The 72,089-nt window shown below is 38.2% G+C and overlaps 2 protein-coding genes across 5 annotated transcripts; both read right to left on the reverse strand.

The window, feature by feature from the left end:
* Positions 1-1,928: 1,928 nt before the first annotated feature.
* On the reverse strand, positions 1,929-27,718 carry LOC145770286 (mitochondrial inner membrane protein Mpv17-like). Its single transcript, XM_082581883.1, has 6 exons — positions 27,625-27,718; positions 23,003-23,112; positions 22,638-22,718; positions 8,296-8,424; positions 5,848-5,900; positions 1,929-5,037 (listed from the first exon to the last, which is right to left on the reverse strand). The coding sequence occupies exons 1-6, from the start codon at positions 27,698-27,700 to the stop codon at positions 4,956-4,958; spliced, it is 531 nt and encodes a 176-aa protein (XP_082438009.1). The 5' UTR covers positions 27,701-27,718; the 3' UTR covers positions 1,929-4,955.
* A 5,048-nt stretch (positions 27,719-32,766) lies between these two features.
* On the reverse strand, positions 32,767-60,331 carry LOC145770412 (transmembrane protein 230-like). Of its 4 annotated transcripts, none has more exons than XM_082582053.1 (3): positions 60,025-60,331; positions 47,087-47,269; positions 32,767-34,898 (listed from the first exon to the last, which is right to left on the reverse strand). In XM_082582053.1, exons 1-2 carry the CDS (start codon positions 60,231-60,233, stop codon positions 47,134-47,136), a joined length of 345 nt encoding a protein of 114 aa, XP_082438179.1. In that variant the 5' UTR covers positions 60,234-60,331; the 3' UTR covers positions 32,767-34,898; positions 47,087-47,133. The 4 variants fall into 4 exon arrangements, with proteins under 4 accessions (XP_082438179.1, XP_082438181.1, XP_082438180.1 ...); XM_082582054.1 differs by lacking the exon at positions 32,767-34,898 and adding an exon at positions 59,107-59,290 and having other exon boundaries at positions 47,137-47,269; XM_082582055.1 differs by lacking the exons at positions 32,767-34,898; positions 47,087-47,269 and adding an exon at positions 43,280-43,349.
* Between the last annotated feature and the right edge of the window lie 11,758 nt (positions 60,332-72,089).

Consider the following 72,089-nt stretch of genomic DNA (forward strand, 5'->3'; position numbering starts at 1 on the left):
AAATTTAGAGAAGTTGCTCAATTGGCACTAACAATGTAGCCTATACCAATCAGCAATGCATTACGGTAGTTGAGCGAGCCTTTTCGAGAGTTTCTGCAATCAAAACCAAACTGCGAAATCGTATCGGTCTTCAACTTTTGTCAGCGATTGTGAGAATCAGAACTTTGCTGCAACAATTGGAAAAATGCTGTTTGATCCCCGGTCATCAATGCGGAAGCATGACAGCTCTATATATGAAAATGAAGCTTCAGCAGTTGATGATAGAATTTTGTTGGGTGTTGGTTCTTGGTAGTTCATCTGAGTTGACGGGCTTATGCTATGCATTAGCATCTACTATGGAACCATTTGTATCTTGAATTTGAAAATAGGAATTTGTATGAAGTCTGTATAGCATTGGCTCGTCTAAATTTTTTTCTATTGAACAATGCTTGATTCAATATTGAACATTGTACTTATTGTATGTTGTATTAATGTATGTATTTTGTATCTACACAATCAGCATGATGGACAAAGATGTTGCTTTGTCCATGACTCTTGGGGGCATGCCCAAAAACCCCCCTAGAAAACCTGCGTCTTCGTTGCTCAACCGTCGACGTCGCGACGGCAAATTGGGCTACTTTTAAGTTGCTTTGGCGCATTTTTGGGCTCTTTTTTTTTTTTTAAATCTGGCAACACTGGTCATTCGTAAAATTGTTTGTTGGAAGTCAGTCGCAAGTTTAACTGTTTGCTTGGTGCTTGCTAGCTGGACAAATTTTCCGTCTTTTATCCAAGTAATCTGTTCTGTAGTGATATTTTTAGAGGCGTACGGTGTTGCGTCCCATTTTCGATAGCCGCGGGCTAATTTTACAGGAATACACTTTTTGAATAGACGTTTCGAGGAGTGTTTCTTTTTCGGTCATCACATGCAGACGAACGGATCCGGGAACTTTATGTTACAATTTTCCCACTGTCAGAGTAGACTCACTGACAAATTTCAAAAAATGTGGAAAGGTTGCCTGAAATAAACAAAAAGCATTACCACTACTAGCGCTAAGACTAAGTGCTGCTTCTTAATTCCCCCACACCACAAAATCATTCCAAAAGTTGATTTTCACTAGTGATCTATCAGTAAGGCATTGGATGAAAGTGTTTTCAGTTGAAATAAAGCCTTCCACTATCAAAAATGAGTGATTTTGGCAAAATGGAAATGTTTAGGCTTCTTAAAGCAGCATTTTCGAATTTCTCATGGTCAAAATCATGGGAAACAATGCGAGAGGCTAAAACGTTCGAAAAGCTTGAACATGTCTGATTTTTTAATTTTGAAGCTAGCTCGGTGGTGTATCCTCCTCTGAATCGGTAAGCATGAGTTCGATATATACCTTGTCGGGTGAGACCAAAGACTTTTAAAAACGGTACACTGGATCTAATTCCTGCTTGGCACTGAGCAATCGGGTAATAATGTACTCAGTTGCGCCTCTAGCGTATAAGGCTGCATTGACCCTGTCTGCTTTGCAAAGTGCTGAGGAGCAACGCATTCTGCGATGGATACAACGCTATACGAAAACAAGCATTATTATTAGCCTACTGTTATGTCCAGGCTTGCTGTTTCCCGCAATAATAGAATAATTTTTGCTTTGACTTTTTCATGCATTGTTTCGATTAAAAACCTCCAAAAACGGTGTATACGTCTTTTTCTTTTCATTTTTTTCACCGTAAATTGGAAAGTAGCGGGAATGCGACTGAAAGAAATGTAGCGCCTCTCCACTATCGCCACATTGGAAAAAACAGTAGGCTAGCGCCGCTATTCAAAAATGTTTCCAACAAAAAATGTAGCCCCACTATCGCAACAGTTACAAAAAAGTAGAGGCCCTAACGCCCAATTCTGGTCTCATCGAAGGTCCATATTTCCAAACCAACTAGGCTACACTTAGACCATGCAAATTCAAGCACTGGTAGGTATGTTTATTGTTTATGGGCTAAATCACAGTTGTTTAGAACTACCGTACTAAATTGGGAGCACAAGATCAACGACATGATATATAAATAATTAAATATCCTATTGTAGGGGAGACTGGGTTAAAGTGTGCAACGGGGTAAATGAGCGACCCCTGTTTTTCACAGAACTTCTTGTTTCTCTGTCCTGAACATATTACTCATAATGCCATTTCAGTCAGTTTATTTCTTAAGTCGGTGAGGATAGCATTTTACAATGGGGTGCAAACCGTGCAATTAATATTGTTGTCGAAAAATCAAACTTTCTATCGGTGGCAAAAATCTGAATAATTTTATTGCTACTTTTTTCACAAAAGTTTTAAACAAACGACGTGTTTTAGCCTGATGCTGCAGGTTCGCAGTGGTTTGTCACGAGTTTTGGAAATACATTTCCCTAATCATGCGTAGTTGTCATAGTAGACTCTAAATCTTATAGAGCGCTTGGTGAGAGTGATATACAACCGATCAGCTAGAACACTGATTATATGAAGTAGATATCACCGAAGGCCGGAGTTGCAATGCATCACTAGTGACGAATGGTGTTGGAGTCAGTGTGTAGTTGCTTTATAAGGTTCCTTTCTTCGGCTTGAGGCTGCTGTCATGATTGAATTCTGTCGAGTTGGGACTACTGTTAAATTTGTCGAACCAATTGTTTAGGTGTCGTAATTCTTCTTTTTCGACATGGTTGTTGATTTTTGGTACCTGCCTGGTTATGAAAATGGCCGCTTTGAAGCGCAACTGTACAGCGTTGTTCTCTCTGGCAATGAACGTGGATGCGAAGTCGGCGCGGCACTGTTTTTGATGATTAAAGACGGAACTTCAGGCTATATAAAAGTTTTATTTTCTCTAAAAGTTCCGTACACAATATTTTTTTAGCTTCATTGGACAAAATAAAGAATACAGTGTTATGTTTTAAACTTAAGCAAATGCCTCGGAATTATAAAAACAGACTGACAGGGGAATTGCTCAACTCACCCCAGAATTTTTTGCCGGGTTATACGCATATAAATCACATGGTGATCAAACTCAATCTAAAACGTAGCTAATTCACGGGTGCTTCCAGTTCACCCTGGGACTCATGTTGCCATCTTCCCCGTGGTGAGTTTCGGTAATTCAAGTGATTTAAAACAAATGGCAACAACCAGAGACCGGAACTTTCAAACGTAAGAAGTACTTATTAGAATTTTCTAAATCGAATCGCTTTTTTTGTAAAAAGCAACTTCAGCAAAAGATACTAATTTTACCCCAGTCTCCCCTACGTAAGCTACAATACATTAAACATATTTAACAAAAGCAACAACTGTTCGCCACCGCAGTTTGTAAGCTATCCACTATCCAGTAAACGTAAGTCATAATGTACCGGGTGCGGACAAAGTCCTTGGACTAAAATTAAATTTTAATTTACTATGTCCTTAAATAGATTTAGTACGGTAAGTGTTTGATAGTGCGTATTTATAGTATCAAACCTTATCTTTCAGAATGTGTCATCAGTTTATCATAATTTATCTTTATTTTAGAGTATAAGTGATAAACGTGCAACTATCATTGAGCTTCATCGAGCAGGCAAGACCAATTCAGAGATAATAAAGCTTCTTGAAGCACCGAAATCAACAATTTAACGCACTGCTAGCAGGCTTAAAGAACTGAACAGTGCTGAAGATCGCCCTCGAAGTGGGAGACCACGAACTTCTCGTACCCCAAAGGTCATTTATGCGGTTCGAGCCAAAATCCGCCGCAAGCCCAAGAGATCCAATGAGGAAAATGGCTCGCGAAATGGATGTGAAAGAAAAGACGATCAGGAAGATCGTTAAAACCGATCTGAAGTTGTCCTCATCAAAACACAAACTTGCAAACACCTCACAGACCTCCAAAAAGAAAAGAGACTCGATTGAGCTAAAATTCATCTGAACAAAATGATGTCAGGTACGGACATGGGAGATATCATTTTCTCAGATGAAAGATTGTTCAATGTCGAAGCAGTGTGTAACCGACAAAATGATCGTATCCTTTCTAAAATTCTGCAGACATTCCTGACTCCATGAAAAAAGTTTTCTTGCGCCAGAAACCGTCTTCTGTGATAGTGTGGGCCGCCACTGTCTCCAAAACCTGGAGGTCTCACTTTTGTTCCACAAGGCGGTAAAGTAAACACTAATTCGTACATTGAGACAAGTTTGACTCCTGCCCTTGCAGACTGCAGAGTCTAAGAAACACTTCAAAAGGAAGCCATTCACATTCCAACAAGACGGTGAAAACACGTCCGAGAAATGGAATCCCACACGTCCAAGAAAACCCAGAAATGGTGCCAGCACCATTTTCCTCATTTCTGGAGCAAGGAAGTTCGGCCGCCCTCATCACCAGACCTGAATCCAATGGACTTTTGTGTTTGGTCCATTTTGGAGGCAGATGCCTGTGCTTCATCCCATGACTCAGTTGAGGCATTAAAGTGCTCTCTCAAAAAAGCATGGGGCAAAATACCCCAAGAAACCCTACGTAAAGCGGTAGGGAGTTTCAGAAGTAGACTTGAGCGTGTTATTCAGGCCAGAGGTAACATATTGAATAAAACTTTGTACGATTGTTAGTTACTGTCTTGGCTTAAAATATTTTGCGATTTTATTCACTATTTACAGAAATATTACACTTTAAAGCAGTCCAAGGACTTTGTCCGCACCCTGCAGTTTCTGAGATTGAAACACGCAATTACCGTAACGTATCGTGAGCTACCATTTGGGATGGAGATTTAACAGCCATCTTAAGTTTGATACGATGAACAACTGAACGCACAAAAAAAGGCTAGCCTGCGTTAAAAGTAGCAAAGCAAAATCAAGAACGCAGGCTACAATCTCGAGTAAAAATAAAATTTTGCAATTTTAAGTAAAACTTTAAAACGAGAAATCTCAGGCTGCATATAAAATTGAATAATCTTAAAATAACGGAGGAAAAAGTTTTCTAACAATCCATTTCTGAAGTATGCGAAGTTGGACGTGTCATTGCTTATTTAGAGAAGCATTGGAACGATAACTTAGGAAAGTATTCCACGCCACAGCAACTGCCTGGATGTAGAGCAACCTGAAAGTCAAATCTTGGTTCACAAATCATCAAACACACTTACAACAATAGTTTACAATGGGCCGTCTAAGTTTCTAAACTTGAAAATGTTAACATCGTCATGTGAGCCTCTGGGGCCAAGGGTCTATCCTTTTACTAGCCCAGATTCATGATGTTCGCGAACTACACTTAAAAGTTACTAGAGAGCAGCCAGTCTTTGGCTACATCATCCATGACGCGCAGACCTTATACTATAGTAGGTGGCTTAAAAATAGTGCAATCATTGGTGCCTGTTTGAAGGAGCAGAGACCTTGGAGTGAAGAAGATGGTTGGGCTCCAATGCCCGTCGACGAAGAGACAGAGTGGCTTCTTCGCGACAAAGCTCAGCAGGTTGGATGCCAGCAAGAATGGGGAGATAATCCAATGGTGTGAGACGCAGGCATCCGGTCACTGTGCGCAGGGCGCTGTTCAATGTTCATGGCAATGTCGATGTTGTGGCAGTGAGCTATACTACGTATGATGTCAAATAAAACCAACATCGACACCATGCTCGTCTTGATCACAAAATTAATTAGTATCGTATGATGGCACTAAAGAAAGCAGTAGCTTTAAGGAAAGACTTGCAGTTCTGCTGCAGTTGCAAAACATTGCAAAAAATGGAACTGTTAAAGTGCAGTTTGTGAAAACTGTTCTCTAAATTCAGAGTCATGTATGTTCTGGCTAACTATATAAAAGCTAGCAAAGTCTGTAATTTTTTGCAAGTTCAAAACACACAATACAAAGTGTTGCCTAAAATTGCTTAACATACAGTACATCTAGCTACGATCTCACCTCAACTCGAATGGAACAAAATAGAAGTTGATGGTTTGTGCGGGAATCCATAACTTGAAATACAAAACTTGACCATAAACATCTTAGTAGCCTAAACGTAAGTTCGTGTTGCTTGTATGAACACAACACATCAGCTTTTAACAACTGCAACAAGCACTGATAACCATAAACCAAAAGATCTTTTTGTAAAAAATAAACCCCAATACGCGGTAATTGTATTTCCACAATTTCTTAAACTATTGTTAAGTCATGTGATTGTGTAAAAAGATTAGGGTACTTCATATTTTCGCCATTTTTGTTTTGTCTCAAGTGGGCGACGGTAGCGAAAGTTCAGCCGTTCGGAACGGTGGTGACATATTTAATTTATCTAGTTGCTTTGCGGAATGCGGCGTCACGATTTATCGTGAAACTCAAGAGAAACCAGAAAAGTAACAAAAGTAACAAATGCGTCATGTTTATGTCATTCGTCATGTCATTCATTTTTTAAGTAACCTATTTGTTGATTTTATATGATATTTCAAATACATTTTACATCAAAACAACCTTTTTCACAAAACGATGCTGTAACTCAAAACAGTCAAAGAATATTTGATGTCAACAAAACTTTTGAATGTAATGTAAAGGCAATTACATCGTTTTAACGTCGTCAGACGTTGAAATCGTGTACAAAGGGAACTTTTGCTGACCAGGTATACTGTAGGTTATACCTGAGAAACATTTACAAAAGCCATTTGATTTGTTCAAAGAACCCAATTAGCCTAACAGTTCGTATTATTGATTCAATGTCTGAATATTGAATAATATTCAATCGTTAGATTTACAGAAGGCGTCGTTGGATTTTCAAAAAATTGCCCAATAGGGAACTCGCCGAATCGGACTCGCTGAATACTAGCAGACCCTACACCCGGTGGTTGAAGATTTAGATTAAGTGGACGGGAAGGCAAGGAAGCCAATCTTCGTGTCCACCTTCAGGCATGCCTTTAAGTGTCCTGCCACAGACACAGCCGCATGCTCTTAAGCGGTGTCGAATCGGCGCCCTTTCGATTGCCGTTCCAAGGTTCTCACCACACGGCTATGCAGCCGACTACGACTACTGACAAGTTTCGAAAACGGTAAGGGAGCGTTCATAACTGACGTCAACCACTTTTGGCCCTTCGTTTGTCTCTTTTCTGAGAGGTTTCTCTTAAGCTTCACGATAAACCGTGACAAAGCAACTAGATAAATTATATAGGTCACTACTACCGTTCCGAACGGATAAACTTTCGGTACCGTCGCCCACATGGTCTGTCGCCCACTTGGCTCGTCGCCCAGATGGTCTCACCCAAGTGGGTTTCGTCCAGTTGGGCTCGCCCAGATGTCGTGTACCGGAAAATATGAACCACTTAATAAACATGCTTCACAGATGTGTGTATCAGCGGTCTTAAACTGCAAGGGATTGTAGCGGACGCTGCTAATCAGCATGCGCGCTCATAGTGCAGTGAAGCGCGTGACGTCAGAGAGAAACCTCTCGGGCACTACAGGATAAAATGGTCATTTAATTCTAGGTCGGAAGACAGCAAGCAAGTGTCATACCAAGCACCCAAAAAGAATGCTTTGTACCTAATTTTGCTGTACAATAAACAGATGATCGGCAACAAAAACAGAAAAATTAGATTAAATGTAGTACAATTACAATATATATACAATTACAGATATAGTGTAATTACAATTATTTAAATATGTTACAATCAAAGTTATCACGAAACTAACAAAACAAAGTAGGAAGTTCAAAAGTTGGAGGTGCAGAAAAATACTTGGCCTTTTTCTATTGTCAGAAGTTACCGAGAAAATTAGGCAAATGACACCAAAATCCACACGAAGGTTTTTATCCTATTAAACACCCATGCTGTGCAAACTTTATCTTCATGTTTTATACCATTTCTTCAGATTTTATCAACTTTTGTCATTTTTCAGAAATACGCAGCAAACCAAAAAAGATAAATAAATAAAACAGCATCTTGTGCGTTTGAGAACCCTGCTTAAAACAACCATATTTGAACATTATTTTATAGTGAAGCTTTGCAATCACGTCTTAAAGCTGAGGTGCTCATCCAATTAGTTCAAAGAAGCAATGTGCAAATATAACACTTTATCACCACAATATTTATTGCTGAAACATCTCAAGCCTAGTTATATGCCTTTAATTAAGTATAATAAAAACGCTTTTCCGTGTGAAAGCACATGCAAACTGTCCAGGAACGCTTGGAAAATCTATTTCATGACACTTTTTGCCAGCATTACGAATCTGCGATTGAGCTACGTCAATCAACTAGAACCCAAATATATGAGCCCATGACATGGAAAAAATTTATTGTGGCCTTGTCAGTATCATCTCAACATTTATAAACACCACCATGCTTCAAAATGTTGAGTGCAGAAGAGTCAGTATGAAGAATTAATTAAACCTACCATCCAACCTTTCTTCAAAATGCCCAGATAAGTAGTTTTAAATATATTCTTTGCTTCTTTCACGTCCTTTCCAGATAAGATTGGGTGCAGGAAAACAAATCCTGCGCATATAATGGGAGCGCCGAAAGTCTATAAAAGAATACAGTTCAGTGCACTACAAGCCATAATGAAGATGTATGCACTACACTTGTGCCAAACTAAAATAAGATGTAAAAGATTGAGTTTCGCTTTTAGCAGCATGATCATTACTTATTTCATAGGTGTAGATAGAACGATCTGTTTCAGCCTGATGCTGAGAAGTCGCTGTGGCGATAGTGGTTAATCGCCTTTTTCGCGAGTTTTCAAAACGCAGTTACCTAGTCATGAATGACATTATGGTGTTGGAATCAGAGTATTGTTGTTTTATAAGCACTCTTTTCTTTGGCTTTCGGGGGCTACTGCGGGGTAGTTTGTGTGCAAATTCGCAGCAGCCTCAACCCAAAGTTTGTGAAAAACCGCTATTACCACAGTGATCCAGTAGCATTAGGCTGAAACAGATCACTCTATCTACAGTCACTTATGAAATAAAATAGGATGGTTGAAACAAAGTAAACTACATTGCTTATGAAGCAATATACACTATGGTAGAGTGAAAGCTGTTTTTTCGTTGCTTTAGCACAAAAGAATATACTCACAGATATTGTCCTGTAATGTGTAAATACAAAAATGAAACGTATGCTACAAATAAGCCCACATACGATATAATTTAAACTTATATTTAAACAATAAATACTATTAATAATACTACAAAAAGTGCTCAATGCCAAGCAAAAAGTCAAGCAGAGCGAATTACAGCAAATATAGTTATTAGTTATTACTATAAAACCTCTAAAGCCTATTTCACCCTAAAAGGGGATCATCAGAAGGTCTTGAAAAATATGCAAAAGCAATAAATCGGTAATACCTGAAAAGATATTAAATGTTATAACCTTAATTTAATCTGAAAAAAAAAACACCTCAGAACTACAAAGGGCTACCTCCATCGGTTACCACAAAGCCTCAATTAAAACGTCCAAATGTGTATGGTGTTGGTTAGGGTGCATCAGCTGCCCCACATTTTTAAAACTACCAACAACGCATTTCTTCTATTGCCTAAACTGTTAGACTGGGTGAGTAAATCCGGAATGGCCGTTTTGGTGAGTCCGATTCGGTAAGTCCGATCCCTTAACGGGGGATTTTTTAATTTTTTTTTTTAAATTATCGGGTACCGTAGCCTAATTATCATTGCCGTTTTAGGGTTAGGGGTTAGAGGTTAGGAACTCACCGAATCGGATTCACCAAATCGGACTCACCGAATAGTAGCAGACCCGAGTAAATCAGTGTGTGAAAATGCTATAAAGTTTCGTGAACATTTAGGTATGCCACATGGCCCTAATGTTATTAAACGGTAACTCTTGTGCAATTTAACCTCTTTTAACCCCAAAAGTCACGTTTTAGTTCACAACTCTGAATTTAACGCCACTATAGTATGCGTGTACGGAACAATATTTTATGCTAATTGATATTTAGAATATCATAATGATTGGATTCCATCCTGTATAGCAGGGTAGGATGCAAAATCGTGCAATGCACAAACATTCAAGACCAGTAAAAAATGCATACAGACACAGTAAACACACAAAACAGATTAAATTAGTAATGCAGTAAACACTGTCAGTGCACCAGCATTAATTGATGGAATGTCCAATCAGCCATACATCATCAACCTACTACTTTTCGTTTCCTGAGGTTAGGAAGCGTTCAAATATTACGTAACGCTGTTTTTCCGATTTTTTGACCCCCCTCTCCCATGTGACGCCAACGTAACGTTTTTGTCAACCCCCCCTCCCCCACGTGACGCTTTTCTATTACAATGCCCGTTTTGCCAGTTTATATCAAAATTATGACGTGGAAACACGTGCTGATAAAATATCTTGGTTTGTATGCACCTAAAGCTTACGTTTGAGACATGAAATTTTAGCTATATTCTTTTTTGGAATTAAAACGTTATGTACCTACTGAAAACGTTTAGTAGCCTACAGCAAGCGGATGGAAAATTTTCATTGGTGTAGGCCAAGGGTCTCAAACTTAAATTGCCATGAGTGCCAAATAGACACTTGAAAATTAACCCGAAGGCCGCAATATACAATAAGAAGTCAATAAACAACATAACACAGTTAAAACGTAATAAAAAAACGGAGTAAGAGCCCTCCAAGAAAGTGAGATTGCAAGAAAAAGCAGTAAAAACAAAGAGATGAAAAAACACTGTGCGAACACAAGAAGAACGCTAACGCAAAAGAAAAAACAAAAAAGAGCGCAAACAAAACGACGTACCTGGGAAGCATAAATCTTGCAATCTAGTTTGAAAAAAAGCGAAAAAACTAACCCTTGAAGAACTTTATTCAGCAAATGCCAAGGTTACTGTTGCAATGACCACACAATAAGTGAATAGGCAATGTGATTGTGATGTAACAATACGAGTTTCTCGCACGCAATAAAATGGCGCGACAGCAGTGATAAAAAGTCCGGGGGAAGTTTGATGGGCATTTTCAGATTTTTTGAGCAATTTTATAGTGCATTTTATTTAATTCTGTAGAACAAATATGTACCTTACGGTACTTTAATAGTTAGTTATTTCATAGATTAAAAATGCACCGCGGCCGCACCAAAAGTCCACGAGGGCCGCGTGTTTGAGACCCTTGGTGTAGGCTTATGTGTGGTAATTGTGCCATCATGCCGACAATAATCGAAGCGAATGTTGCCAGGAGAATGACTCTGTGTGAGCCAAAACCAAAACTGTTTCAAAGTCTTGTTGTTTTCTCGCTTTGCTATTCGATCCAAACGCCTGATCGTACTCACAGACCTGTACGTAGGTCGATCGAGTTTTGTGGGTAGGCTACTGCATTGACAGTGGCTTTCACATATCTTGAAAAATCAAAGACAGAAGGAACAGCTTCAGGGATGAGCAGGTGTCTGGACTTGGTGCCTTGTAGCTCTGCCTGTAGATTACGTTGGTAATCGCTGGCCGGAAAATGATTGCTGTACACACGCAGTGCTTGTTTACAGGTGGGTCTTTGAGTTTCATCGCCGAGATCCATTTCTTCAGCTTGTCGTCATTATTCAGAGGTAAACGATGAAAGGATACCCCTTTGACGATTCCCCGGTTAGTACAACCGGGAGCCATACCAGAAGCCACCATTTTAAGGGCGTAAAAACTCCCTTAGCAGAAAATTGTTCGCTGTTTCGGTAGCCTACGCGATTTGTTCCTTGTGTTTTCAAGCAAAACAGTAGCTTACCAGTCCGCCTCTTTCGGCGCTCCCGAACCCTCCGAAACGCACTTAAAAAACCACAAAAACCCGAACCCTGCCGGATGCAAAACTGCCAACTACGGAACGACAACATGTGCAACACCAAGAACTGTGTCTATAAGATTATATGTAAAAAATGCAAGGAAAGCTACATAGGCAGCACGATTCGCCCACTCCATTCCCGCCTCAAAGAACATCTCAGCTCGGATAAAAGTTCGGTATTTGATCACCAACAACAATGCCAAGCAGACTTTGAATTTAAAATTATTGGAAGAGAAAATGACGCGGTACAATTACGTTTCAAAGAGGCCATATTCATTAGCAAACAAAATCCTAAAATCAACAACCGCGCCGAAAGGGAAGAACTACGTCACCTAATCTACTAATCCAACAAAACCTCACAGCAATAACGCCTAACAGCACAGAAACTCAACAGCCGGCAGCCTCAAGCTAAAACAAAGAGCCATTTTAAAAAACCACTCACTGACTTCAACACCATTCGTCATAGCACATGACTAGGGAACTGTGTTCCGAAAGCTAGTGTAATTTGATATTGCCAAAAAGAACCCGCAGCATCAGGCTATAACAGATCGTTTGAATCTACACTGTGAAGTAAAAAACAGTAGACCTTGGATGCGGCGTTGCCAGCCAATCACGTCATCAAAAATTTTGAATTATGAGAATCATTCAAATCAAAAAAGGTTTTTTAATTAATGGTAACACAAAAAATAAAAAAATTGTTGAAAAGCGTTTTATTTCAGAAAGATCTACAAATACAAAAGCCATGCATTTTCGTTGCAGTGCACCTTTAAGTTTAAAGCAGGAGTGTACAACGTGCGGCTCGCGGGCCAAATGCGGCCCGCGAAGATGTGCCAATTTAGAAGTGTGTGCGGCCCGCGCAACGTGTTAATTATTAGTATAATTATTATAATTATGTTATAATTATAGTTTAACGTAAATGTATGGTCATTGGTCACATAAAAGGCATCATGAACAAATTAAGACTTTGGAAAGCTCATGTACAGACAGCAAATTTTTTTCTCTTTCCAACTTTGAGAGACTATGGAATGCATCCTGAGAAGAAAACTGAATTTGCAGACCAAACTTGAAAAATTGTTGTATGAACTTTTGGCTCGTTTCAAGGACTTCAAATCTCATGAACATTTATTTGGTATATTCTCTTCGTCATTCAACACAGACATTGACAAAGCACCAGCTGATATCCAACTTGAACTGATTCATCTTCAAAAGAAAACAAACTTGAAAGCAAAGTACATTTAGAAATAAATCTTGGCGATTTTTACCAAAAACATATCAACTAAGATGGCTTTTCACATTTGAAAAAATCCATGGCTTCAAAAATGGCTCTTTTTGGCTTAACGTACTTGTACGACCAATTTTTTTCTAAAATGGGCGTCATGAAATGTCCCTATCGATCGGTTCTGACAGACGAACACTTGGAAAATGGACTTCGGATTGCGAGCACTTCCATTAAAGTAAATTTGGAAAAAGTCGTCGAGAAAAGAAGCCAACTGCAAACTTCTCACTGAACTCGTTTAAAGACGGTGTGACAATAAATTTAAACAGCAGTTTTCTTCAGAAATTTATGCGTCTTAACTTATTATTTCTGCAAGCACAATTTCCCTTGCTCGTCACGCACTGGACCCCGACCACCTCCTCCACAGTACATTCCAGCGCCTACCTGCAGAACAGCAGCGACTGAAATCAAGACGCCCATTTGCACCCGCCGCACGACAGCTTCTGAACAACGTTGAAGATTTTGGAATAAGTGCGGCACACTGGACGAACTACACATAGAACACGGAGTGGCAAAACAACACCTCCCAACTCCGTGATTTCCTACCCGACATCAATCCCCACCCTCCGGGAATGTCCCTCGCAAGACTTGCGTGGGTCCAACTTAACCGCCTACAAACCGGCGTCAGTCGCTTTCATTCAGATATGTGCAGATGGGGCCTGGCTTCCTCACCAGGATGCGAGTGTGGTGCCACAGATCAAACAGTAGACCATGTCGTCCATGACTGCCCAATCCATCAACCACCACATGGAACGCTTGGACTGAAGGCCCTGGATGATGAGACTGTCGAGTGGCTGATGACCTCATGCCCTAACATATAGTCCGGAAGAAAGCTCATACAACGAAGAAGATTTCTGCAAGGAGATAACCCCTAATAATGCCATAAGAATAACATGAATAACAAAAAAACTACATTTTTGTGCCTGCAACTACTAGAAATCATATGTTAAATAAACGTGTAGCCCGCGGTTTCACCCAGTTATTTATATCTGGCCCTCCTGTAATAGAGGTTGCACACCCCTGGTTTAAAGCATAAAGACCAAAAACAGTCTTTAATGAATTTATTAACAATTAACGTAATGTACTTCAATAGCTGCTGAAGTCAATGAGACATCTGTGGTCGATCAAAGTTGTCACTTTCATTGCAAAGCAAACATACGGTAGCCTACTGCTTTCTTGCCGACTTGTGTGAAAAAGCGCTTGAGCATATTTGTTAAATTCGTTTCAACTTTACGTTTCTTGGCAAAATCCATAGGAAAATATTTAGTGTAAATTCAAAATCTAATTCTAACAAAGAAACTAAAAACACAAAGAACTAAAGTTTAACCAACAATCACTATTATTTGTCGGAATGGCCCGATTCGGTGAGTCTGATTCGGTGACTTCCTAACCTCTAACCCTAACTCCTAACCCCTAACCCTAAAACGCAATGATAATTAGGCTACGGTACCCGATAATTTAAAAAAAAAATTGAAAAAATCCCCCATTAAGGGATCGGACTCACCGAATCGGACTCACCAAAACGGGCCATTCCGATTATTTGACGTAGTAAGCAAGTAGTGGTAAATTACGGCAGAGTGCGCCGCGGGCCACATTTATGTAAAGACCGGAACCTGTCTGCGGGCCGTGCAAAATCCCGTCCCGGCCTGCGGGCCGTATGTTGCCCGTCCCTGACTTAGAACCTGTATGGAATTACGGGAATTGCAGTATCGTAGCTGATACTTGATAGAGATTTTGTTGGTGCTGTTGGATATGATTTCAGCTTAATTTAGTATCCGAACGACGATACCAGCCAGCACAAATAAACTACCATACTAGAGAGCGTTACGTAACGTTTTGCTTGAACCTTCTCCCCCCCGATGTGACGCTAACGTAACGCTTTTCATAAGCCCCCCCTCGATAGCATTACATAATATTTGAACGGTCCCATAGGGGTTATCTTTCTATCATTCTCAACTACTTGTATGACACTTTGATAGTGCCCTTCACTTTTGGCTGCTCGACAAAAGTCAGAAATAAACTTCACCCCTCTTTCCAGAGTCATTGATGACATTTATGGACATAGCATTGTACAATGACTGTTGGTAGGAGTCTAGATCTGACCATTGTTTGACACTCACACCAAGAAACATAGGATCTAGTTTAAGAAGTCAAAAAATGAACCAAGAATCCTGTTTAACTAAATCAGATAGTTTAGTATCTTTGGAAGTGTTTGTTGGGAATACAGGTTTCCCATGTCCTGTTCCAAATCGTCCAGTAGGTAATTTATCAGTATCCAGAGGTTTGTTTGCTAACATAACATCACAGATAGCTTTTTTCTCTAAGTCAGTAACATTAGAGCTGAACAACGACAGTGGTATCATTTCTGGAATCAAATACCAATAATGTTGTGAAAAGGCTTGGAGAGCGATTTGAGAAATACTCTTATTCACATTAGCATAGCACGAGAAAACATGAATGAATGTCAGGTCATTATAAGGAGCATCAAAAGCAGACGGACAAGATAACCACCATAATAATGCAATAGACAAGTACTGGTACAAGAAAATTTGTCATTTCTCTTAATTTCGGAATTTGCTGTTTTGTAGTTATGGTACCGGCAGGTAAGTTGGCAATCTGGTGTTCCATTAAGCTTAGTTTAAGCATGTATATGATCTTGGCCATCCAACGTGCCTTATGTAAAGCACCCGGCCTCGTGAAATTGACTGGTTGATTTGGACCAAGGTAGCCCAAGCACAAATGAATAAATTCTTTATATTTATCACATTTAAACTTCTCCTGCGCTCTGCATAACCTGAGAACATCTTCTTTCAGCTGTAATGCTAATATTTTTGCTTCATCAAAATTAGATATGTCCAGTCTAGCTAGTTTTTCAGCCGAGCAATGTGGAATCATTCTCCAGTTTTTGCGTAGTCTTACAAACAACATCACATCAGGGAATTTTGATGTCTCTATTTTTAGCTCATTGAATTCATGAGTGATCACCACTTCACCTATGCGGTGCCTGCATCCAGGCTATAAATGGGGTTGATCCAACTTCTGCTGCAGGCTAATACATGCCGCCAATACATGTCATTGTCCAATGTCCGTGTTACTTGAAGTGGTATCAAACACTAAATTTACAACGCACTTCGAACAGTCCCATTGTTCAATCAAATCAGCTGAAACTTTTGCAACTATTTCACCCGTTTTACGGTCTGTTCCAGGTTCATAACTAGGGATGCCCAGAAAAAAAATGTTTGAACATTGTCAAGTTTTTGGTGTTTGGGTGGGTGATTTCACACCTGTTCTACTCGTCTTCAACAGAGTTGGTGGTGAAATTGACTCATACAAAGACATATATATATTATATTTACTTCAATCACTGTTAGTTAAAAATTCACCTGATATCACAAGAAAAGAAATTTCAAGCAACAGAAAATGCTGAAAAATGGAGGATTTACAAAGCGAAAATTAAATGCACATGATATCTATCTGAAAACTAGGATGTTGAATACCAAAGAGAAACTGAAATGAAACCCCCTAAAATAAACTAATAAGGTTTCCATTTTTAGATGCCATAGTTACTTTGTTAAAAGCAAATGATTAAAACCGAATAACATAAACACCATTTATTTCACAAACAACAAGATAGAACCACAATTTTGTCACAAATTCAATAGAATTCAACTAATCTTATGAGTTTTATGAATCTGCCAAACTTAAGAATTCTGCCAACTCAAAATTTCGCTTCTAAACAGCTTAAAATTCTGCTAAATTTCTCAAACTTTGCAATAAAATCTGCTAAGTGGCAACCCTGCAGGGCCTGTACTGGATCAATCTTTATGCTCTGTGTGGCATACCTAAACGTTGGAAAAATTAAGCGATATTTTACCACACATTCTAATTCATATAGCCTAACAATTTAAACAATAGAAATAAAAATTGCATGGTCGGGGCTCCTGATGCATCCTAGTATTGGTATCAATCTGTTTGGTTTCCATTTGAACGTCTTTTGACTTTTATTATTACTTACAGTAATCAATTGAGGCTTTTGTGGTAACCGATGGAGGTAGCCCTTCGCAATTCTGATGTTTTTTTGCAGATTAAATTAAGGTTATAACATTTAATATCTTTTTCAGGTATTAGTACCAATTTGGCTCGTGAAACAGGCTGTAGCCTAGAGGTTTTAGAGAGTAATAACTATACTTGATGTAACCTTATATTTACATAATATTCAAACTTATATAATATAATTTAAACAATAGGAGAGTAAGCTTGCCCCACACAAACACCAGACAGAAATCACGCCAAAAACAAAACAAACAAAAGCAGCCGTTCCTAACTTCCTATGCTTCACCAACTCCAAACAACTTGCTGAGAATACATTTGAAGACATCGAAAAAACCGAACAGTTATCTAAGTGAGAGGGGAACCCCTAATGTTTTACATGAATTGACAGAACAAGAAAATAGCCACTCCAAAGTATTAAACCTCACTGCGCTCCTTGCACACCAAATTTTTAAGTTGGACAGAAACAAGACCACAGATATAGGTCTTCTAATTCTAACACCAGCTGGTATTCTAACCGAAGCGTGACCAATAGAAAGGAAAGATCTTACCAGGACATGGAATTGAGACACCCACTGTATGGCCAAACTCCAGCACACAGGCGTCTGAAGTCAAGAAAAGTTTCCTTGCCTCAGTTGTCCCATTAGGTCAAGACGATGTCGCCGCCAATGTGCGGGTTCAACTATGGCAGTCCTAAGGGACTGGCCGCCAGACTGACATTGACCAATATGGAGCTCTTACCCGTGGAAACTGGAGGGCCTTCCTCCTGGAAAGCGTGAACCGTGGAAGTATTGGCGATGCCGCAACCACTTAAAAACTGGCATTGGCAGGTGTAAAACTTTGATGAGACACTGGGTGTATTCCATGGGGAGCACAAGTTGCAAATGCGGACAGGAGCAAACAATGCAACATCTACTCGAATGCCCTGACCTAAAAGCAAGGTGCTCTGCACAGGATATGGCCGAGTTCAAAGATAGAGCAAGAGCTTGCGTGATGCTCTGGGCTACGGCCGTGTAATACACGATGAAGAAGTATTCTAACCCTTACAAAAATACCCCTGTTAAATTTTTAGCTGAAATTTAGCTAAAAATTTTCAGATGGAAGATATGGAAAATGTTTTGGGATGGAATGGAAGATTTGTATCAAGGAAAGGAAGAAAACATCACGATGGAAGATGGAAACAACGTCTTTCATTCAATCTTATACCCCGACCGTTGGGATTGTTGGGCAGCTGCTTAACCACACGTTTTGTTGTGCTTGTCCACTATTCATAACCTTTATTTCTTTTCTCCATGGCTTTTCATGGCATGGATAACAAAAGAAACAAGCGCTAAGTTTTAGTAAAATTAGGTCACATCTCCATTGATTTATAGTTATACTCTTTATAGCCTTGATAAAATGTGTTTACTGTTTAGCTTTGTCGGAAAACAGTTAACCATTGAAGTGGTTGCCGAAACTGCTTACTGAGCATTCTGTCAGCATCAGGCCCGTAACTAGCTTGGAGCACCAGGGTGGGGCAAAAAGTATTCCAGAGGGGTCCAACTTTTACCTTAAGTATCATGTACGAACACGTGTTTGTACACAATGTGGTATATCTACACAAAAACATTCATTGTATTACAGCGTTTACATTAGCATAGATTATCATAGAAACAGCAGCGTAAACTGGCATTATAGAGTCAATTACATACTGTAGCTTAAGCAGTTATAATGACGACAGCATAGAAATTGAGAAACAAAATCATTTTTAAAACATCCGATCCGGATCCGACCACCAACTAGCGATAAAATGGTTAAAAATAACCATAGAAACCGCAGTGAAATAAAAATTTATGATTTTGTAGTTGACTCTTCTGTGGTTAATCCTTTCATGAACTTCGAGTTCGTTTTAGTTTATTTGCATTTTCCTCTAATGCGCTGTATAAATCACACAAAATATACATAGAAAATAGGCATTTAACTATGATCAAATAGGGCTGCAGCCGCTGCACCTGTCACTCATCGTTTTGTAAATAATTGTACAATGTGTAACCTACATTGCACCTCTTTTTCTCTAGTGCAGAATCAACAATCATCTCTTCAAGATCAATCTTTTAAGGATAATATTGAGAATGTATTTCACACCATCAGTGAAATATATTCTCGCCATAGACAGGTTAGGTTCTACCTTAACAGAAGACGTTGGTGGACTTCACTGAGTCTATTAACAAAAACGTCCAGGTCTATTTTCTCGGTCATTTTCTTTTGAAACCCCAACAGGACCAAGTTCGCCTGTCTCGTCTGGATCATAGACCTGCGTGTAGGCTTGTCTATCTGAAATAAGACCGAGAAGCCACTCTCACAAACCGCACTCCTGGACTCAAATGATGCCATAGTAGCAGCAAGTTAATATACATTCGGGAATGCCAGTGGTTGATTGTACAGTTCTTGCAGTAGGCTAATATATTGGAATTTTGCAACTTCCACACGGCCATGTAGGAACTGTTTTGCGACTTGCAATTCCGCCTCTGAAGGAATATCTATCTTCAGTTGCGTATATAGGCCTAATGCAGGCATGGGAGTCGATAGTGAAAAAGTAAAGAATATTCCGATATTCAATAGTGCCAAAAAAAGTAAAGAATTAACCGATTTCGATACTAGAAAAAAAAGTAAAGAATAAAGAATGTAGTAGGCTAACCGATATTGAAAAAAAATTATTCCACCACTCTTTCTGAATGCTCAAGGCAGTAACAAATTGAAAAAAAGTCAAAGAAGTGAAAAAGACTTCCCACTCAAAGGACTAGGAGTAACAAAACATAGTTTTAAATGTAGTTATGCAATAATAATCCTTCTGAGAAGAGTCACAAACACAGTTTTAAATGCAGTCATGTAATGTGCCAAACTGCTGAAGCAAGCATTACCATTAACGCCTTGACAAAATTGGAACCAGAGTCTGTCACATAATGAGTTATTTTGCCACTAAGTTTAAATTCCATGATAACACACTCAATCAGCTTAGCCAAAACATCAAATGCGCATCTTCCAGTCAATCGTCGTAAAGCAATGCAAGCATACTTTCTGGTCAGATCTTCAGTGGTATACCAATGTGCGATGCGGTTTCCCCGCAAAAAAAATTCGCTCCTCCTTTCAATCGAATTTCAAAGTCTGCCTAATAAAATTGTGGAATTCGGTTATTATTTTACGTTGTTTATTTGTAAACTTTACAGAAAAGTACCGAATATTGAATATCGGATTCAACGCACAAAAAAGTAAAGAATACCAGCTAATCGATACTTATTTGAAAAAGAAAAGAAAACACGGATTCGATAGTGACAAAGTAAAGAATAACGCTATCGAATATCGATTTGTAATCGATAGTCCCAACCCTGGCCTAATGGAATGAGAGATTCACGATCCAAGAAGTTTTCATTTTTTCTTGAAAGGGCACGAACAGATGTGTAAAACCATAAATTGTCACCAAATCTGAGTTTCATCTCCAAAACAATGTCGTCTATCACAGCATACATCAGTAACTTTCTCAGATCCCTTTCCTTTTTCATTCCTACAGCAAATAGTAGGCTAGGCTAACTCTTCCATCACCAGGAAATCACAAATCAGTAAGGCGTGTATTTGGCAGTCAACTTTCTGCACAGTATTCAGGAGACTGATCGGCTATCACACTGCTTTGCTCAGTTGGAAACTGGTGCACTCTGGATCTAACCAACAATATATCTCGAGTCTGTTTAACACAACATTCGACCACACCATTAAACACACAATGTTTACAATTAAACAACACAAGAAAATCGGATATAAAACTGAAAAGTCAGCAAACAGAGCTAATTAACATCATTTTTTTCCAGGGGGTGCCAACATTTTTGTAGGGGGGGCTTCGCCCCCCCCTGCGCCCCTCCTAGTTACGGGCCTGGTCAGCATGTGTACCGTCAGGCTTCATGCTATCATAGGCTGCTGAGAAACATAGTTGATTGGATGGTCTAAATGGCTAGCGTACACCGTTATGGTTAGTGAATCGCAATTACTCGCTGTACTAGTGAGTAGGTATCCCACTCGGGTCTGCTACTATTCGGCGAGTCCGATTCGGAGAGTTTGTTAATCATGAAATTAACAACTTGGCTGAAATGGAAGAACCCCCTGTAATTAAACATATTTGTGATAAAGAACTGAATAATCTTTGACACATCCTTGCAGTGTACTGATATTCCTTGATTCTTCATCCTTAGGTAATGTTCTTCAACGGTAAAAAAGATTGTTTTGTCAACACTTTTTTACGGGGGTGTGTTTACACCACAAGATGGCATTATTTTGGCTATTTTGCTTTGGGTGCATATTTTGATGCATTGTAAGTTTCTAATAAATGTAGTGTTACTTACCAAACTTGGTGAAGTTGTTATCTGGTAAGAAAAGAACATTCATGATAAATATAATAACCATCCTACTTTTCATAAAAAAAAGTTACCGACTTCAAATATGCCACAAAATTTGTCTTTGGTGAAGAAAAGAGCTACTTTGAGGCTTGATTACTCCACTATGCTGCAAATTAATTGCATTTTGACAATGCAATCATGTAATATAGCTAAGAGTGAACCATTTTACAAAACATAAGCCTTATAAAACCTTTGGAGCACAAGATATGGTTAAATAAAAATGGTCCAAAAAAACAAATGCGGTAAAGTTTAGGGGGGACCTAAAACTTTAAAGCATCATATTTCCAAAACTATAATTGATATTGAGCTAAAATTTGTAATACATGGCTATATCATTCCAAATAACATATTGACCTAGTTTGAGAAAAATCGAAGTGGGTCAAACTGGAAACTTATGATTTTCAGGACGTTTGGCATGGAATGTCCCATATACCCTAAAAAATGTGTGTTTTTGAATTATTTTTAAAAATAATGCATTTAGAGAAAAAGTTTCTTTTATGACACATAGAAACGTAGGTATTCTGCATCTTTTGACACCAAAACTGACTTTCTACTATGAGTGGTGACCAAGTTAGAGAATTTGACCTTTTGTGACCTTTATGGGGGTAGGTGGCTGGGTTTTGGGGCCTACCAAAAAAAATTGTGTAAATATTGTTTTTTAAAGGTTTGCCAGGTTTTCAGAACCCCCCCATATTAAAATTGCAAAAAAAATATTGTTCAAACCACCCTAGTGCATTAACGTGATATATTTTTACTATCTTGTTGTATGGATGCGAAACCTCGATGTTAAGCAAAAAAAACACAGAAGTATATAAATGCCGTTGAAATGTAGTTTAATGAAAAAATTATACCTCAGTCACAAAACAATTTTTTGAGTGGCGAATGAACTGGGCATCAACTCCTAAGCCTGGAACAGACATGGTACACGCAGAAGTTCCAGAAAACAGCACAGAATTGGAAAAGTGGTTTGAGTACGGTTGTAATGCTTGTGTTACAAGTTTACAACCATACACGACAGTATCTGACATCTTCAGCTTGACCTCGTACTTACATGCAGGGTATGGGATGAAAGATGGAAAATGTCAAGTATAGAAGATAGCCCTCCATCATGAACTTTCCTTCAATAAGTTCGATCATCGGGGTTCTTAGCTCAGCAATCACTGTTTGTGTTATAATACAGTAATCACAGTTTAAGAGCTAAAGAAACGATGTAACTAAACTTACCTGATCACAAGCAACAGTCATGGCTACCCTAGGAAAATTAAGCCAGTTCAGAACCTTCAACCAAGTGGACACGACAGGGCCCTGCAAGAGAAAGCTTTTATTCGGTTTTGTAACATGATCTGTTTTGTGTTGTAGTTTCCATGACAACATTTCTTATTCACATAGAAATAGCCTTTGTTAATATAAATTGTGATCAAGACTTCTGCTTCAAACATACCAGTAATCACTCATTGCATTGATTATGACAGACAGTTGTATTTTATATAATACAGCACCCACTGTGCAATGTGCATGCATTAAACACACATTTAGTAAAATGTAAATAAAAGCTTTTAAAAATGATACTGAATAATCACGTTATTTACAAAGTAACAGAAACCGCAAATCGACATCACAGCAGTTCTTTTAAAGTCATAACATGGAGGCCGTTGTTCAATAGCCTGCGCAAAGATGTCTCCAACAGAACATAGAACACCTGAACACAAAAACATTATTGGACTAATGTAAACTTAGTGCCCTAGCTAAGAAATTAAGCATATGAAATCCAGGGTCTGCAACCACCGAGTCACAATCTGTATTGGTTATGGCCTAATGTATTGAATACTATTGGTCCAATGGTCCATAAGGCATATTGTTATCGGACGTAGAAAGATAAGATTTCTTTTTACAGACATAGACTACTGCACAGAATAGTTACATTTATGATAAGTTTATGGATTCTCTTTAACTAGTTCAAAGGATTCAAAAGATTGCCGACCCATGTTCAAAATTACATTTAGTCAATTTTAATTCTACTTAAAAATTGTAATGTTTCAAAACATTTTAAACATAAAATATCAGGCCTATAACCACTGAAACGTTAATACATTAATCATATGAACATAGTCAGGGATTACTAAACGTAGTCAGGGATTACTAAAACTGTTGCGAATACAGGGTCATTAATAATAAACGTTACAAGAGATCCAATTTAAATATTGGCAAAGAAGGCAAACGTGACCTATAGAACCATGTTCACAGTTCTCAGGATGGATCTGAAGATGAGCCCATTCAAACACACGAAGAAACAGTTTGCTAAATGCCTATACCATTGACAAACGTCTCTCCAGATCCAGAATTCTGCTCTCATGCATTGAAGGAGGAGGAACGCTGCCAAACCTTGCGTTCAGCGATGAGAAGGAATTTGATGTCCAGCATCATTTTAACAGTCAGAATGATCGTGTTTGGTCAAGAGATGGTGAAGTGGAATCCTGGTTAGTCACTCGGAGACAATGGAGCGGCGCCGGCATCAGTGATGGTGTGGGCCGCAGTCAACAAATCAGGAAGGAGTCTATTGATTTTTGTGGACCAAAGAGTGAAATTAACCAAGAAAATTACCGAAATGATATTCTTGAGGGTTCAATGTTGCCTTGGGCAAAGAAACACTTCAAAAAACGTAATTGGTCATTCCAACAAGATTCTGTCCCTTCACATGGAGCTAAGAGAACGCAAAACTGGCTTTCAGCCAATGTGCCGTTCTTCATTTCCAAGGAAGAATGACCTCTTTTATCCCCAGACCTGAACCCCCTAGACTTTGGCATCTGGTCTTACCTGGAAAACAAGGTTTCGACTAAGCACCACCAAAGTTTGGAAGCGCTGAAGGCTAATCTAAAAAAGGACCTAAATACCTCAAAGAGTTAATTGTGACTCTTGCAGGTCCTTTTCGAAGTGTCTCCGACTTGTTATCGATGCAAATGGCAGACACATTAGGTAAAACTTGTTTTTCCGAAATATTTATTGATTTGACAATATCTCCGTGGCCATACCCAGTTTACTGCACTGAGGAGGCCAGAAGGCGAAACGGTGGTGCACTGTCTGCAGTTATTTATTTGACAATAATATTATATGTTTATCACTCAAAAATTGTCTACCATTTGTTAGATACAGTTGTTTGAAGTTATATCATTAACTACTGATGACCCCCTGTACAGTTGGCGAATACTGTTCCATAATAAAGTGGTTTTCAAACTTTTTTTCCTGGCAGACCCTTTTTGCTTCCTTGAAATAATGGAGGACCCCATCACTTTTTAAGCCAAAGAATTAAAAAAAAAGAGATGACAGTATAATAAAATTAGTCTATATATAACATTTAAATCAGTACAGTACGTCCTTGATCTAATTATTAGTACCTCGTTTTATCAAACCAACTATATGGCAAAGAACTGATGCGTTAACATGTGGGGACCTCGGTTCAGACCCATTGCAATTATCCATCTAAACCAGTGGTTCTTAACCAGGGTTCGATCGAACCCCTGGGGTTCGACGAAGCTGTTTCAGGGGTTCGGTGCGAACGTCCTCTAAAACATTAACACACGGCCTACTGAATGGTATATCATAGAATATTTTTGGAAAATATTGTCCAGCCGAAACTTGATTGCGGCTTACATGATAATAAATAAACTTCATTTTCTCAAAACTTGAATTTCCTCAAGTTTGCTTTTTGCATGGAACGACACAAGCAGGGCTCTCACTGTTGAGGAATTTAGTTCTATTTTCAATTTTTTCAACAGCAGCAGATATAAACAGTCCATAGGCTACTTGAATTGCATTATCCAGCTTCAAGAAAGCAAGATGCAAAAAAAAACTTCAACACAACAAATTTTCAAATGTTTTGGTGCCAACAAATGAAAAGTTATCTTCTTATTACAAAAGTTGCCCTTGAAGTTCTCATGCCATTCGAAACTACTTATTTATGCGAGCATGCGTTCTCTATTCTGGTGGATGTTAAGGTAAAAAAAAAACGAAACCGGCTTGCATACGAAAATGGCATGAGAATTGCTGTTTCTGAGACAAAGCCTCGAATCTCACTATTGGTCACAGAAAAACAACAACAGAAGTCTCATTGATACAGTAATGTATTACTATTAAATGTGGTAGATTTTCATTTTTGTGATTCAGCGAAAATTTGGGGTTCAACGAAAGCTTGCAGATTGGCGTAAGGGTTCGGCAGGTTAGTAAAGGTTAAGAACCACTGATCTAAACGTTTCTTTTCATCATCATCAGTCGCTATCACCATTTACAGCAGATTGCGCATCAACATAGATTATTTGTCTCCAATAGTGGCGACTTTGAGCTAACTCGACCACTCGACCAGTGACGCCAAATTGGGTCCAGCCATCTCTGTCCATATGAATGTAGTCTTGCCATCGTTTTGGTTGTCTGCCATGTTTTCTCTTTCCTTTGACTTTGCCTTCTGTGCAAACTTTGCTGATGCCGAATTTTGATCTTTTACTGTGGCTGAACAGTTTTAGAACTTTTGATTTCATTGTTGCTGCAATTGGATGTTGCTTTGTCATAATCAAAGATCTTCTATTTTCATGTGGTCAAGTAGCCTTTTATTGGTCATGCTTCTCATAATGTGATTTTGGAAAGTAGTGAATTTTTGCATTGTTAATGATGTCCAATTTATACAATACATTCTAAACTGTGGATTGGAAAAACGTGTTAAAAACTTAATATGTAACCTACATAGCTTTAAAGTGAGCGTGGAGCTACCTCGATATGACTTTAGTGGCTAAACGTATCCAGCATTGCTGGATCTCGTTTATGTCTGACACTGTAAGCGTATGTCCTAATTTTGAAACCCTAGAGAAAAGTCACAATTTGAGAAAAAGTGGTTTACTCAAAAGATTTCTTTAAACGACAGGAGTGATTGGCCAAAATATTTCATTAGTCGGAAAAATTTAAAAGATGTTGTGCAGAGTTCTTGAAGCTTCCTCACAGACCCCGGTTTGCAAACTATCGCTACAAGATCATCAAATATTGACCGCAGATAATCTCTATCTATTTATATAATTTAACGATCCTTGTTCCCCATATTGCTAATAAACTGCTTTGATGACATTTCTCCATGCGACGTGGTCCTGAGGGTCGACCGAAACAATATCTTCTAGCGGCAGATCTTGTCGAGCCAACGCTTTTTAGAACATTCTCAAGGTTTATTTCCATGGAAGTAAAAGGCCTGAATTTCCTTAAGCGACGCAACTTCTTCCATGAGTCTGTACCAACGCAGCCTTCTCGATCTTATGACGTCTTTAAACTGGTGGATGACAAGTCTGAATCTCAGCTTTTCATTCATAACTCGATCAGAATGGTGCTTGAAACAAATCCATCGTACCAAGGCATTGTTATTGCAACATAGCCGATTTTACTCTTGACAGTGATTGGCCAGGTCTCAATTGCATATAATAGGACACTCCTCACACACATATTGTACATGTGACTGCGGCTACAGAAGGGAATATCCCTGTCTAAGGATAGGAATGAGCTCACAGAAACTCTTGCGGGCCAATTGCACTCTCACTAGGCATCCATAGAGCCTTTGAATTGCGTAATTCTGGGTAACCAATTGTAAGCTTGTCAGCAGTTGGCTTTAAAACTACCATTGCTTCACCGTGGCACTTTTCGCATGTAAACTTATAATTTTCTTAGAAATATTTAAAGTGAGAAGAATCAATTGCACAGATCTCGCAGAACTAAAAATTGACTGTTTATTTTTTTAAAAGCTTACACAAAATGTGTAATTCCAGTACAGAAATAATTTACTTTTCCGCAATGGTACAGTATTTCTTATTTTTGAACTAAACAAGCTGAGCTACTGCACTGTATTAACATACCGTATCATAACACCAGTTTTACCTTATATACATAGTGTTGACTGTTCATAATGGTGTTTTAGCTTAAAAGCTTACAAACTGTCCAAATTGAACAAAACGGATAAAGTTGCACACAAAACATGGCCAAATTTGACATCAGCAGCTAAAATGGCCCTAGAAAACATTTATTTCATGCTGTAAAATTAAAAAAAGCATTAAAATAATTAAAACTGCTGTTACTTTACAAACAGCACGTTTTTGCACTACTGTATCCTAACAAACTCATAAAAAGTGGTACTGGTGCAAACCATTTGTGTGTTTTACAAGTTGTACATAGTAATCAATTTTATAACCTGCAGTTGCCACTTGGGTGACAAATGGCCTCTTTCTGACCATATCACGATAAAATGAAAACAACCTCATAGCCATGTTTACTTTTATAGCTAGGTACAGACAAACAAACCTAGCCTGAAAAACAAATATACATGTAATTAAAAATATTATAGTTGATAGCCTACAGCAGTTCATATTATTTGGATGATGAGCATTAGTAGAGTTCACAACATTATGTTGCGACTAGAATGATTCCAATCTGAATGACATGAATCTTAGTTATTTTCTGGCAGAACTTACAGTACTACTGATGTAGAAAACATTTAACCAGAAAAATTTTGTCCTGATAAACATCGCCACAAATAAAATCCAATCCTTTTGGTATGTAATTTCCCATAAAAATTGAAACTGTGTATTGAGGTATGAAGTGGAGTTTTACTGATTCCCTACAGTACTAGTGCAGCAAAGTGTAACCTCTAACTCATATCAAAGTGTTACTCTTGTGTCTCTATTCTCTAGCATAGGAATGTGATGATTTCGATATGACATTGATCAAGAATTTTTAGCATTAATGTTTATGTTGAACTTTTAATCAATTGAAATAACAATTTAACATTCCAATTTTTAGCACTCTTTATAGAGATGTAAATTAAGCTATTCTCAATGAGGACACAATGTAATGTAGAAAAAGTTAAAAAAATTATTTTAATTCTAAACCCATTCAAGTTACTTTTTCTGGCATAATATCTTGTCTGTGGTACGGTACAACAAAGCGAAGTCTCTAATATGTTAATTGCATTGGTAAAAAAAATGAGGACATGCCTTTACCCTTTATGCATTTTCTATGCAATTATTTTATGGCGAATCTTCTAGAGAAAACTACATTTCCGATTTTAATTGTAGGTAACAGTATAAAACAGTGCTTCCCAACCAGTGGGTCGTGAAGCTACTTCAGGTGGGCCGCAAAGCATTTCTATGTGATACCGTACTGAATGTTAAAATTTTCTAAAAAAATACCGACATTACTATGGATCTCACAAGCCTCAGATTGGTCTTGAAGAGTACTGCGCCTTCGCCATCGCTATTCTTATCTTCACTTCATTTGTTGACTTTCCATTTTCATAAATTGTGCAACCTGTTTTCTATTAGATCGGAAAATTATTGCATTATCATTACGTAACAATTATGCAACAATGTAACAAATATGTAACAATTACATGTGTTGTGTCGCATTAACTATTTCAGTACGTACGCCAGTAGTAAAGATGCCATAATAAAGATGTCATATCTCATTGTGGGTTACACAATAAAACTTGCATTAAAAGTGGGTCACAAACTGAAAAAGGTTGGGAAGCACCTTGGTATAAAACTACCTGCCCCACTTGTTCTTTATAAAGTGAAATGGTGAAATTAAATGATATGCAGTTTGGATTTATGCCAGGAAAAGGTACAGTGGATGCTCTGTTTATATTGAGAAGAATGCAGGAGGAATACCGAGAGAAGCAGAGAAAACTATATATGTGTTTCGTCGACTTAGAAAAGGCATTTGACAGAGTACCAAGGAAAGTGATGGAGTGGGCAATGAGGAAAAGAGGTATACCGGAGGTATTAGTGAGAGCTGTGATGTCTATGTATGAGGATGCAAGAACAAAAGTGAGAGTTGGATCAAATTATTCAAACGAGTTTTTTGTGAAGGTTGGTGTACACCAAGGATCAGTTTTGTCACCTCTGATATTTGCTATTGTGGTTGACGTTGTAACTGAAGGAGTGAGGGAGGGCTTATTGAGTGAAATTTTGTATGCAGACGACCTGGTCTTGACAAGTAATAGTATGGAGGGACTGGAGAGAAAGTTTGAGAAATGGAAAGAAGCATTTGAAACCAAGGGTATGAAGGTGAATCTTGAAAAAACAAAAGTGATGGTGAGTGGAGCAGAAGGAACAGTTGTTGAGAGCAAAGTAGATCCCTGTGGAATATGTGGCAAGAGAGTGATGAGAAATTCAATGCAACGCAAGGAATGTGGAAAGTGGGTACACGCAAGATGTGCTAATGTCAAGAGAGCCGCAACAAGATTGGCGAAGTGTTTTGTCTGTGGGAAATGCAGTAAAGGAAGGAATGAAGTGGAAGGCCATGATGATGAGTTCTGCCATGGCATCGAAACAGTGACAGACTTCTATTGCAAACTCGTTTATTGCAAACTCGTTTAATGAATACTTTGCTAACATAGGCAATAAAATGGCATCAAAAATTTCTGCTCCATCTCAAGATTGTTATCATGACCCTGTCTCAGTTATTCCTAACCACCCTAAAACATTTTTTCTTAAACCTATTACCACAGAAGAAGTATCAAAACATTTAAAAAACTTGAATGCAAATAAAAGCACTGGGATGCATGGAATACCAATTAAGTTTTTAAAAATGTCCTCTCCAATCATTTCTCCAATCTTAACTACCTTATTTAATGAATGTATTGTACAAACCACGTATCCAGACCAGCTTAAAGTAGCTCAAATTGTACCAGTTCACAAGTCTGGTTCATTTGAAACCTGTAAAAATTATAGACCTATATCACTTCTCTCCCCAATTTCTAAAATATTTGAAAAATGCCTTTATGAACGGATTTACAGTTATTTTGACAAATCAGATCTTCTGACTTCATGTCAACATGGTTTCAGGAGTGGTCATTCTACCTCACTCGCTGTCTCTCACATATACGATGAATTTATTTCAAATATAGATAAAAAAAACATAACTTGTTCAATATTTCTTGACCTTGCAAAAGCATTTGATACAGTAAATCATGATATCCTAATCAAGAAATTACAAAGATATGGAATACGTGGACTACCTTTGAAACTATTAGAAAGTTATCTCACACACAGAAAGCAATACACAATAATTAATGGTATGGCATCGAGTCTGCGCAGTGTAACATGATACTAACTAAACAAAAGCTCGATGTAAGGATGCACGTTACGATAAACGGAATTACATTGCAAAAAAAAAAGTGTATTAAATATCTTGGTGTATTAATTGATGACTCTCTCAACTGGAAATGTCACATTCAAAATGTTTGTAAAAAACTTGCTAGAGGCTCCTGGGCCATTCTTCAACTTAGAAATTATGTGGATACTAACACACTGAAGACTGTGTATTACAGTCTTATATATTCTCATCTTCAATACTGCATATCCAGCTGGGGTGGAGCTTGTGACAATGCGCTGGATCATTTATTTAAGCTGCATAAAAGAGTTGTTAGAACCATGACATTCAGCAACTATACAGCTCACACATTGCAACTCTTTCAAAAACTACAGCTGTTAAATATACAAGAAATTTATAAACTAGAGATAGCAAAATACATGCACAGAGTCCATTTAAATCTATTACCAGAAACGGAATGTAATATCTTCCACAGAATATCTGAATGCCACTCACACAATACGCGCCAATCATCCAGCAGTAACTATTTTGTTTCAAGGGTGCGTACTGAATTAGGTAAAAGGCAGATGTTAATAAGGGGTCCTAAAGTGTGGCATGAGGTCCCAGGTGATCTCAAAGGTCTTTCTCCAACTTCTTTTAAAAGAAACTTTAAACACTACCTTCTTGATTTAAACGCCACTGTTGAATAATAACTGTTTTGTCTATATAATTACATTATTCTATTTGCTCATCTCTTTGGTATACGTTGCTTTTTATCTTTTTTACTGATTAAAATTGTCGATAGATATCTCTTAAACTCCACTCACAATTAATTCATTCAGTAGCACGGTAAACCTGCTTAGTTTGTTTGCTTTTTTTTTTTTTTCTCTTTTGCATAATGAAAACATGTGTATCTGTATCACCAAATGCTTGATTTTCTTTTTTTGTATGTGTGTTTGTGTATTTACTGTATATATGTTATTTAGGCCTACATCACCAAGCTTGAGGTGGCTGCTGACTAGATGACCGTTTGGTCTTTTCGCAGTCTCCTCGTCATATGACACACAACCGATTATTATTGTATACTTTGTATTCTTTTCATGTTTGTGTTTGTGACAAATAAATGAACTGAACTGAACTGAACTAAACTTCTGTTATCTGGGTGATCGGATAAATGGAAGTGGTGGATGTGAAGCAGCGGTGACAACAAGGGCAAGATTGGGCTGGGCAAAGTTCAGGGAATGTGGGGAAATGTTGTATGGCAGAAAAATCTCACTAAGGATGAAAGGGAAAGTATATGGGAGCTGTGTGCGGCCTGCAATGCTATATGGTAGCGAGACATGGATATTGAGAGAGAGTGAACTGGCAATCCTGAGAAGAACGGAATAGTCAATGGTGAGAGCAATGTGTGGGGTGAAAACGAGAAGGGAAAAAAGGACTGAAGAATTGTTGGATATGCTAGAGATGAGAGAGACCATAGACCAACTGGCAAGGGCAAATGGAGTAAGATGGTATGGACATGTGATAAGGAGGGAGGAAGGAAGTTTTCTTAGAAAGGCACTAGATCTAAAGGTGGATGGGAAGAGGAAACGCGGTCGTCCAAGAAGAACGTGGAAACAACAAGTGAAGGATGAATTTAAAAAAGTCGGACTGAAAGAGGAAGATGCAAGGGACAGGGTGAAATGGAGAAGAGGGATTAAAACAATTGCTGCGCGGAAACAATCGGCCACCCCCACTAGTGGGGAACAAACCGACAATGGATTATGATGATGATGATGAAAGTACCATGGTATAAGATCAATTATGGGAAGTATATGTATGGTATGTAATATGTATCATATGCCAATGCCAGTATCCTGCCAGACGGTTCTACTTCTAATTGTTATTACTAATTAATTTATTTCAGACTGTGCCCACAGAGATACTTAGACAAGAATTTAAATTAATTATTGGCATCTATTTTGTGACTTTGTTGCATAACTTGTGATAACTGCTTATTGATGTGTAAGTTTAAATCTACAAAACAGATTAACTATCACAACTTTGGTAGAATTTGAGATGGAATTTAACTACACCAACAGTCAACACTGTTAAACTGGTCATAATTCGGTTTGACATCATTATGGCACACCAGTCATTCAAACTGCATTATGCAGACTTGTTTCACAAATAGAAAAACCTACCAGGTACGTAGATACACTCCAGTGTTCTTTTCAAACTTTTTAGTATCACAAAACGCAGATAATACAGCACCACCCAACATATCATAACAAAACTTTTGAAACAAACATTGTGTATCTTATACTGCAAGCAATCAAACATTGTACTAGTCAAATAGTCAAGCTAAATTAATGAATGATGTCATGAAAAGTTTTCAATGTAACAGTCCATTTTAATTAAAAAAAAACAACCCTAACCAATCACTACTAATTGTGACTTACTCTTACCATGCTCATGCAGTAGGTAATATGCCATTAAAAATACAATATTTTTATGGCATCATGGGAAGGCCAAAAGCACCCTATGTTGCATACATAAAACATAGATTTTGGGGAAGTACGTACATTTAATAGGAGTAAGATGAGTATTTGTGATAGAAATAAGACAAAAAATATTTTTAATTTTCCCCCTGTACCGGTACCGTATATATTGTTGCAAATGTGCAACAAGTTGTACTGCTAACAATTTTTTGTTGATGGGACTTTTCCAAAATAAAAAATCTTAAAACATGACTATTATTGTTAGGTGGCTGGGAGATAAGGGAATTTCTAGCACATTTTCTTTATACACTTTATGTAATAGAAAGAATGTGTGAAGTAAGAACTTCCATTGGTTGTAGATACTCTAGTACTCAGATTTTGCCAGTAACATGCTATTTTTGTAGCATAGCTATTAGCGAGCTACTTTTTGGTAGTGGTGCTACGTTTTTCACATGTAGCAGAGAGGTGCACTGTTAGCTTCAGTTGTACTTACGCTATCTTTTACTTTCCAATTTAAGTGGACAAAAATGAATTTTTACAGACTTTTGATGAAAACACTGCAGTATGAACATAAAATTTTGCCTAAATATGTGTTCCATAAAGATATTGAAATTGCAGTGTAAACGAATGTGGTACTGAAAGTTGACATTATCATTTGTTGTCAAGATCATTTTGACTACACAAGGTACTTAATCAGAGTTTTCTTGTGTCAGTTAAAGATTACAGCAGCATGTAGAAATAGTGGTAGAGCACTACTTTTTGTCCCAGTAGCGGTAGGACGCTTTTTTCAAAATAGAGGATGCCCAATTCTGCTAGCACTGTCAAGTGATATTGTGATAACTTTTTCCAAACCTTCTTATAAAGTTCCAGGCTTTTTCAAGACTATTAAGGATGTTTTAATTTTTTGGAGACAGTAAAAATCGAACATTTATACATAGTGGTAAAAAATTAATTGGTGATGTAGCATGTTTTGAAAGCAAACTTGTTTCAGTCTTTTTAACAATTTCTTCCACCAAGTAAAAACACAAATTCATTTTGCGGAAAATGTTGTTGAAATGAATCAAAAATGCTTACAATGCAAATCGCCTCCACAAAGAATATCAACAAAATATTTCAAGTGACAAACTGGTTATTTCTTGACAAACGACATGATAATTATCTAAGTTTCATTTTATACAATGTAACATTGGCTAAATCATGGAGATATTTCCAGTTTAGCAACAATTTATTGTGAAAAAACAGCATGGATTTAAGATTTAACAAAGAGACAACGGCTGTTTTAAACCAGATAAATTTTAAATTTTGTTGATAATATTTTTTTGCACTTTGCACATTAACATTCTTTTTCATGTACAGGCTTTCACCAATCAAAGAGGTTTGATACCTGATAAAGGAACAAATTCATCAAGTTTTTATTTAAAAGTTGAGTCATGATTACAAAAAATAACCTGCTATCCAATATACTCTATTGAAAAAAGTTCCCCAAAAATTAATGGCAAACTGCACTTGGTAGCTTATGCTATGATTCAGCTGCCGTTCAGGTTGTCATCTTCTCACCATATATACATCAAATTTACTGCTTTTAATATCAAATATTGCAAGTGCACAAAAGTAATATACACATTTAAGATATTTTTATTAAGTCAGTTACAGAAAACAGGATGTAGCTTATTCACAGTAAAAGATTTATCCTTAATGGAATGCAGACAGATTTGTGCAACTGCACATTCTCTGTGCAACAACTAGGTTGCAATGTTTAAAATACAGTTTGGACTCATAGTGAGATTTCAATCCGATTGCAAAGTGTGTCTTAGAAAATGATTAAACAGAAGACGATTGAATTCAAGACGTCATTGCCAATTGCTTCCATTCTTGATTCACATATGAAAATAATCTACAAACAAAAAAAGAAGTTTTAAGTTTTGCACTTAAATGTATTGTTGTTGCCTCAAACAGAATGTTAGTAAAAAAGATGAAGTATTACAGTAGAAAAAAATTGAAGTAATTTGCATTAGAAGCAGTTTCATACAAATCAACATTAGGCTACACTGAAAATAATCACAAACTAGGGATTCCCCTGTAATAGGGGTTCGCAAATACTCACGTTGTATTTCTTAATCAGCGTAAAATTTATATGATACATTGCTTTAAATTGGCAACAAAGGTAAAGTTTGAGTCTTAATTGAAAATGCAGCTTTGTCTTTGACAGGACACTAAATGAAACTAAACATGCAGATTGCAGAGATCGAAACATTCTTGCACGGCCAGCTTGACACGAGACTATTGACCATAGCTGACCTGACCAGTGCCGGATTAAGGGTCTGCTGGCCTGTAGGCACATTTTATAAGTGGCCCGAAAATCAGGGTTGCCAACTATAAAATCAGAATTATCAGTGTTGCCAAATCATTGTTACAAAGATCGTTGTTGCAACTATAACACAGGGGGTCAACCTTATGGAGTAGATCGTTTTCAATACTCAAAAGTGCCAATGTACCAAGACGTTGTTGACACATTGTTGATCGTTTAACGTCTTTAATTCGTTTCAGTTGTGTAAACAAGCGTTTCCTCGAGCAATTCGTAGCCATTGGACATAAGTACAATCTAAGTGCTACTTCAGTGTTCGGAAATGCATTATTAACACCAGTAGTGTGCAGCATTTTAAGCATCTTCTGGGCACTTCCTGTTGCTGTTGTTTCATCGCGTCTTTGCTCTTTACAGTCTTTATACCAGCACATAAACTGACGAAATTCTGATGGGAAGTCGGAAGGTCCTTTGAATACACATCAACTAGACCTGCAACAGCAACATCGATGTCTTTAACAGACATGGAGTCGTACTCAGTCAAAACTCCATACCTCTGCAGCAACATGGAATATGCATCGATACGTTTCTGTAGTGCGCTCTTCACTCTTCAGTTAGTCGATGATCACATAAAACGTGTTGATTTTAAATTTTTGCTGGCCCGACATTCCTTCCACATCATCTGTAGCAGCTCCATCACGGACATGCTTCTGTCGCTTTGGTGCTCGCCGACTTTCAGATTTAGGTGCTGCTGCCACAGCGATCACGTGCCTGCTGCTCATAACAGTCAAAATTCTCTCTGCACTCATCCAAGAATTTATCCAAGCTCTTCAGATGACCAATGGCTGGTGTCAGTTCGATAGTGAAACTTTGAAGCAACTTGCTACTAGTATTGAAGTGCTGCAAAATATTGTTTTGAAGTGGCAACATGTTTCAATTCGTCTTTTTTAACGAATTTTGCTACCTTTAATTCATCTGGAAAAACAGAGCTATTAAGATAAATACTTATTAGTTTAGAAAGTAATGATTTTGGAAACATGACTACATTTCTACTGATTTTAAAGTGGCCTGGATTTTTGACTGACCTGTAGGCACATGCCTACTTTGCCTAATGGTTAATCCGGCACTGGACCTGACGCATAGTTGCATAGACAACTTGCCGCAGGGCAATTTTGCTGCAACACTTATTTCAGGCAAAGTCATTTTTCCATTGAAGATCACTTGTCTTGTGTGGATATTTTGTGTGTAAGATAATTAAATTTCCATAAATTCATTTTTAACCTAGACACTTGCAAACTTTGATGAATGTAAACAATGAATCAAACCAATTGACACAAAAAGCATTAAAAGCGTTGACACAATATGCACACTCTTAATAAACTAATCCTAGTGCCATCCTTAGAGCTCGACCGATATAACTTTTTCAGGCCGATACCAATATTTATGAAATTTTTAGGCTGATACCGATATATATCAGCTACAAAAATTTGTTACCAACAAACTTATTAAGCAACAAACCAGTCCAAGAAAGTTTATGCATTAGTTGCTGTAATGGAAAAATCATTTTTAACACTAATCACAAAAAAACACCAAACAAAAAAGAAACAACCCATGCCTCGAAATTCGTTTTTGCTGACGGCGGACAAAAATGTCCGATCTGAATTCTTCGCCATTTAAAAGCTATGGTTGTAAGGTTTGTAAGGCTTTTTAAAATTTCAGCAAAGGCTTTCATCAGACCAACGAGGTGCGCTTGGAGAGTCAAAGCGCTGTGTAGCTGCAATACGCCGCATAACTGATTAACTTCCACCGAACGAGGGCGTGTGGCTTCTTGCATCACAATGCTCTGAGCACAGGTCGGAAAACTTCTACTATGACGCTACTATTTTCTTCTGTGCAAAGTTTCATTGGATTTTTTCTTTGGGTTTATTTTTGCTATGTCATGTGAGCGAAAGTTAATTTTCCATGGGTCTTTTCTTTCTTACTGTAATACCAAAACGACAAATTTTGCTGCATCTTGCTGTGATAGCCTACTCGTATGATCTAATTTTGTAACGAATCTTGCCTTATCAATATCATTCGGAGATCAAAGCCAGACATTGTGACGTAAGACTTGAAATAAGTTGCGCGTGGTGAGTGTAGAAGTACACCGGAACTCCCATTGTATCTTAGCAAAAAATTCACCTTTGTTACACTGATTCAATGTCATCAATCCTCATCCTGGATCGCCAATACCCGGAAGAGGAGTGGTCAGACAACACCTCCAGACTCCACACCTTTGTTCCCGACGCTGGACCCATGCCACCAGAAAAGGAGCTCAGACGACCTGCCTGGGTACGGTTGAATCGCCTCCGCCCAGGTGTTTGGCACTTCGCTTCCTTGATGCACAAATGGGGCCTATCAACATCTGCGGCATGCAACTGTGGTGCAGAGTAACAGACAGCAGATCACATCATCTACCACTGCCCGACGTTTACTCCTCCAATGGCAGTTGGCTTGTCAACGCTGGAGGACTCTACAATCAAGTGGCTGCTCGAAGAATGCCCGGACATTTGACCCCAATGAAATGCAGTCCAAAAAACAACCTTTCATACCAAAGAAGAAGAATGTCATCAATCGTTGAAGCAACTTAACACTTGAAAGTTTTCCTGCTTGAATGGAAGCTAAGGGATACAGTATAAACATTTTCTAGATGCGCGCACTAGAATGGGCGGGAAATCATATTGTCGAAACAATTGTTCGTGCTATGCAAGCACGTTTGAGCAACTTGTGTTTCTTCTAAAAGCATGTATGACTGGTTTTGATTTTGCTTTTGCTGGCCGATGTTTATCGGCGAAAAAAAGCCGATACAATACATCGGCTACACCTGATATCGGCTGATATATATCGACTGACCAATATATCGGTCGAGCTCTAACCATTCTACTACAAAAGGGAACATTTTTGTCACATTTCAGTGATCGTTTGTCGTATTTAATTGTTGTATATGGCATTTGAAAGCCACACACCAGTTTTCGGTGCACGACAACTGGGCGAGACAAACTGGGCGATACCCACTTGGGCGAGACCAGGTGGGCGACGGACCAAGTGGGCGACGAGCCAAGTAGGCGACGGACCAAGTGGGCGACGGCCAAAGTGGGCGACGGTAGCGAAAGTTTAGCCATTCGGAACGGTGGTGACCATGGTGGTGACATATATAATTTATCTAGTTGCTTTGCGGTGTCACGGTTTATCGTGAAGCTTAAGAGAAACCCCTCAGAAAAGAGAAAAACGAATGGCCAAGGTTTGGTTGAAGTCATCGAAGCTTGTCAGTCGTTATAAAGTCATGTTTTCTGTTTTAGATCGTAAAATATTACTTTTAATTTTTACTTTAATGTACAATGATTGATTTGTGGAATGGAGGCAATGAGAGTTCTCACGCTGAGTTTCACGAAGCATTGGAAGCAACATTTTCATTATTTTTTGTAGCCTAGTATTAGCGCTTGCTGTTTGAGTGTTTGATGTTAATTTGCATTGTGACATCATCTTGACACATTATTTTGCAACACACAATCCAGTCTTTGAATATTATAAACACTTGCGGTGGCCCGGTGGGTCACTAGATCACTCAGCCAGTGCTGAGATCTTAACTAGTAAGTAGTAGCCTAGCTGGTTTGGTAGGTACATGCATTAAACATTTGAATTTTTGTAGTGATTTTCAAACGAAACAGAAGTTTTTTGTTAGTTGTTCGAGTGTGTTATTGTTGAAAATACTTCCTAATCATAATCGAAACTTGTCAGTCGCAATACCGATGCTGATGATGTAAGTAAAAGTCTTTAAAGTCATATTTTTTTTGGTGGTGCAGAAAGTTGTGAAACCAATAACAGTGAAACAACGACGTTGGTACGGGTCAATTGAAGAAGTTATAAAGTCATATTTTCTGTTTTAGATCATAAAATATGACTTTTCATTTTTACTTTAAAATACAAAGATTGAACCGTATAATTTGTGGAAGGGAGTCTAGTAATAGCGCTTGCTGTTTGATGTTAATTTGCATTGTAACATCATCTTGACACATTATTTTGCAACACACAACCCAGTCTGAATATTATAAACACTTGCAGTAGGCAGGCCTCGAAATTCACGGCGGACACCGCGGACATGTCCGCCGTCATAGCATGTGATGTCCGCGGGAAGTACGCTCTAGATCGGTCATATTTGTCCGCCGAGAAATAACACAGAAACTGGCGATTCAAATCGTCATTGCATGGCACGAACAACAAATGTTGCGAGAATACAATTTCCCGCGCATGCTAGTGCGCATCTAGAAAATGTGAATACCGTACTGTATCCCTTAGCTTCCATTCAAGCAGGAAAACTTTTGATTTTTACGTTGCTTCAACGATTGATGACGTTGAATTGTCGTAACAAAGATGAATTCTTCGCTAAGAATCGATGGGAGTACCGGTACTTTTACACTAATCACGCGTAACTTAGTTCAAGTCTTATGTCACAATGTTTGGCTTTGATCTCCAAGTAATATTGATAGGAAAAGGTTGGTTACAAAATTAGAAATGCGAGTAGGCTATTACGGCAAGATGCAGCAAAATTTGTTAAGTTTTTGTATTACAGTAAGAAAAAGCCCATGGAAAATTCACTTTCGCTCACATGACACGCAAAAACAAACCTAAAAAAGCCTAGTGATACTTTGCACAGCAGAAAATAGTAGCGTTAGTGTAGAAGTTTTCCGACTCATGCCTAGAGCATTGTGACGCAAGAAGCAACACGACCTCGTTTGGTGGAAGTTAATCAGTTATGTGACGTATTGACCAGCTACACAGCGCTTTGACTATTCAAGCGCACGTCGTTGGTCTGATGAAAGCCTTTCAGAGTGACTTTGCTGAAATTTAAAGCCTTCTAAACCGTTTAGCTATTGGGTCATTCCATGCCAAACGTCCTGAAATTTTGAAACTTCCCAGTTTGACCCTCTCCAAATTTGCTATGACATTTTTAAATTGAGTACACCCCTGCGCTGATGAGCGCTCGGTCATTTTCGGCCATTTTTAAACAAGCATATCTCTCTCATTGCAAATTTAATCTACTTCATTTCTGGCAAAAGCTGGCAAAGACACTTGTAGGTATATTACATGAATCCAGTTTCAAAATTATATTGTCTGAAAGCATTTTAAAAATATGGAGGCCCAAAGTGTCCCCATTTTGATGCAAAGACAAATTTTGGACCATATTAAAAAAGCTGTAGCTTCCATACAAAACATAGCATTGCTCTCAAATTTATCCTGGAGGCTCCCCTCCTACTGGATTACAACTACATTGAATTTGGAAGGAAACACTGCTTTCATTAAAAAGTTATTTCACGTCAAAATATGGACCAGTAGCAAATTTTGCTAAAATATGCCATCTTGTGGTGAAAAAATGACCCCGTCAGACATTGTTTTGAAAAAAAAATATTTTGTTCATCTCAAAGAGATATTCATGAGGAACTCATCTTCTGAGTTTCAACTTTGTTCCGCAACTATTAAGGGGTGAGATGCAGTGAGGTTTAACCCCTCTTAATATCCATTTCAAGCAATTCGAAAACCATGAACATTAACTTTTAAGTTAGCCAATTGCACTTGTTGTATCGTATTTGGCAAAAAATGAAAATTTTACTGAGGACACCCTTTTAAATGGTGAGGTTGTCAGAAAAAATAACTCCTGCAAAAGTCTTGAAATTGAATTAGGGATGGTCCTAGTGGCCCTTCCCCAAAATACCATCTGCATATCTCAAAAACTGCTTGAGCTAGAGATATGGTTTTTGTGTCAAAAGATGCAGAAAACATGATTTCCTGCCTGCTTTCTGAACAGTGATTGTGCCTATCTTGAGTAGAAAAGCAGTTATTTACTAAATAACTGCTTTACTAATTTACTTGAAACTTAAATAACTATTTACTAAATAACTGCTTTTCTACTCAAGATAGGCACAATCACTGTTCAGAAAGCAGATAGGAAATCATGTTTTCTGCATCTTTTGACACAAAAACCATATTTCTAGCTCAAGCAGTTCTTTAGATATGCAGATGGTATTTTGGGGGAGGGCGCAGAACTTTAGGGGGGGAGGGCCAATAGGACCATCCCTAAATCAATTTCAAGACTTTTGCAGGAGTTATTTTTTCTGACAACCTCACCATTTAAAAGGGTGTCCTCAGCAAAATTTTCATTTTTTGCCAAATAAAAGCCACCCTACCCCCCACCCCGAGACTTTTGCATGTGATGGTCAAGCTCATGATTTCACAGCTGCATTTACTATTAGAGTTAGGTTACATATTTCAAACTTGAACTGTCTATAGGTTAGGCAAAAAAGATTTTTTCCTGAAAATTTCGACTTTTTGAATGACTGTCCACAGTGTCAAATATTAACCACAAGATGGTGCATTTTGAGTTTTTTTGCTCGGGCTTCATCTTTGCACCCTCCAAACTTCAATAATTTCACTTTTGTTTGGTGTCAGTCTCATGAGGGTTAATTATCAACTAGTATAGATTAATGATATGCAAAATGGTAGTTCTGTGACTATTGGTTTGGGAGATAGCAGACATCAAAAATTGCTAAACAATTTTCAAATGTAAAAAATTTCAATTTTTGAAACGTTCTATCTCTAAAACTAATTTGAAATTGGCAATTTTGATGGTAGATATAAAAACTAGGGCTGCTTCTTACTCAAAATACCAAATTTCAGTTTTGTAAATACTTTAGATTAAAAGTTGTGAAGACCCAAACATGGAGGAAAATTAACATGCAAACACATTTACAAGTTTTACATTTACGAGAAAGTCAAATTCCAGTAGCCTATAAGGCAACCAGTCATTTTAGGTTGAATGTTCTTTGCTTCCTTTGTACAATGTGCTGTAGTTGTTTATGTCATTTACGAAACAACAAGTGCAATTAGCTAACTTAAAAGTTAATGTTCATGTTTTTCGAATTGCTTGAAATGGATATTAAGAGGGGTTAAACCTCACTGCATCTCACCCCTTTATAGTTGTGGAACAAAGTTGAAACTCAGAAGATGAGTTCCTCATGAATATGTCTTTGAGATGAACAAAATATTTTTTTTTTAAAACAATGTCTGACGGGGTCATTTTTTCACCACAAGATGGCGTATTTTAGAAAAATTTGCTACTGGTCCATATTTTGACGTGAAATAACTTTTTAATGAAAGCAGTGTTTCCTTCCAAATTCAATGTAGTTGTAATCTAGTAGGAGGGGAGCCTCCAGGATAAATTTGAGAGCAATGCTATGTTTTGTATGGAAGCTACAGCTTTTTTAATATGGTCCAAAATTTGTCTTTGCATCAAAATGGAGACACTTTGGGCCTCCATATTTTCAAAATGCTTTGAGACAATATAATTTTGAAACTGGATTCATGTAATATACCTACAAGTGTCTCATTTTGCCAGAAATGAAGTAGATTAAATTTGCAATGAGAGAGATATGCTTGTTTAAAAATGGCCGAAAATGACCGAGCGCTCATCAGCGCAGGGGTGTACCCAATTTAAAAATGTCATAATTTGAAAAGTACAACAGATTTTGAGCTAAAATTTTCAATTTTTAGCTCAATCATGTTATCCAACCTTTTGTCTGATTTTCAGCAAATTTGGAGAGGATCAAACTGGAGGGTCCAGGACGTTTGGCATGGAATGACCCTATTAGCTATACTTCTCAAATGGCGAAGAGATATCAAGGTAAAGTGATTAAGCATGACGATCGACGTTAAAACTGGTGTGTCCGCCGTGAGACTTAATTTGTCCGCCGAGATAGCTGCTCAGACCGGACACGTTTGTCCGCCGTCAACAAAAACGACTTTCGAGGCCTGGGTAGGTCACCATATTTCGTACCGAAGTATTTTTCTGACTTGTTTGTTAGAGTACCGGTAGCTGAGTATCGTTCGAAACTCGAAAGACGCTTTCGATTGTGATGACAACTACGACTTGCCTTGCATGTTTTATACCAAGTATTCTTCAGGTCATTTCAATTTGTGAGCAATGAACACGCTTCTCCAGAATGTCGTGACCTACATATATATAGGTCACCAATCCAATGGATTGTCCGCAATGGGGGAAATGAAGTAAGGTGGGACAGACACATGCGATCAAAACAAAGACAGGTGTCTGTAATCTCAGACCATAATCTTATGTGCTAAACGTTGTACTGCAAACAAAGACGTTGAATCTATGTAAAATATTGCAATGATAAATCTAATAAAACTTTTGAAAAATCATTTGGTGGTCTGCTTTGTTAAGTCAACATGTCAAGCAAATCTGTAAAACGAAAAGATTTGGCTTTAGCTGAAAGAGTAATTGTAATCAAAGAGTTAGAGAGGAAAACGCTGCAGAGAGTTGTTGCAGCAAAATTTGATGTGGCACAGGCGCAAATTTCACGGATATGGAAGGCACGGGAAAAGCTCTTGAACTACCATCGTAACAACAACATTGACAAAACTCACCTTAAGCAATATTTTTTCGGACATTTGACCGATAAAGCTTTGGTAGAGAGTTTGCTTTGTTGAACCATAGAGAAATAAAACATAGTAACTTTAGCGGGTTTAGCATACTTTATTTCACACAAAATATAACATAATTAAATAAAATAAACTCAAACGTTTTCGACACGTACGTGTGTCCTCATCAGGAATTAAATCTGCAATACATAAAATGAAAAATCGTAAGATAAATTTGACTATGCACTGTAACTGTAACGACACTCTGGACTGAAAGCACAAACTGAACAAATGATACGAGAATGATTGCGAGTAAATTATGCGGTGGGAAACAGATCACGTGAGGTGTAGACTACAGGCATTGGACAAAACAATTAGAACACACACAAAAGGAACGATGAGCCACAGGCGAATAACTGCCGGTTGAGAGATGGATTGTTACGTTTGATTCTTAAGGCTTCCATGATCTTAGTCTGAAAATCAGATCTGCCTCGAGAGATGATTTTAAATTGGGCAATCGAGACATTGTCAGTGCACGTTTCACAAGAGGCGATGTGCTCTTTAATTGCACTTTTAGTTGTTAGGTTTGGGTTGAAGTGCTCCCCGGCCCTTGTCAACAAATGTCTGGTTGACATACCAATGTATGTCTGGTTTGCGTCACGCAAACAACTAAATTTATACACAACATTTGAAGAAAGAGCAAAGGGGGTAGGCGACTTCAATTGAAAATATTGGTGCACTTTAAATGTTTTATACACAGGATCTCACGTCATCTCACGTACACCTCACGTGATCTGTTTCCCACCGCATAATTTACTCGCAATCATTCTCGTATCATTTGTTCAGTTTGTGCTTTCAGTCCAGAGTGTCGTTACAGTTACAGTGCATAGTCAAATTTATCTTACGATTTTTCATTTTATGTATTGCAGATTTAATTCCTGATGAGGACACACGTACGTGTCGAAAACGTTTGAGTTTATTTTATTTAATTATGTTATATTTTGTGTGAAATAAAGTATGCTAAACCCGCTAAAGTTACTATGTTTTATTTCTCTATGGTTCAACATTTGACCGAATTGACTATATTTTTTTCGGATATTTTGCTAAAAAATCGGTCAATGACCGAAAAAAACAGCGCGCAAGTAGTGTTCTAGAAGCTATAAATCGTATGTGTGAGGAAAATCCAATGTCTCACAGAGACTTCTTATTAACTTACGTTTACAATGTTGTATGTGAAAGTACCAATAAAACTTCAATGGACAGGATCCACCACAGATTATGTGGGACTTCTCAAGAGACATAAGTGATAATTTTAACTTGGGCACTTAAAGTCAACTGATACTTTTAAATCCGAATGCTCTAGTCTAGACGCTGCATAGCCGCATCAGCACTTTACAGAACACATTGTGACTGACAGTCATTACTAGGACCATTTTGTTTATGACCTAAAAATTGAAAAATATGACTTTATTTTGTGAAATATATGACTTTATTTTTAGAGCATCAAATTTATGCTAATCTCCGTAGTCAATGATTCGTATGTAAGTTATTACATGTATTTTGAATAATAACACACTTGAACAACTAACAAAAAACTTCTGTTTCACTTGAAAATCACTACTAAAATTCAAATGTCTAATGCATGTACCTACCAAACCAGCTACTTAGTAATTAAGATCTCAGCACTGGCTGAGTGATCTAGTGACCCATCGCAAGTGTTTATAATATTCAGAGACTGGATTGTGCGTTGCAAAATAATGTGTCAAGATGATGTCACAATGCAAATTAACATCAAACACTCAAACAGCAAGCGCTAATACTAGACTACAAAAAATAATGAAAATGTTGCTTCCAATGCTTCGTGAAACTCAGCCTGAGAACTCTCATTGCCTCCATTCCACAAATCAATCATTGTATTTTAAAGTAAAAATTAAAAGTAATATTTTATGATCTAAAACAGAAAATATGACTTTATAACGACTGACAAGCTTCGATGACTTCAACCACTCCTTGGCCATTCGTTTGTCTCTTTTCTGAGGGGTTTCTCTTAAGCTTCACGATAAACCGTGACGCCGCAAAGCAACTAGATAAATTATATATGTCACCACCGTTCCGAACGGCTAAACTTTCGCTACCGTCGCCCACTTGGCTCGTCGCTCACTTGGCTCGTCGCCCACTTGGTCCGTCGCCCACTTGACTCGTCGCCCACTTGACTCGTCGCCCACTTGGTCCGTCGCCCATTTGACTCGTTGCCGACCTGGTCTCGCCCAAGTGGGTATCGCCCAGTTGTCGTGTACCGCCGATTTTGAGGCTAATCGACGTTAGTTTTGCTTAACAACTTGTGGACTGAATATTGACACTTGATGCCATTTCATGACACTATAATGAAGAAACGATACTGCACCATCCACACTCTAAGATCAATGCCAATCTGCATGCGTTTATTTACTGTGTGCCACAATAATATCAATGGCCGCTGTAATATTATTTGAGTTGTCTCTTTCCATTTTTTTGTTTCAGGCTGTTTTGTGAGATCACCTACATAATACAGTCAGTGGCGAACGCAGGGGGGCATTGAGCTTTGCCTCCCATTTAAAAGAAAATTTTCAGTAATTTAACGAAGTAGAGTACAGCATTCAATATGTTTTGGATAGCACTCTCAAAGCAAATTACAACGTTGCTATAAACTAAGCAAATAGGTCTGCTAAATCCATTGCTCAATGGAACCCTCGCATACGCCACTGTATACAGTTTTTGGCCGTTGTCAGAATATCGTTACTTTGTGTGGCATTTTTTGTAATGCAGTAACTGTCAGTTTGTCACCCATACTTTTACAAGTTTTAATAAAATGTAATGTAGTTTTGGCACTTCTAAAGTAAAAAAATATCGCGAGTAGAAGGTTGCATAGCCTATAGCTCGAAGCTGTAGGTTTTCGACTGACTTTCTTCAGAAGATAACATCATCATCATAATAAAATAAACTTAAACGTGGTGAAGAATTTATGTATAGAACTATAGAAGAAAAACGAAATGTAAATTTGTCTAATTAGATGCCGCCAAAAGTCATTTGTGCTTTAAAGCTCCTTTGTTAATTTAAATTCTGCTGATTAGCTAAATTTTGATTAGCCAGACGAACACCTGCAGCTTTAAGCTATGTGCAACTTTTTACTCAAAATTTTTAAATTTTGTATCACCAATCTTTAAATGCTTTCTAGCACACTTTAATTCACATCACAAAAAACGAACATTATGCCACACTACAAGAAATCTTTACAAGTTAAAATAACTAACTTTAAATCACAGAATGATTACCATGAACTAAACACTTCATTGAAGCATTCAAAGGCACATCTGTTCTTTCAGTCATCATAATGTGGTATATCATCATAAGAATATCCTAGATAACCCATCCAGGAATAATATGCAATTCGTAAATGGTAAAAACCAGGAAGAAAAGTGATTATTCCAAGAGTTAATACTGGCCATGTGCGGTCACTGAAATAAATAGCAATGAATATCATTACACTAAGTAAATTATTTTAAACCAGTTGATTGTAAACTAGCACCAAGAAAATGTCTAAATATAATAAATGGAGATATTTAGCAAGTTGTCATAGTTCTACTGGGTTATGTTCAGTAATAGTAGCGCTGGTTTTTTTTTTCGGTCATTTATCGGTCATTGACCGATTTTTTAGCAAAATGTCCGAAAAAAATATAGTCAATTCGGTCAAAATGTCCGAAAAAATATATAGTCAATTCGGTCAAAATGTCAGAAAAAATATGTACGCAGGCAAATTGATTTCAGTGAATGCAAAGAAGCTTCTTGCGCCACTCTACGATTTTTGTAAATCGGAAATACAAGACATAGACTAAATGTTTGAACGTTGATCTAATGTCTTATTGTATGTGATAACGTAAATAGAGAAGTAACATTTCCCAAACGTGACTGACGTGGTGCTTTCAAGTGTGACGCAATGTTGCGTTGCCTTGGAAAGGTCAAACCGCTTGGTAGAGATTGATCGGTCTGTTCTGTCAATCAGGACATTATTTCAGCATGTTGCATATACTATCAATTTTTGAGCTGGTGGTCAACCCTTTTGAAATGTTATTGACCAGACCTCGATAAACAACGAAGTATCCCTTTGTACGTTGATCCAATGTCTCATTGCTTGTGATAAATGCAAATATGAAAATAACACACTCAAAGACTTCAACTTTCTAGAAATGCCACTGTGTTTTCAAATCTTTCCTTCGAGTCCTGGAAAAAATTGATCTGTTAGTCGGGAAATTATCCCAGCATATTGCATAATGTTGTTAACTTTGGAGCTGGTGATAACCTCTGTGAAATGTTTGACTCCACATCGATAGATAATGATTTTGTGTGATGGTTTTTGCAACGTTGTACTCCATTGAGTAGACGCAGAAAGCCCTACCAAAAATATAACTGTTTGTAACTTTTTATGAGCAGGTGGGAAATCATTTCAATTTAGCTGGAATTTTTTTCGTTTTTGGTAAGTATTGAGTAGCCTCAGGGGCGTATCCTTAATGGAAGCAAGGGAAGCCTCAAACCCTGTCAAATTGAAAAAAGAGAAGATGATGTTTTTCAGTAAAACGATTTCGTAATTTCTTAACCTGAATACGAATTAAAACAGCTTCCAACTCAGGCCTCGACACTGAAGGCGGCCATTGTGAACATGGCCGAGATCAACCTACAAAAACCGACATTTGTCCGCTAGGTCTCACACTTCCGTCGGCCGCATTTGTCCGCCATGAAGTTCCGAGAAAATTTTACGCAAGCGGTCTTGTGAATAAAGTACTTTGTCACTTATAATCACAAAGGATTAGAAAGCAGTCAAAGCACCCCATAAATCACAATACACACTGTCTAATGTCTATGCTTGAATTGTTAACATTATTGATTGCGAACTAGGTGACAATTGGCAGAAAGTTTTAACAATAGCTACAAAGCGTAGCATAGATTGGCCAAGTTTGGCAGCTATTGCTAATGCTTTGCTGACTTTTAATGCAAAGAACGCAACCGTACAACGTGAATTCAGTTTGCTTTCTCGGTTGCAAACTCCAAGAAATCGCTTGCGTTGTTCAACTGCAGATACCAGTGAACTTATGCGTTTGAGGTTAAATGCTGCATCATACAAAACATTCAATTATGACATGGCATACGCGCTAGGGTGGAGTGAAAAAAACTTTTTCTGTCATATTGATGAAGAGGGCTGTTAAAAAGGTGTCATAAGGTCTAATATTGACTTTAAAAATATTTTTTTGACGTGGCACCCAAAATCGAGCGTGCCACCCAGCCCCATGGGTCATGCAAAAGTCAAAATCCAGTGTAACTTTTTTTATAATGCTCCTGGAAAGCTGGGAGTAGGCTTAAAAGTTGCAGAACAGCTATGTTCCTATATGCTCTAAAAGAACATTTTGTTCTAAATGCATCTATTGGGCAGAAATTCAAAAAAAAATGGATTTTTTCCATTTTCGGGGGCAAATTCAAATGAAATAGCATTTATTTGATGCTTAAATACATTTTTTACTACACTTTGTTCAATTATTTTGGGTGTTATTATGGAGTCTACATACTTGGACAGATGGGAACCTTGGCTATTTTAATTGAATGGTTATGGTTGGTTACCTAGTTTGTTTGTAGGTAGGCCTACTATACCATACCGTCCTTAGCATTAGCATGGTGTAGCGGACTTAATGAAACAAGCGAATACTATCTTTTAATTTGATATTGTTATACATTCATTAAAATTATAGAGAGTTACTTACACATTGAACAGGATATTTAGAAGAGCACATATCTAGGTATTTAAATTATCCCCAGTCCACAATCGAACAATTGTTCAATCTGCAGGAAGTTTAATTTGAAGCAACAGCAGCCAGCTTCGAGGAAATACATGCATATAAAATAATTGTAGTAGTAGTAGGCATCCTTCCATCTTTTCAGATGATGGTAGCACTCTGGGTACGGCAGCTTCTCATGTGGCTCTGAAGTCCAATCCTGGCGTGGCAGTCTCGTCCACAGTTTGGACATATGAAATCAGAGGAGTTCTGAGGCTGCTGTCTCTCTTTTCTCCTTTGTCTTCTTTGCTCTAGTTGCTTCCGCCGCCTCGACTTACCCTTTGCTAGACCCGCACTGACTTCGTAGCGCCATCTGCTGCAGTTTGCTGCGATCAGTTCCCAGCTGGCAGGGTCTATGCCAGTTAGCTTCAGGTCGCGTTTGCAAACGTCTCTGTAACGCAATGCAGGTCGTCCTACTGGGCGTTTCCCTGTGGCAAGTTCACTGTACAGAATGTCCTTTGGAATGCGCCCATCCTTCATTCTGGAAACAGGCCCCAACCAGCGTAGACGTCGCTGGCAGAAGAGAAGGTGCATGCTCAGGGAGCAAGAACGTTCCAGAACAGTGGTGTTGGGTATTCTGTCCTTCCAGGAAATACCAAGAATGCGCCTCAAGCAACGAAGGTGAAAGCTTTCAAGGCGGTTTTCTTGTCTGGCATAAGTGGTCCAGGACTCACTACCGTACAGCAGAGTACTAAGAACACATGCACGGTACACTTTGAGTTTTGTGTTAAGTGTCAAAAGATTATTGTCCCACACTCTCGCCCCGAGTTGAGTCATCACTCCTGCAGCCCTGGCTATTCGTCTGTCGATTTCCTTATCTAAGGACAGGTTGCTGGTGACCGTTGAACCAAGGTAGGTGAAGTGGTCTGTCACTTCGAGCACTTCTGGTCCTATGGTGATGACTAGGGTGTAACACTTTACACACTTTTTTTACAAATTGCTGCTGGCTAGTTATTGTGGTTTGCAAAATGACCTAACTTGATCAAGGGGAAACAAATTTTTGAAAAAAAATTATTTAAGCAGGCCACGCTCCCCATTTTTGTGGCGAAACCCCAATAACCCCACTACACTATTTGCTATATCTCATTCCGCGATGGAGGTAGAGAGCTAATTTTGCCACCAAAAGATGCAGAATACGAAAGTTTATATCCAACTTATGACCTAAACTTTTAGTTTTTTCTATAATTGAGAATAACTGTTTTTGACAGTAAAATTTGCATCTTTCGTAACCAAATGCTTGTATTTCAGATCATGGCTCAGACGAATGTCATTAAGCCATTATAGATAGCCTTTATTCAAACTCACATCTGCGTAACTAGTACAGTCATTGAACAGAAGACAGTATTGTTGTTCTCAAACTTTTTCACAGAATTGAATCAGTTTAATTTTACAAGTTTCCTTCACCAATATACAGCACTGTGCACTGGTATACAAAATTTTATGATGTTTATCTCAAAATTGATTACAAAGATGTAAAAAGTCGAATAATGAATTTTCCCCAGGTCACCAAAATAATGCTTTTAAGCTGGTTAAGTAATTACCTCAGGTTTTACAACTGCTGGTGTTAAATATCACATCAAAATATACTCAGCAATATGTCTGTGATAGAAACTCTTTCAACATTACTTAAATGTAGGTTATATCCTTTATTTACAGGTTAGAGGTTATAATAAAAAGCTATTAAACAATACATGTCACGTCAGAGTGTTCTGAGCAATGTATCTGTAATGCAAAAGCTTACAAAATTATGCTGTTTGTCAACACTACCGTACATCTTGTAATTAGGATATTTTCGGAGGCAGTATGAGTTGAAACTTGGAAAAGGTCCCAATTTAAGCCTACTGTCTCTGATGTTGCAAGTCTTCTAGAAGACATTTGCCAAACTTGGGTTTTCGCAAACTTAGAAGTGTCTTGTTATCATCTCGAAGAATTAAAAAAAAGATCAAAAGCACTTTAAATCTTATTTCCAGTTTGAAGGCACAACCAAGGAAGAGACTCGCATCTTCAAGCTACTTGCAAAAAATTGCCAGTTTTGAAATATAGTGTAATGAGCTATTTGACATTTGCTCGTGTAAAGGCAAGTTCGCATTTGACAGTATAGTACCATCAATGAAAAAGATATCCCCTGCACCATAGGCGCCTAAGCCGTGGGGGCCAGGCCCCCACGCATATTTCTGCGTGGAGCAACTTTTTATGCTGGATTGATACATAAAACAATAAATAAACTAGCGATCGGCAGCAGGAAAACATTTTTAAATGCAAACAGCAACAGCTTTGCGATAAATAATCACTAGAACGAGTAGCAATGCTACAATCCCACCCCAGAAGAAACGATCTAACGTCTGCATGTTACGTTAAATCAATGTAAAATGACTGATTTTGCTGCCTGAGACATAGCAAAAATCTACCATTTTGCGTCGATTCAATGTCATCAGATGTTGAATGCACCCAAAAACAACATAATTTGCTACATTGACGCAACGTGCGTTTAGCTTAATGCGCTTGCAAACTGACTCGATGTAGCTTTCGAAAGTCGAAACCTCTGCAGAGAATTGTCGCGGCAGTGAATCGCTTGCTGTGAAAATGAACTTGAAGTCTCGGCCCGAGGTAACCACTAACCAACGTAACAAGGGCTGGTACAAACCGCATTGCGCACACGCGGCATAATCAACACAACAACGGACTCGCGCAAACTGCATGGCGCACACACCACCGTTGCCATAGAAACCCGATCAAAGGCGGGGAATACGCGCATCTTTTGTTTCATCTGCAACACGAAAACAGGCGTATGACAGTGAATTGAAACTTAAAAGCAGGTCAGCGATAAGTTGCGATATTGCAGTGAAAAGGAAGCAATGTCAAGTCGAAAACCTAATCAAACGTCTCTCCGTAACTATCTTTCAAGGGCTGTTTACGGATGTAAGCAACTTTTTAATTTATTCAAGGTGACGTGCCGTTGAATTGATGTAAACATGATTGATTTTGCTTTCAACAGGTATATTTTCAAGCATATGATCAAGTTAGTATTTTCATTCCATTTACAGTATACCTTTTAGTAAACATTTTCGTACCCTGGGTCATGCTAATAAATCTAGTTCGTTGCTAAACTTTATGTTGTGCTTAGCTTAAAAAGTCGCAGTCCATCAACCGCTAGCCAACACAGACGCATAGCATGTGTTTTGGTCGAGTTTTGTTTATAATTGTTATATAATAATTAACGATAGGTGGAACGTAGCGATAACTCCGAGTGTGGCAATAAAAGCAATCCTAGTGTGACGACATAATTACGTCATCCATCTGTGTGACATTTCGCTGAATTTACGTTGCTGCTGATGAATCACGCTTTCGCCCCCACGGCCAAAAAAATAGTTAGGCGGCCATGCCCTGCACAGACCATTGGAGAACAAAGGGTATTTGCTCTTGTCCAATGTCTTCAAGAGTTCATCCAAAAGAGATAAAATTTCTTTTAGATCAGCGCTCAGAACGTAACATGGTGATTGGTGGTGTTGATGTGGCTGTCAGTCGCAAAATTTTGAAGCAAATGCAAGACAGAACTTTCAGAACTTTCCATAAACATGCTAGTGATGAGTTTGATCTTACTAGTAACAGTAATGAATTAGAGACATCTTCTGAAGAGGAAATGCCAAAGTCATCATCCAGAGAATTGAGTGTATGAGTGGCAGTGAAGAGGAAATTGCTTCAACATCATCAACTTCAACAAAAAATGAGAAGCTTCATGAAAGCATGTAATGCTTCTAAGCCAGCAAAGAAATGCTCGATTGACCACAGTGAGAAATGGCTGAACTCAAAGACAGCTGCGCTGGGAGCACTGCATGCCAACATTGATGTAACTTGGATTTCAACAGCAAAAAAAGCAGACACTAAAGCTCTGTTGTGGTCAAATCGTCCGCTGGCGGCATTTATGGATGCAACTTCTGCACTTTCACCATGTCTGACAGCAGGGAGTAAGGATGATTGGAAAGTGTTTTGAAACAACAATACTTCTTGTGAGCGATTGATAGGCCACGTGAAGGAAACAATTAATAGCAAAAAGATCTGTGACGCAAGTGATGTTGACATAAAGACAAAGAGTTACATTAACAATGCATACCGTACTAAATTCGCAATGAGAAATTAACAGGACAATGTACTTTGTCTAGCATGTATTGTATAGTTTTGTGTTGATTGTTTCATGCCTCATTATTGAATAAAACATCACTGTTCTTATATTATACAGCTTACAAGTTTGATTTAAAGGTTATGTTTAATGACTGAATGACAATCGTGCAAGCCAAGATCTGAAGTACAAGCATTTTGTTTCAAAAATGACAGATTTGACTCTTAAAACAGTTTTTCTCAATTATAGAAAGAAGTAAAGGTTTTAGGGCTATAGCATGTTCATAAGTTGGATAAAAACTTTGGTATTCTGCATCTTTTGGTGGCAAAAGCAGCTCTCTATCTCCACCAGGATATGAGATTTGCGACAAAAACGGGGAGCGTGGCCTGCTTAAACAATATTTTTTTTCCAAATTTTTTTTTCCATTGATCAAGTTAGGTCATTTCGCAAACCACAATAACTAGCCAACAAGTAAGTTGGTCGGAGTGTTACACCCTAGTGATGACAGGTGGCTTGGGGACATCTTGGCCCATGACTACTGTTTTCTTGATACTGAGGGCTTATTGAGTGAAATTTTGTATGCAGACGACCTGGTCTTGACAAGTAATAGTATGGAGGAAATGGAGAGAAAGTTTGAGAAATGGAAAGAAGCATTTGAAACCAAGGGTATGAAGGTGAATCTTGAAAAAACAAAAGTGATGGTGAGTGGAGCAGAAGGAACAGTTGTTGAGAGCAAAGTAGATCCCTGTGGAATATGTGGCAAGAGAGTGATGAGAAATTCAATGCAATGCAAGGAATGTGGAAAGTGGGTACATGCAAGATGTGCTAATGTCAAGAGAGCCGCAACAAGATTGGCGAAGTGTTTTGTTTGTGGGAAATGCAGTAAAGGAAGGAGAGTAACTCGAGAGGAGATGACGCAAGCAATGAAGAAAATGAAATTGGGGAAGGCTCCTGGACTATCTGAAGTCACTATGGAAATGATACGCACAAGTGGAGAGACAGGACCGAAAGTAATGCAGGAAATCAGCCAACATGTGTTAGATGGAAAAGGAATGCCAAATGAATGGAAGACGAGCGTGGTGATACCCATCTTCAAGGGAAAGGGTGATGCATTCGATTGTGAGTCATATAGGGGAATAAAACTGTTGGAGCATGCAATGAAGGTAGTGGAAAGGGTGTTGGAGAACAGAATAAGATCTGTGGTAAAGCTGTGACGAAATGCAGTGTGGATTTATGCCTGGGAAGGGAACGACAGATGCTATTTTTCTTTTGAGAAGGTTGCAAGAGGAATATCGGGACAAGGGAAGAACTTGTACATGTGCTTCGTGGACATGGAAAAGGCGTTTGATAGAGTTCCAAGAAGAGTGATGGAATGGGCAATGAGAAAAAAAGAAGTACCAGAGGCACTTGTGCAAGCAACAATGAGTCTGTATGACGGTGCAAGGACAAGAGTTCGAGTTGGATCTGCCCTCTCAGACGAGTTTTCGGTGAAGGTGGGTGTACACCAGGGTTCTGTCCTCTCTCCTCTAATTTTTGCCATTGTGATTGATGTGATTACCGAATGTGTATGAGAAGATTTATTGATGGAGATACTATATGCGGATGATTTGGTTTTGTTGAGTGACACAATGGTAGACCTCTGAGAGGGAAATTTGAGATGTGGAAGAAGTCACTTCATTGTAAAGGTATGCGTGTGAACATCAAAAAGACAAAGGTCATAATAAGTGGAATGGAAGGGGAAATCACAATGAGCAAATTTGACCCATGTGGGGTATGTGGAAAAAGAGTGATGGCAAATTCTGTTAAGTGTACAAAATGCAGGAAGTGGGTGCATGGGAGATGTGCAAAGATGTTCAAAGAGAGTGACATGTAGATCCGGAGATGGTTTTGAATGTGAAAGATGCAGGAAGATTTAGGAAGGAATGGTTGGTCCTGTTGAAAAGCTGAATGACGAAGTTGAATCCGTGAATGCCTTTTGCTATCTAGGAGATAGATTGAATGCAAGTGGTGGTTGTGAAGCGGCTGTGACTGCAAGAGTAAGGTTTGGTTGGGTGAAATTCAGAGAATGTCGAGAGTTGTTATGTGGTAGAAGATTTCCGTTGAAAATGAGGGGAAGAATTTATAGGTACTAGTTGTGTGACATCTGCAATGCTGTACGGAAGTGAAACATGGTGCTTACGGGAAAACGAATTGGCAATTTTAAGAAGAACCGGAACTGAGAGAGCGATGGTGAAAGCAATGTGTGGTGTGAAGCTGATGGACAAAAGGAATACTGAAGAACTTATCAACTTGCTTGGGTTGAATGAAAATGTTAATAAGTTAGCGAAAGCGAATGGAGTGCAGTGGTATGGGCATGTTTTGAGAAGGGATGAAGATGATGTTTTGAGAAGAGCGCTGGAGTTGCGAGTGGAGGGTCGTAGAAAACAAGGAAGACCCAAGAAAACGTGGAAAAGGCAAGTTGAGGAAGAAAGCAGCAAGGTGGGCTTAACAAGAGAGGACGCGTTAGACAGATCAATGTGGAGGTAGGGTGTAAAGGCGATTGCGGCATTTGGAGGTGAACCCGGACACCCTCGGTAACGGGGCATCACCGGATTAAAACTGGACTACTACACACTACTACTACTTAGACATACAAAGGCGACAAAAAATAAACGGTACATAAAAGTATACAGAGTAGAATTTGCCTGTCATCATTTTGCCTCGTTAGTTTCTTTTTGAAAGTACTGAACCAAAGTGCCATGTTTTGTGTACAAGTCAACTTTGCTTAAGTTGCCATCATTTTTGTATTACTGGGCACCAATTTAGCTGCCCGTGAAACAAAATTTTATTTGTTTCAAAAATCATCAACTTAAATAAATGTCTCTGTCAGTAGGCTACTGCAGTCAATTTAAGTGCACAATTAGACGTCGCCTGACGAGAACAAGATGAGTTTAAATCAGGAAAAAAGACAATGGAGATGCAAGCCTTAAAGCAGCCGGCGGCCATCGCGGTCATGGCTGCTAAGTAGTGCTTGAATGACCGCCTGTGCCACCTCCTCCGTCGGCCAAGTTTGGCCACCGGTTTCTTCTAGCCAATTTTTAATTTCGCATTAGAATGATCGTGGATTAAATGTCGAAAATATGTAGTATCAAAGAGTGATGCAGAATTAGGTCAGCGCATCATAGTCACTACTGTTGTATTGAATATATCCAGCTGCAATCACCAGCGGCCAGCGCTGTAAGTCTTGTTTGCAATTCCCGATGTTTATTTTAACGAAGTGTTAATCCGAAGTGCTAATTTACATCAGCTGGCAATATTGTCGTTTTTATATCGATTCAATGTTGTCGGACATTGAATCGTTGTTAAAAAGGAGAACTAGGTTAGTTGACATCCGTGGGTAAAACACTTGTCTTCATAGTTGAGAACGCTGTGGGTTAGTGACTTCACACCCTCAATGGTAACATCATAACGGAATAAATGGTCAGGTTTTATGAAAGGCGGTATGCAGTTGAAACAATTTACTGAGCTGCGAGCAGTTAAAACAATTTAGGGTCTTTAGATGGTCCCGCAATACCGGATTACAATCCCGATAAAGCATTTAATGCGTGGTACAACGATTCTATTGCAGGACGTCGCCCAGACTTCAACAACGCTAAGTGATCTTTTTAGCATTGTTGCAAGTTTAATGCTATTTACTAGTGCTATCGTTATTGTATTTTGGCCTCCAAGCACGCAGATTTGGCCGCCGAGAAGGAGCTCTCGGTAGGCCACGATGGTTGCCGGAAAAAAACACGAGTTTTAAGGCCTGGTATAAAATGATCAGGTTTTATGAAAAGCAGTATGCAGTTGAAACAATTTAATGAGCAGCGAGTAGTTGAAACAATTAGTGTCGTTAGATGGTCCCGCAATACTGGATTACAATCCCGATAAAACAGTTATTGCGTGGTACAACGATTCTATTGCAGGACGTCGCCCAGACTTCAAAAACACTAAGTGATCATTGTAGCAAGTTTAATTCTATTTACTTGTGCTATCGTTATTTGTATTTTGGCCTCCGAGAAGGAGCTCTTGGTAGGCCACGATGGCTGCCGGAAAAAAACACAAGTTTTAAGGCCTTTAACAAGTTTTTCTAGTACATAATCTCAAAATTCAATTTTTTTAAATTTAGTGGAAGAAAATTGAAAATAGTTCAAACTGAAAACAGTTTGATTTTTGAAAACGACTTAATCATTTTCCTACAATTTTATCTCCACATCATAGCTTATTGATTGCAGGGGGGTACTTTTTCATGGGTGAAAAGAGATGAAAGCATCATTTTGAACATAAATTAATGGTCAACACTCAACAGTGTCAGCATTCCAATGTTTATGATCACTAAGTATAGTATTATACCTACTTATTTTCACTGTTTTCATGATAAGTTATTGTTGAATTTTCTCTGACCTACATTACGGACTTGAGATTATTTGCCAAAAATGACCAAAATGTTACATTTTAAAGACATAAAATTTACAGTGAAGGAGTTTGATAATCAAAGATTTTATTTCATGAAATGAAAGAATAAAATTAATGCATGTGTTTGTCATGCATGTGTCTGTCAATTACAAATAATTAGGTTTTAGACAAATATTTTGATTGGTTTGGGTGGTGGAAGCATTTGAAAATTGAAAAAAACACTTATTATTTACGGGGCAAAAAAGCAAGATTTTGATGACCCACCTAACACTTATAAAATGCATCAATTCAAGAGAAGTTGTATTTTACTATTGAATTGTGTAGTATAGCCTAGTTTATAATGAACTAGCACAACCATTTTTAGTCTTCTACCACAATTACAATAAAAGTTATGGGGCTCTGAAAATGGCTAAAATTGCTATTTGCTACTCCTCTCAAGTCAAAAACGAGGGTAGCATCAGAAATTCAAATGGCCGCCATAGGAAAACCGTTTGACATATTGATCAAAAACTTAGGATTGTTTCGTTTGGTAGCCTAAGGCATAGTATGACAACTTTTCAGCAAAATCTGAGAGGTACCATACAAGATATCTTCATATTGGCTGTTTTGATATGGAATGATCCTTTGGAGATGTGTAAGGAATTGCTGTTTTCTCATCTTGTAAGGAGAGGAGACAACTGCAGATCCTTTTCCACAATGGTTCTCATTGCAGTGTTGTTCACATTCATGTTTTTGGCCATTGACGGATGGATCTGTTTGGGTTTCTCTCCACCCTTTCTCGGACAGACAACCACTTTCTTTGTTTAAGCAGTGCAAGGTCTTTAACTCCTAGAATGGGACACATGTTGCCAACCTCCTCATGGTGAGTCCTGGTAATTCAAATTTATGAAGTGAATAGCAACAAGCAGAGACCGCAACTCACCCGGGGTGGTAAAAGGATAAACCCTCGGCTCCAATGTCCAACGAGAGAAATTCATCTTCCTGTGGGAGTAACAACCTTGCAGCTAAGCGTTGAAGGCCTTGCCAAAGCCAAATGCAACATGTTGGAACATCTCACACACGAGCAACTCCTAGGATGATCTTCAGATGAACCAATTTCCTTAAATCTATTCACAACATGGTAAATGGTGAATTTGGCAACTTTTAAGAGCTTACTGATCTCAAGAGTTGGTTTTCCCTCGCGTCGGAGCTGAATGATGGCTTCTCTTTGGCTCATCTTAGACCTTACAATTCGACCTATATTTTAAAAAGTTTAAGCATATTAAAAGGCATAGAAGTGAAATTGAATAGGTTTAATCATGAAATGAAAAAAGTCTAAGGACTTTTAGTTCACCCCATATAGTGAGAAAGGAGAAAAGATCAATTGCATTGAAGAACAACAATTGACTAATAAGGTACAAGTCATGATAGGTGGACTTCCCAGCAACCATCATCCGAATCTCTGAAACAGGCAGCACACGATTGGAAGATCAGAAGACAGAGTATGTCACAACTGCAAGAGTAGATAAAAGAATGCCGAGCATGTCCTGCTAGAGTGCCTAGTTATCTACCGGTTGACTTACCGACTTGTCTATCCTTTGACAGGCGACCAGTTGACTGTCCCAGACAAGATTCACACAAGATTGATGCTCAAGGTCTGGGAGAAATGGAAGAAGGTGACAGAGAATACCGCGACAACAACTAGACCACAATAAATCTACCGACTGGAAATTGCGCAACAACACCAATGACCATAATTATGGTAAGAATAGCAACTACATAAAAAATTCTAATATTAAGAAAACATGCCAAGTCCTAATAAAAAATAACTTTCTAGAAAAACACAGCCTATCAATCTTACCTGTATTTCTTATCAATGTAACCAGCAAGAAGCAATGAGCCAACTATGATCAAGATGGAACCAATAAAAAATAGAGCAATGGCCACTCTGATAGCTCTCCAAGGAATTTTCACCTTTGGTCGTTCAAATTGCAAAGATGTGTAGACATCACCTTCATTGGTCTTTGAAAGATGTGATAATTTTTGGTATCGGGCAGATTGAGAAGGCATATTTATTATTTAAAGGACCAATCACTGAAGGAATAACATAGGATAACAAGTATATAATAGAAAAACCTATCACCAATCAATTAACAGCACAATTTGCAAAAGCTGTAAAAAGAATCACAAGTCTACATAACAATAATTTACTAAAAATCACCATAGCGTTCACCTAGAACCGAACTATGTTATGTCCATTTTTCAAGTTTTAAGAAAAACAGGAAAATAGATTTTGAATTAGGTTTTTGTAAATTATCTCCTGGTATATATGCAATATTTTGTACCAGTGTGACTAGTAATATCTTGCTGGTTGTTCGGCATCATTTATCATACTTTTTAACCACTAGGGTGAGCAATATAGTGTTTTTTTAAGTATCGGACAGACTTAAAATTGTTTGATTTTGAAAATTCTAACTGGTAATTTCATATAATAGCTGACATAGCATATAGTCAAGTGGGGTAAAAAAAAATTATTTTCAGAAAGGTTGTCCTAGATTTTTTAGCTTATCAAGTATGACCACTAAAGTTGGTCACAATATACAGACCATGTATGTCTATCATCTCCCAATGAAATTTTTTAAATCCATTAACTGGTTTGAAAACTATGCACAAAATACCTGAATTGCGTGTTTGTTTACTTGCGAAAGATGTTTTTCACTTATTGGCAACTACCGGTACTTTATTCCATATCAAATTTTAAAATTGACCTGCCCTAATAGGCATATCCGTCATTATTGGGACAAGTTTGTTGTTGCTATTGTTTCTCCATCCCTATTCACAAACATTGAATTTAAATTCTAAAGACGTAAGTACGTAACCCATGGAAGTAGGCTGCTCTTTGGCTCGGTAGTAGCTTTTCCGGTGCAATTATCCCTTCGCATGCCATTAGGGACGGTACATTACGGGACGCGCAACTCCGTTGTTCCTTCAACATTAGAAGGGTCAATTGCCAATTTGACATTTTTTTTACGCTTTACTGCAGGCTTGCTTTCTACTAAAAACCTTAAATTACTTTAAAACCAACTTAAACGCCTCTTCTTATATAACCCATGAAAAGTAAAATATTTTGTAAATTAGAAAAAAACGTAACCCTTCTAGTGTTGCGGATAAGCCAAAAGCGGATGAAGTTTCGCATCCCTATGATCTACAATTCCTAGCATGCCATATACATGTAATTGTCATGTCTAAAAGTAAACAAAGATAAATATTACATGCAGGGTATCTAGAATTGGACAATATCTTAAAAGTGTAAACATTATTATATAATCCCTATGTAAAAATACATACCTGAGTTTAGTTAGCGTTAAATCTTCATTGCCACAATACCAGATCTTGATTAATGCAGTTATAAATAGAGGCTTCTTCGACCTCGTTTTGGGAACTCCAGACATTGCTGATAATTGCAGAATTCTCTTACAGCGTTTCTAATTTTCGCAAACTTCTTTTCCCTTTTCCAAATATCGATGACGTTGTCTCGCATCCTGACCATGCATGGAGGAAAAGAAGATCTTCTTTAATATCTTTAATACTTGGGTTGGCTTCTTTGATTCTCCAGGGTTTGTTGAAGCGCTCATTGGTCGAAGTAAATATCATCATGAATGTCAGTCTTCCAATGATGCAGTAACATAGTAACTATATCAGTATCATCAGCAATGACATTTACTGGACATTTTCGAAGAGAAGCATCATCAAGGGATTTCGCTACAATGGAACCGTCAGCATCATCAGAGCATTTTGCCTCGCGTGTAATTAACCGCCATGCGATGTGCCTTTCTCCTCTGCTTTGCAGTTTCATTCTTGTGCATTTCGTTTTTCAATATTCATTGTGTAGATCAGTTATTTTGAATGTAGATGTTATTGTAAAATCATCAGAGCAGTTGTGAACTTCAACTTCGAATTGTCTCAGAAGGGTAGAAACAAGCTTGATGAATTCAGCATTGGTTTCGATGCAGCTGAGGTAGCGATCTTGAGTAAAAGGAAGTGAATTGCTCGGATCAATTGTCACAAACGTGCTCCCCAGCTAGAAATTTCACGTGTATTACACGTAGATTCTACGTACCTTGGGTCGTGTATTATACGTTAATTTTCACATATAATACACGCATATGTGTCGACACTATTTTACGTGCATTACACGTATATTTGGTGGTGGATTTTACGTGTTTTACGCCCGCATTACACCTAATTTCCTCGTATCTGACACGTAGATTCTATGTACCTTGGGTCGTGTATTATACGTTAATTTTCACGTATAATACACGCATATGTGTCGACACTATTTCACGTGTATTACACGTATATTTGGTGGTGGATTTTACGTGTTTTACACCCGCATTACACCTAATTTCCTCGTATCTGACACGTAGATTCTACGTTCCTTGGGTCGTGTCTTATAGGTTAATTTTCACGTATAATACACGTATAAGTGTCGACACTATTTCACGTGTATTACACGTATATTTGGTGGTGGATTTTACGTGTTTTACACCCGCATTACACCTAATTTCCTCGTATCTGACACGTAGATTCTACGTTCCTTGGGTCGTGTCTTATAGGTTAATTTTCACGTATAATTCACGTATAAGTGTCGACACTATTTCACGTGTATTACACGTATATTTGGTGGTGGATTTTACATGTTTTTACACCCACATTCTATCTAATTTCCGCGTACCGTATCTGAAATCAAGAGTTTAACACATTTGTATTTATTTAACACATTTGTATAACACATATTGTTATAAGAGGCTACTGTCCAATTGTGACCTTTCTAGCACTCATTCGGAGAGTTAATGCTTGTTTTGAACTTTATTTGGAATTAGAGAAGAAAAAGAGCAATAGCAGTGGTGGGAATCGAACCCGCGTCAATGAAATGACTACTTTTTAGCCCTAACCTTAACCCCTAAGCCAACCAGCTGACAAAAAATCCATCACTTAATTTGCTTTCTATCATCTTCTTTTCGCCATTTTTACGTCACTTAAACCGGAGCTTATGATTGGTTGGCGGTTTCATTCTAGTCATTTTTAGTGGCAGAATTTCGACTTGTTAAAGTGGCTACCGTACCAAACCTTAGTAAGTAATTGTTTAATATCAGTAAGCGAGACCACTTAAGTTTACACTAAGAACTATCGTTAAAAGATCACATTAATTTGCGACTAAAAAATGTCATGAAGTTTCCTTTTTACATAACGTAATAAAAACGTGTAAAGACACCTACAAAAACACATAATAATAATAATTTATTTGCATCAGACAAAGCTGTCCATATCCAAAACAAAACAACAAAATAATACACAAACTGCAAATGCACAAATAACGAACAACAACAACGAAATAACATCAAAAAATAACAAAATAATACACAAACTGCAAATGCACAAAATCTCAATAAATAGGCTATCTACTGTTACAAGTTTACAGACAATGGTACGGTAGCGTTACAAGTTAGAAGAACTGAAAGTATTGAGAACGATAAAATCTAACTTATATAATCTAACGATATATCCGATATAACGATATAATCTAACTTATATCCTAAAAAATGCGGAGGAGCGTGGTTGACACCAATCCACTTGAGTGGAGAATTCTTTCTGTTTATACCGTCCTTGGGAGGTAGTTTTACCTAACACAGATTAAAAATTGCCCAAATGAACGAAAGAATTTCAACACGTTTAATATACGTGGAAAACACGTGTTACTTTTCAACATATAATCAACATACAAAAAATTCCGGTAAAACATCTTTCTGCTCGGGTAAACATTTTTTCTCTTTTGTATGCCCTCTTCTGGGTGTGATTTTACCTTATATACCTTAAAAACTAGTCAAATAATCATAGGATTTTAAACACGTGTAATATACGTGGAAAACACGTGTTATTTTTGCAAGAGTTATATTCACAAAATAATCCCTGATAAAACTTCTAGAATCATATTTACACACTAGTCATACTAAATGATAGCTAAAATATGTCTCTAAACAAATGTTTTTGAACAAGTGAATTTTTGTTGGTGTACACAAACTCCTTAATAACACCTGAATTCTACCTAAGATTAAATACTACCGAAAATCAACCAAAAATGAACGTGTAATATACGTAGCTTTCTAGCTGGGTCTGTGGAACGGAATTTCGGCGCAAGTGCTCGTGACTTTTAGTAGGCCTACTTTCGTCATGATAGACATCAAACACAACAACAGCATGGGTATAATGGTTTTGGATATATTTCACACACGAATTTCAAACTTCCGAAAACTTCATTCCTTTTTTCCAGCAAACTTTATATAGTAGGCTAGGCCTAATGCACCACTGTCGATAATAGAAGTTGCTTGTTGATTTCCAGCAAGGCATGCGACGAAGAACCAGGCAAAAAAAATTTCGAAGAGAGAGTTTGTCAGGCTTTCTCATCATGCCTTCCTTGAACATCGACATTGGCTCTGAAATCAACTTGAATTCGAAAAATTGCTCAAGGCTTTCCTCGCTTTCAGCAACAGCAAACATCCTATTGAACATGACTTTCGAACCAATATCACTTGCACTACTTTTTGTTTTGTTTACTTACATTAAGGATTCTAATGGTTTGATCAATTGATTGATGCGATGGTAATTGCTACCCCATCTAAACCTTTTTGGATATTTTGACCAATTTGCTCCGCTTGTTCACAATTGACGTCATCTTTTCCAGCGATGGACACTAGACCGTTTGAAAGAGAAGATAGGTTTGCATCTGGTACCATGGCCAGTGGAGATGCGGCCTGATTTGTCAATTTTGCAGATTTTGATTACAGCTACTGCTAGTGCTTGACTGACATTTTTTGAGATGTTTTTACTTTTTGCGGTTTCCTAATGACAAAAAACTTTTTTGTTGCCTTGGGGAAGCAGAAGCAAATGAGAAAAAGTAAGTTGAAAAACGCAAAATCAGACTGTTATTGAAAATTAACAGTCTGAATAAAATTTACAAAATCAATTTTTCTTTGTTTTTCAACATGTGAGGATGTTAAAATCTATTGTGTCATCTGGGGAAAAGAATAAAGAAAGCGTAAAAATCTAATTTTTAGAAAAATTTATTTAAACGTTCGCTCAAAGTTAGAAAAACCTGGAAATTTTTGCAAAATGTGACAAATCAGGCCGTATCTTTAGGTGGCTATGCTGGTACCAAGAATGGGTTTTTCGTTGTTAACCAGGTCAGAAACTTTTACAATCTTTGTAATCCCTCTTTTTTCTTGAAGCACCCAACTCTTCATGCTGGTTAGCCCACTTCATAGAAACTGAGCCTTGTTTAGTTGCGTCATTGCTTCATGAATACTTGCCAAGTGACTCACACTAAAAACCCAAAGATGTCGAACATTTTCTGTCATACTTTTTCCTTCCGTCAATCCTCCACGCGACTTAATTGAGCTCATAAGAGCTTGCTCGATCGCAAGATCTTTCCAAATTCTGGTGAAGCTTTTTGCTGTCCTCTTTACTGTGTGCTGCTCGATTAGGAGTTGATCGTAGGCCTACAACCATAGATGAAAAGAGAATTCTGCAATTATCAGCAATATCTGGAGTCATGGTGTTGAATGTAATAGTATAGTAGCCTATAAGTATGCTTCAAATATAAAGATAGTTTCACATCTTTTTTGTATCTAAGTATAATTAGTAAGAACGACATAGGCTACTCCTGAGACTAGACGAAAAACTTAAGAATGAAGGTTTTTTTTCACTTTTGCATAACGTCGATGTTCCCAGCTAGAAAGCTACGTATATTGCACGTTGATTTTTGGTTGATTTTAGGTAGTATGGTATCTTAGGTAGAATTCAGGTGTTATTAAGGAGTTTGTGTACACCAACAAAAATTCACTTGTTTAAAAAATATTTTTTTAGAGACATATTTTAGCTATCATTTAGTATGACTAGTGTGTAAATATGATTCTAGAAGTTTTATCAGGGATTATTTTGTGAATATAACTCTTGCAAAAATAACACGTGTTTTCCACGTATATTACACGTGTTCAAAATCCTATGATTATGTGACTAATTTTTAAGGTATATAAGGTAAAATCACACCCAGAAGAGGGCATACAAAAGAGAAAAAATGTTTACCCCAGCAGAAGGATGTTTTACCGGAATTTTTTGTATGTTGATTATATGTTGTTTCCACGTGTATTGCACGTTTCCATCTGTTGAAAAGTAACACGTGTTTTCCACGTATATTAAACGTGTTGAAGTTCTTTCGTTCATTTGGGCAATTTTTAATCTGTGTTAGGTAAAACTACCTCCCAAGGACGGTATAAACAGAAAGAATTCTCCACTCAAGTGGATTGGTGTCAACCACGCTTCTCCGCATCTTTTAGGATATAAGTTAGATTACGTGTTTTTGTAGGTGTCTTTACACGTTTTTATTACGTTATGTAAAAAGGAAACTTCATGACATTTTTTAGTCGCAAATTAATGTGATCTTTTAACGATAGTTCTTAGTGTAAATTTAAGTGATCTCGCTTACTGATATTAAACAATTACTTACTAAAGTTTGGTACGGTAGCCACTTTAACAAGTCGAAATTCTGCCACTAAAAATGACTAGAATGAAACCGCCAACCAATCATAAGCTCCGGTTTAAGTGACGTAAAAATGGCGAAAAGAAGATGATAGAAAGCAAATTAAGTGATGGATTTTTTGTCAGCTGGTTGGCTTAGGGGTTAAGGTTAGGGCTAGAAAGTAGTCATTTCATTGACGCGGGTTCGATTCCCACCACTGCTATTGCTCTTTTTCTTCTCTAATTCCAAATAAAGTTCAAAACAAGCATTAACTCTCCGAATGAGTGCTAGAAGGGTCACAATTGGACAGTAGCCTCTTATAACAATATGTGTTATACAAATGTGTTAAATAAATACAAATGTGTTAAATTGTTGATTTCAGATACGGTACGCGGAAATTAGGTAGAATGTGGGTGTAAAAACATGTAAAATCCACCACCAAATATACGTGTAATACACGTGAAATAGTGTCGACACTTATACGTGTATTATACGTAAAAATTAACCTATAATACACGACCCAAGGAACGTAGAATCTACGTGTCAGATACGAGGAAATTAGGTGTAATGCGGGTGTAAAACACGTAAAATCCACCACCAAATATACGTGTAATACACGTGAAATAGTGTCGACACTTATACGTGTATTATACGTGAAAATTAACCTATAAGACACGACCCAAGGAACGTAGAATCTACGTGTCAGATACGAGGAAATTAGGTGTAATGCGGGTGTAAAACACGTAAAATCCACCACCAAATATACGTGTAATACACGTGAAATAGTGTCGACACATATGCGTGTATTATACGTGAAAATTAACGTATAATACACGACCCAAGGTACATAGAATCTACGTGTCAGATACGAGGAAATTAGGTGTAATGCGGGCGTAAAACACGTAAAATCCACCACCAAATATTGGAACGGAACGAAGAAGCTTCAAGATCAAGCGGCGCTGGTTCGACTCTCGGGGTGTGCGCTTGAGCAACGCACGTTAAGGACTGCTCTCCATTCAGCGGCATCTAATGGATGGAATAGTTCCCTGGCAACAAGACTTCAACAATCGGAAACTTCACCCTGTCAATCTCGGTGACCGGGCCTGCGTCAGTGATTCAAAGCCTCTACAAGTATGCGAAACTGCCAGGATTAAGCTCTGCAAGAAGCTTTCCTAGTCCGAGGATAAAGATCCAATCAATCAATCAATCAATCATATACTCGATGGAGGTGCTCTGCTGCGTAAAGTAAAGTGGCTCAAAAATCGTCCATATCGGTCAATTTTGGATCAATACACAAAGTATGTAAACAAGAAATATGGACGATCGTGTATAGTTTTTGATGGATATGATAATGGTTCCTACGTAAAAGATCATGAACACAAACGAAGAACAGGGAAAATGAGTGCCTTTGTAAGTTTGGATAACTTAGAAATGATCCCAACATTCAACCAAGAAGTATTTTTGAAGAACGAGCAGAATAAATCACAGTTCATATCTTTCCTATCAGACGAGCTGCGAAGAGAACGTCATGATGTTCGAAATAGTTTGGGAGATGCGGACACTCAAATCGTTTCAGCAGCATTGTGAGTATGCAGAAGATAACAACAAAGATGTGGTTGTAGTAGCGGCTGACACTGATATTCTAGTGTTGTTGATGTTTCACTGGAAAAATGGTATGCATCTCTACATGCTTTTTGATGCTAGCAACAAAGGTGACAAAGAAATCTGGAAAATTGAAGATTTGGTCAAATCAACTGGAGATGTCATTACAAGTCATATTTTGTTCATCCATGCTTGGTCGGGTTGCGATACTACGTGTGCATTGTTTGGACAAGGAAACCTACAATTTTTTTTTGGCAACTAGGAACTTTCATGATAAACTTGGTTTTACTTGCTTGAAAGATGTAAATGTTACTTTACGAAATATTGTATTTAGATAAGCCTTATCGTATTCTTTTTCATATAACTGTACACGATGAACATATTCGGAATTGCCTTTGTTCTTTACTAATTTTTCGGTTAAGCTATGCACAGGCTACTGTTCCCGACAATTTTCACCAAATCAAACGTCATATAAAAACCGTTATGGTCTATTTAACCTAGCTGGCATCTTACGTCATGGAAATTGCTAGAAAATGTCCAAATATTGCACCATCGTTCGTAAGACCTTATGAAATATTGCATCAGCCGCTTTGAACACCAGTTTGAATGACTTCATAATTGTCTTTCATTATTGCGTCACAGTTACTGTGTACGTGCATTTGAGATATCGCAAATTATTCTAGTCATTCGTAAAATTGTTTGTTGGAAGTCAGTCGCATATTTAACTGTTTGCTTGGTGCTTGCTAGCTGGACAAATTTTCCGTCTTTTATCTAAGTAATCTGTTCTGTAGTGACAAGTTTTAGTGGTGTATGGCGTTGCATCCAATTTCGACAGCCAGGTGGCTAATTTTACAGAAATACAAATTTGAATAGACGTTTCGAAGGAGTGTTTCTTTTTCGGTCATTACATACAAACGAACGAATCCGGGAACTTTATGTTACAATTTTCTCACGAAGAGATTATGGTTTACCGCTGTGACCATAAAAAATAAAAGACGAGACTTGTTAGCTGGTAGGCCAAGAAGCACTAGAAGCACATAAAAAAATAAAAGACGTGGCTCTGTCTAGTGTTTAGTACTGAAGCAAAGAAATAATAAAAGAAGATCTTGTTGGTTGGTAGTCTACAGAAGCAAAGAAAATTAAAGACATTTCTTCTCAGTTAGTACTGAAGAAAAAACAACATTGACATTTATTTGAATAAAAAAGATTAAAGACAATCGATCTGTGCTTGAAGATTCAAGTGAACGAATCCAAGCAAGTTTTGTGGAACTTTTGGACTTCATTCATATACCCGTACAGCTACGGTATCGTGCATTTAAATTCTTTTTGTATTTTTACGGTCTTTGCAGTTAAGCTTTTTATAACTTAAATTTGTGTGTTTGTGTAACTTAATTTTTTAATTGTTAAATTTAGCCCCAACACTTAATATGTCTACACTCGGTGGCGACAGGGACTCGACCGCCGTCGACTCGACTGAGTTTAAGCCTGATGATGTTCTTTGCGGTCGGGCAGGCCATTCTGGGGACGGACCCAGTAACGATGAGGCTAAGTCAGTTCGAGAGGCCCGGCATCTTAGACGGGATATTTTGACTCAAATTGGGGAACTTTCTGTAGCCCTAGGTCAGTGCCGGTCTTAGGGTATTTCGGGCCCTGTGCGGAATATGCTTTGTGGGCCCCAAACCCAATGACAATGTTCCAATTCAGTAGCGTAGCTTGGTATTTTGAAAGGGAGGGGGTGGTTTGACAGTCGGTGGGCGAAGTCTGACGGCGTGATCGCCAAAGGCGACACCCAGCAACGGGGGGTCTGGGGGGCCTCCCCTAGAAAATTTTGAAAAATTACTTTGAATTTGGGGCATTCTGAGAGCATGTTCAACAAAAATTTGGGTATAAATATTAGGCCTACTGTAAAATGGTGCTGTCCGGTGGCATAGCAAAAGGATAAGGTCATGCTTTTTTTGACATTTTTCGGAAATAAAGCTATGTCTCTATGCTGAGTATAGATGCAACCTATTTCGTCCCCTGAAAAATTCGTAGGCTACCCCGATTTTGTACCCTGAAGTCATGTAATAAAAAAAAATTTCGACCTATTTCGTCCCCTGAAAAGATCGAGAAATTTTGAAATGTTTGCGGCAACTCCGATCAGCAACTTCGGCTCTGTTGTTTTTTTTTTCTCGATCTTTTCAGGGTACGAAATAGGTTGCACTCGTTTAGTCTCTATGTTTTTATGTTGCTAATTCCTTATTTGTTGAACTCACTTGTTGAATTTTTCCATTGGAAATGACAAAATTACTGCAATTTCTGAGTAAATTGCGGGCCCCCTAATTTGCGGGCCCTGTGCGATCGCACGGTTTGCACATCCCAAAGACCGGCACTGCCTAGGTTCTTTGAGTGATAAGCAGGAACTGTTAATTTTTAGATCTAAGTTCTCTACTTTGGAAGAGGATTTACGGCATTTCCATGCTCTTTTGACTAAAATTGTTAACTCTGCAATCTTGGCAGAACTTCGTGATAGGGTAGACCCCGAATTTAACTCGTTAAAAAATAACTTTGAACAAAAAGTAAGTGAGTTCTCAGATATGTTGGATGCTGACATACATCCTGAGGATAGCGCCTCAAATGTAAGCACTAGGATGTCTACGAGTTCGTCTCGGATAGTGGCACAAATTAACCTACAGCTAAGACGAGAGGAGCTCCAGATACAAGCTGAGGCCGAAGCAAGAGCTGCTGAGGCCATGGCGAGAGCTGAGGCCATATGAGCTGAGGCTGCCATAAGAGCTGAGGCTGTACGAGCAGAGGCCGCCGCGAGAGCTGAGGCCGAAGCGAGAGCTGCTGAGGCCGCCGCGAAAGCCGAAGCGAGAGCTGCTGAGTTCGCACTCAAAGACGCACAGTTGAGGGCTGAACAACGTAAAGAGGTAGTTTAAGCTGAATATAGATCGGAGTTGGGCTCCCGGCGTAGTTCTAAGAAAGGCTCTTCTAGCCATTCCAGAAGTGAACATCAATCGCAATTTAATTTACCTAACCTTTTCCAGACGCCTGTTCAGTCCGTGAGTGGACCAGGGCAATCCACACGTTTTCAAGCTGTTTCAGGAGGTCTCGGGGCCGCGGCTAAGGTTTTTCCGAAGGCTGTAGAGCCAAGGCCTGTGAATTATAACCTAACTCCTCCCCCAAGGCGTACAGGTCACGGGGCCGCTATCAGAAGTAATGTCTTGCCCCCTTCACAGTTTTCTGCGCCGCTAGTTTTTGATCGCCCAGCTACACGTAATTTGGGTGATTGTGAGAGGCGTAACCCGTCTCCTGATTTTAACGTTTGTGAGGATCGTGATCGGGCTGTGCATGTGACTGAGCCCCACCAGCCCCTTAAGGGATATAGCTTGTCTTCTCCCGCTAAATCGAGTTCTCAACAACAGGATTGCTTTTTTGAATACCAAAATAGTAGGACGTTTTTCGATAAGGCGGCCTTGATTGGTTACGATGGTAATAATATGCCATTTGTCTTCTTTAAAAATCGTGTTATGGCCTTGATGGCAGCTTCGCCCTTTAAGGGAACTCGTTTGACTTTGTTACAAGCAGCTTGTGTTAGAACAGCTGCGCAAACGATTGCTAATTTGGTTTCCGACACTCCTGGCTTGTCAGAAGAAGACAGGATAGAAATGTCGTTAGCTCGCTTGTCCCAGCGTTTTGGGGTTCGTGGAGGTCTTTTCGCCGAACCGGAAATTAGAAAGTATCGCTATGGTAGCAAATTGACTTCG

This window comes from Aplidium turbinatum, chromosome 5 (genome assembly GCF_918807975.1).
Source record: "Aplidium turbinatum chromosome 5, kaAplTurb1.1, whole genome shotgun sequence".
Lineage (NCBI taxonomy): Eukaryota > Metazoa > Chordata > Ascidiacea > Aplousobranchia > Polyclinidae > Aplidium > Aplidium turbinatum.

What these genes read in the sequence shown, in the direction of transcription:
- LOC145770286 (XM_082581883.1), bottom strand. Translation starts at nt 27,700, where the DNA reads ATGGCTATGAGGTTGTTTTCATTTTATCGTGATATGGTCAGAAAGAGG. An exon ending in CACCCAAGTGGCAACTGCAG is followed by an intron (nt 23,113 to 27,624) that starts GTTATAAAATTG and finishes TTTTGTGTTCAG; the next exon opens with GTGTTCTATGTTCTGTTGGA. An exon ending in TTTGTTCCATTCGAGTTGAG is followed by an intron (nt 5,038 to 5,847) that starts GTGAGATCGTAG and finishes TTTGACTTTCAG; the next exon opens with GTTGCTCTACATCCAGGCAG.
- LOC145770412 (XM_082582053.1), bottom strand. Translation starts at nt 60,233, where the DNA reads ATGCCTTCTCAATCTGCCCGATACCAAAAATTATCACATCTTTCAAAG. An exon ending in TACATTGATAAGAAATACAG is followed by an intron (nt 47,270 to 60,024) that starts GTAAGATTGATA and finishes TATTTATTTCAG; the next exon opens with TGACCGCACATGGCCAGTAT.